At 42.1% G+C, this 60,948-nt stretch overlaps 3 protein-coding genes across 4 annotated transcripts; 1 reads left to right on the top strand and 2 right to left on the bottom strand.

Moving 5' to 3' along the window:
• Positions 1–246: 246 nt before the first annotated feature.
• Positions 247–40,122, top strand: ino80 (INO80 complex ATPase subunit). Of its 2 annotated transcripts, none has more exons than XM_084952346.1 (37): positions 247–531; positions 1,763–1,822; positions 2,204–2,396; positions 2,791–2,942; positions 3,066–3,133; positions 3,276–3,422; positions 3,934–4,054; positions 4,188–4,393; positions 4,486–4,539; positions 4,695–4,898; positions 5,023–5,227; positions 6,613–6,680; positions 6,764–6,985; positions 7,331–7,411; positions 7,846–7,941; positions 8,862–8,921; positions 9,017–9,159; positions 9,852–9,936; positions 10,025–10,142; positions 10,303–10,388; positions 12,780–12,947; positions 13,910–14,043; positions 14,427–14,494; positions 14,934–15,027; positions 15,400–15,616; positions 17,935–18,075; positions 18,663–18,888; positions 27,377–27,504; positions 32,434–32,528; positions 32,941–33,013; positions 33,502–33,660; positions 33,777–33,879; positions 33,965–34,053; positions 35,191–35,346; positions 35,967–36,138; positions 37,692–37,907; positions 38,557–40,122. In XM_084952346.1, exons 3-37 carry the CDS (start codon positions 2,245–2,247, stop codon positions 38,763–38,765), a joined length of 4,716 nt encoding a protein of 1,571 aa, XP_084808472.1. In that variant the 5' UTR covers positions 247–531; positions 1,763–1,822; positions 2,204–2,244; the 3' UTR covers positions 38,766–40,122. The 2 variants fall into 2 exon arrangements, with proteins under 2 accessions (XP_084808472.1, XP_084808471.1); XM_084952345.1 differs by having other exon boundaries at positions 249–531; positions 2,791–2,948.
• A 2,939-nt stretch (positions 40,123–43,061) lies between these two features.
• On the bottom strand, positions 43,062–44,766 carry chac1 (ChaC, cation transport regulator homolog 1 (E. coli)). Its single transcript, XM_084954047.1, has 3 exons — positions 44,100–44,766; positions 43,922–43,957; positions 43,062–43,809 (listed from the first exon to the last, which is right to left on the bottom strand). Exons 1-3 carry the CDS (start codon positions 44,268–44,270, stop codon positions 43,426–43,428), a joined length of 591 nt encoding a protein of 196 aa, XP_084810173.1. The 5' UTR covers positions 44,271–44,766; the 3' UTR covers positions 43,062–43,425.
• A 4,828-nt stretch (positions 44,767–49,594) lies between these two features.
• dll4 (delta-like 4 (Drosophila)) lies at positions 49,595–59,210 on the bottom strand. Its single transcript, XM_084953707.1, has 11 exons — positions 58,744–59,210; positions 58,321–58,581; positions 57,874–57,931; positions 56,933–57,196; positions 54,947–55,007; positions 53,760–53,890; positions 53,360–53,529; positions 53,041–53,260; positions 51,807–52,542; positions 51,351–51,459; positions 49,595–50,846 (listed from the first exon to the last, which is right to left on the bottom strand). The coding sequence occupies exons 1-11, from the start codon at positions 58,795–58,797 to the stop codon at positions 50,841–50,843; spliced, it is 2,070 nt and encodes a 689-aa protein (XP_084809833.1). The 5' UTR covers positions 58,798–59,210; the 3' UTR covers positions 49,595–50,840.
• Between the last annotated feature and the right edge of the window lie 1,738 nt (positions 59,211–60,948).

The following is a 60,948-nucleotide window of genomic DNA, read 5'->3' as shown; positions in this document are numbered from 1 at the left end:
TCGTTGTTTTTGTTGTCCTCCGAGAATCTTAAGCCAATTACTTACTCACATTTTTTCAAAATTTTGTGACGGTGTCCACTTTACCTAAAACGGAGTTCCCTTCTAGTGACGTAAGACGTAGCTCGGTAATCTTCGCAGCCAGCAGACACGATCAATCAACATCGGAAATTCATCGATACATTTACGTTAGTTGCAAAGACACGTTCCAAACCCGAAGGCATGATAGCGCTTGTCTCGTATTTTATTAGCGAAATATACAGGTGAAAATTTTGTCATGGTCATGTCCTAGGAGACGTGGATAGGTTGGCGTCCTTCTCTCTGGGATTGATTAAAATGCCTGCTCCTTGCTGTACCTTCGCCATGGCGTCGTGTCTCTGCTCTCTCAGTAACAGAAAGTGGCCGCCTCTCCGCTGTTGCTGCCGACTCAAAGCTCACAGACTCGCTCGGCGTCTCAAACCGCCATTTTGGAGTCAGAGAACCGAGAGTCGGCAGCAGCGACGAGAGAGACTGAAAGGCGGACACGGGGCCGAGGTGAGAGACTCCGCGGTGGTTGTTATGGCGAAGGAGCAATGGGGAAGATGGCCGGGAGGGAGAAAGAATTAAAAGATGGGGATCATGCGTGCGCCAAGCAACCGAGCCGCGGCTCGTATCCGAAACGAGGGTCCAAGAGGCGCGGGCGGAGGCCCTAGCTGTCGCTGCATGGTGACAGCAAGAAAGCTAAAGAGTTGTCATTAAACCGATTTCATATCTTAATACATTGTTTAGGCAGGGAGGTGGTGGCCTTAAAGAGACAGGGCCGATTTAAATACTTCATATTAATGGTGTGAGAGGACGAAGGTGTCAAAACGCCTTAGTATTTGATAAGCTAACTAGCTAACGTTAATGATACGCTAAGTTACAAAGATAGCAAGGAGAGGCTAGCTATAGTAAAACTACCTGTGCTACCTAATTGAACTGGCGTGGGCAAAGCCGTCAGTGAGCGTCTGTAGCAGCACATTGAGCCTCTTTACTGTCACTGATCCGAGGCAATGCTGCTTTTGCTGACAGCTAACGGTCGTTAGCTTTGAAGCTACAGTATTGCTGAAGGTTAGCTAGCAAGCCCTGGCTAACACTAGCTTGGTTTTGCTATCCACCAAAGCACAACGTAACGACGTGATAGCAATGCTATTTAAAAAAGTATTTATTTTTAAACTTTAGTCCCTTGCAGCCTGCTACATTTGAGGAAATGAACTCACAGAAAGTCAAGTGAATAAATACCATAGTGTTGTTTATGGGTATTGTTGTGGACAGCTGAGTTAACTTTAGCATGGAAACTCTCAAAACAACCACCTGACTCTTCATAAGGACCTAATGCATAATAACGCTTAATTAATTACACTATACCTAAAGTTTAATTTTATTTTTTAATAAACTGCAAGGACTGAAAATGATTACCAAGATTACTTAGACACACTATCAAACATAATATATGGCTGATTATAACGTATCATAACTTATTTTTTATTGAAAATAAACTAAAATAAATTCTCAAAATTGAATTCAAAGCACAATTTAGTGTACGACGTATTTATACTGAAACATGGGAGCAAATTATTTTTACTTTAAACCCATAGAGATGTTCAAATAAACTAACTTTTCCTTTGTCGTTTTGAAATCACGTTTATAAACACTGTTAGTACAGCACTGTAAAATGAGCTTCTAATAAAAGCTTTTGTTTTTGCCATTTAATTGTCAGTGTGTGACTGCATTTCTTATTTTGTAGGCTTTTCATCTTGATCATTAGTGTTGGAATCGAAAATCAATGCCATCCATTATTGAGAAGGTATGTCCATTAAAATAAAATAAAATAATAGAATAAACATTTTGTAGAATGGACAGTATCATACTTCATATCTGTGCATTTGGAGGCAAGTATTTTGTTTTTGGTGTAAGTGCCTTTTTTCTGACCTTGACAAAAAAAATGTAGGCAGTAATTATGAAATCTTTAAACATACTTGGAGATTATCTCCCATTATACCAGATTAGCTGAGAAAATGAAGCAATGTAAAGTTCCTTTTAGTCTGGACCATTTTTACTCTTTAGGTGAACACTTTAGGTGTATAACATTAAAATGTTTTTCTTCACATAGCTGTAACTTTCCTGTACTGCTCATTCTTACCTTGTGCCATTTGCACATCTATTTCTTCCATACTGCTCTCTTCAGTAAAAGGTCCTGCCCTGCTGGGCAGAGGTGGTCTGTGGTGTATGGCGTCAGGGCAGGGTGGCCAGCTGGAGGTTGGGGTATCAGGGGCCTCCAGCCTAGCCAAACCTCTCTACCTGCAGCGCTTAGAAAGATCCCTGAAGTTGGACAGTTTTTTGCGTCAAACCGCTGCTATCTTCAACAGAGACATAACCAGGTACAGAAAAAGAGGTGCTGATAGTGGGCATTCACTTGTTGCTTCCAGGCTAAGGTTTGTTTTGGCCAACTATAAAAAAAACAAAGTGTTTTGCAGCAATCTTCCCATCTTATCAAAATGAAACTGTATATATATATATATACACATACATACATACATACATACATACATACATACATACATATATATATATATATATATATATATATATATATATATATATATATATATATACACACACACACACATACATACATGTATACAAATTTAGATGTTTTGCATGGCTGATTGCACCTCTTGTCATCTGCTTTACATTACACTGTCTAAGAAGAGAACAGATAATATACAAATAGGATGTAAATGTTGAGCTTACGGCCATACATTTCTCTTGTAGTGATGATAGCGATGACAGCGAGGATGGACTGGAGCCAGGGATATCCCTGGATGCCACCACTCATGATACGGCTTTGACAATAAAGAATGAGTCGTGTGATCAAGGAGATGGATTGGCAGATGGCAAGCCGCTTAATGGAGTACTTCTGCAAGGTAAAGGTAAGATGTATTGAGAAATGTGTTAGTGACATGTTGCTACACATCCACACTCATTGGTTTAATGAATCTTTTCATGCATATTTATCCTGTGTTGTTTCTTTTTTGTTTGTTTCACAGACCAAAAGGCAAATAAAACAAGCCTTTACAATTTTTCTAAGCTGAAGAAGAACAGGAAATGGCTGAAGGTATTTACACTGGCTAATACTGACCTCCATATCTGAAGAATTTTAGTTTTATAGCTACCTCCTTTCTCATAGGATACGTTTGTGTGTCACATGCTCTCAGCTTCTTTTAACCATGCCTGTACCTACTTTTTTTCTCATGTAGAGTATCTTGTTGAGTGATGACACCACAGACTCAGATACAGACTCAGATGACGCTAACTTCAGCATGTCTCGGGAAGAACTACATGACATGCTGAGGCTCCATCGTTACACGAGGCAGCATCAGAGCAACTTCTACTCTGACCGGGAGGTACAAATACACACATAAATAAAGAACACTAATTGCTAATACTTCGTGTCAATTTAATGTCATTGTAATAATAAGCTTCTTAATTAAGTTCTTAATCAATAAGTGCTACAAAACAAAAAGAGCAAATAACACTGCTTGTGCTTGATTCATAGTGGTTTCTCATAATTTCTTCTGGTTTAGCGTCATTTAGCTGTCGAAATGTGTTGGAAATCCCCTCTCAGAGAGTCGGAACATAATGCAGGATGTAGCTCTGGTGCCAGAACAGGTGGTGAAATATATAATTGGGTGAAATCAATGGCATGGCCATGCACAATTTGCTCAGGGATAATATATAAGTGGGGACTCAAAATAGTACCTTGGGGAACCCCACTAAATAAAGAAGTACAGGACAAGACATTTACTTTAAAAAAATGAAAATCAGCCAATTCAGAGCCTCATCACCTACAACAAAGTTCTTCAGACATATTAATTAAGATGTATCATGCTCCTCTGTGTGTTTGTGTTTGCTCAGCTTCACCAATATCAGTACTACAGCACGGGACTCTTATCTACTCATGATCCCTTCTATGAGCAACAACGCCATCTGCTGGGTCCAAAGAAAAAGAAAATCAAAGATGAAAAGAAATTTAAGGGTAAGAAGAAAAAAGGCATGCCAGTGTCAGTGCCTTTAAGGGAAACAAAAACAAACAAGAAAAAAAAAAACATATTTTAAAACTGCAAACAAGATCTACCTTTTCATTTAAATGTCTTTCCTTTTTTTTGTAGCCAAACTAAAAAAAGTAAAGAAGAAGAAGAAACGGGGAGAGGGAGAATTTGTGGATGAGGAGCGTCCCTTCGTCACCAAAATATTTGCTAAGTTTTCCCATGATGCTCCGCTGCCCATGGTGAAGAAAAAACATCTCACCGTCGAGCAGCTGAATGCTCGCCGACGCAAAGTCTGGCTCACCATTGCCAAAAAAGAAATCCCCAAGGTTAGTTAAGCAAAGAGTCAGTTTTGTTTTGATGTTGGTCCCATTTTTCCAACATTTTCTAATGCCAACTGTCCCATTTCTACTTTTTTCAGTCCTTCAAGCAGAAGACTTCTGCTAAGAATCTGGTATTAACCAATGCAAAAAAGGTGAGTAAAGTGTACACAGCACTGTATGGTTAGGTACATTTAAAGCATTTTGTTAAATGTTTTTGGTTTTGCACACATGTGTTCAGCGTGTTGGTAACTCTCCATGTCTGTATATTGCAAAAGTAACTTTTAACGTGTGATTCATGTCCTCTTAGCTGGCTCACCAGTGCATGCGAGAGGTCCGGCGTGCAGCTATTCAGGCTCAGAAGAACTGTAAAGAAACATTACCCCGTGCCCGGCGTCTTACCAAGGAGATGATGCTCTACTGGAAAAAATATGACAAGGTGGAAAAGGAGCACAGAAAGAGAGCCGAGAAGGAAGCCCTGGAGCAACGTAAACTTGATGAAGAAATGAGAGAGGTCTGTGACAAGGAAGTTATTATGGAGACATTTTTAATTTGCCATTACACGTTTTTTGAAAATCCTAAATATAGATACATTTTTCTCCCTGGGTTTTTTTTTTTTTTTTTTTTGACTCTCTCAGGCCAAGCGTCAGCAGCGCAAACTGAATTTTCTCATTACCCAGACGGAGCTGTATGCTCATTTTATGAGTGGTAAAGCTAGCGTGGGGGCTCCAGGTGGAGATGCAGCACAGGAGGAAATTCTGAGAAAACTTGAAGACACTGCAGCCCAGAGACAGATAGACATTGGAGGAGGAGTAATGGTCAACATGGGACAAGAGGACTATGGTATGAACGACTCAATCGAGTTTAATGTATTACAGAAGAAATTAGTAGTCATCGTTGATGGCTGAAATTTATATATATATTGACTCCCTTCATCAACTATAACAGTGTGAAATTAAATGGGACGAAACTCATTTCTGTTTGTTTCCTGTCTAATCTTCTACTTGTAGATTAGATTTTTTTTTCTTCCTCTACAATGGTAAAACAAAAGTACACTCACCATCTATTCACAAGCATGATAAAAATGATCTAGTCCTCAGTAGGTCTTAAAATTAACCTCAAATGAACCGAAGCACATGATGTGTTACACTGTCATTATGTATTTAACAAAACCTAAGTCAAAATGCAAAAGCGTTGTGTGGAAAAGTAAGAACACCCTTGATTCAGGATCTTGTAGAACCGCCCTTAGTAGCAATAACTTAGTGAAGCAATGAGTGACTTCATCAGTCTCTCATGTCACTGTGGAATGATTTTGGTCCAGTCTTCTTTATGGATCATTTAGATTTGTAGGTATTCTATCACAGCATTTGGGTCATGGTTAGGCCTGGCCTTTGACTCGGCTATTGCAACACTGTGATTCTTTTCTTTTTCAGTCATTCTGTCATAAATTTGTGGCTGTGCTTGTGATCAGTGTCATGTTGCGTGACTCAGTTTGGGCCAGTTTTTAGCTGTTGGACAGATGGCCTAATATTTGACTCTAGAATACTTTGGCATACAGCTTGCAGTCATTGAGTCATGGTTGACTCAATGACTGCAAGGTGCCCAGGTCCTGTCACTGTAGAGCAAGCCCAAATCATCACCGTTGCACGAGTCTTTTTCTAATTGTACTGTCACAAATGTTAACATTTGGCATACTAACTGAGGCCTGCAGAGCCTGAGATATAGGTCTTGGGTCTGGCATTGGGTTGAATTAACACATTAAGTTAACACACACATGAATGCTCCAGGCCAGCAAACTCCCAAAATGTCTGCTGTTGAACACATGTGCTGATGATCAGGTAAACAAGTGCATTTCTCCTGCTAATTCATGGGGATTAAGTATGTACTTATTTTTTTCTACTCAATTCGTCTGCATTTTGCTTTTTCGGTAAATCGATAACGACAGTGTAACATGTCGTGTTTTGTACATTTGCAAGATTTTAAGGCAAAAACGTTAACATTTAAAGAGTGTGTACTTTCTGTTTTTATCATGATTGTTGTCATTATACCGTTTACTAATGATGATAATTTGCAGTTCATTTGATTAAGTATAAAGAATTGTGGTAATACATTAGTAAGAATTTCAGTTTAGACTAGCTGTGTTTTGACTATATACTCTGTCAGAAGAAATATTACATTTAAATGGTTTGCAATGCATTTATGCACAAGATGATGGTATGTGATTGCAGATAGCGAATACTACAAATCCCAGGCCTTGAGGAATGCCCAAGAGGCCTACCAGATTCATCAGGAGAGAGTGAGCAATTCACGCACATCCTTTATTAGATGCCCTAATTCACACAGCGCAACTGGCGGTAATGTCCAAATCTCCTCCTTTAGACGCGAATGTTCGATGAAGAGGCTAAAGACAGTCGCAGTGCGTCCCTGCATGCAGCTGGCAGCTTGTCCACAGGAGCCGGCTCTGGGTTTGGAGAAAGCTACAGCCTTTCAAACCCATCCATCCGTGCAGATGAAGACATTCCTCAGCCCACCATCTTCAACGGAAAACTCAAGGGCTACCAACTCAAAGGCATGAACTGGCTGGCTAACCTTTATGAACAGGTACACATGTCTGTTATTTTTTATTTATTTTTTATTTTTTTTATTGTTTTTTTCTGACTTATGCTGTGCTTTTCTGAAACTCTCAGTATTCCTTTAGTTTGTTTTCATTACTTTGAAATGGGCAGTTTTTAATGGCCAACAGTATAAAAGAAATCTTTATTAGTGTTTTGGTTAAGAAAATTTATGAATCTCTAGTGTAACAACACTAACATGATTCAGTGCTCGTTAGCATTGTTTTTGGTCAACATGTGTACAGTTTTAGGATGTTTTCTAATATTTTTTTTTCCTCCCCACTGAGTGATTTAATTCTTCTTCCCTTTTCTCTTTTGCTCTTCATTTCCACAGGGAATCAATGGAATCTTGGCAGATGAAATGGGACTGGGAAAGACAGTTCAGAGTATCGCTTTGTTGGCACACTTAGCAGAGGTGAGAGAGAGGACGGGGGGCCAAAAGGTTTCATTCACCACACTCTTCCAAAACACATTGCGGAATATTCAGTTGACTCCACCATTGTTTTCGACTTGTGATAAAACATCTAAAAGGCAGCCTATTTGCACCTGCATCCTTTAAAGGGTCCCCAGTTTCTGGCTTTTTGCAGGTGCTGGAACATTTCAATGAATTAGTCATATGACTTCACTCCTCTGAAGAGCTGATTTGCCAGCTCTTTACATTTTTTAGTCTCACAACCCCAAAGGTGGAAATGCGAGCTTTTCAGTCAACTGTCGTTGGCAGGAAGGTGCATGCTGTGGGCTTCTCAGGCCCTCCAGGACTTCCTGTTTTCTGGGTGCTGCTCACACAAGCACAGCAGACCACCTGTTGCGGTGGTTGACATTGTATTTGCTTTTCTGTTCCTGCAACAGAGAGATAACATCTGGGGTCCATTCCTGATCATCTCTCCAGCTTCTACACTCAACAACTGGCATCAGGAGTTCACCCGCTTTGTGCCAAAATTCAAGGTGAGAACCCACCGTGGCTAAGCGAGCACACACACACTGAAACATCTGCAGAAGCACGTCCAAAGGAACTGCTGATTCGTCATTTCTGTTGTTCTTCCGCCAATGCATTTCTCTCTCCGCTTCTTAATGCAGTGGTTTGTTAGTTTTGACATTCTGAGAGTAAGCGCAGGTTACCAGATGAAATGTTATCTAGAGCTGTCCATTAGGGGGCAGTATTGTAGCACTGTTCGCATTGACACATAACTACATAGCTGTTTTTATTTTTGTTGAGTGGTACTTCTCAAAAAAAATCATTTTGCATGCCATAACTGGCTCTTGAAAGACTGTGCGTAGCGAAAATATTATCAAATGCATCAATATGTCAGCTATGCTTGAACACACACACACACACACACACACACACACACACACACACACACACACACACACACACACACACACACACACACACAGTCAGTGATAAACATGACTCTTTGTTGTGTACGACATTCAGCTTTGCCCATTTTCTCAGCCAGTTTGGAAATAAATCAATTGCAGTTTGTTTTGCTAATGAGGTGTGAAAAGACCCCATTACACAATTTGAAGATAAGCTTCCTGAACATTCAAAGCAAGACTGACTGAAAACAATGGGAAAGCGGCTTGCGTTGAGCGATGTAATGGTAATGATGTGTAAATCTTTTCACATCGCATTCTATATCTCAACAAGTGGGGCAGTGATTCATGTGCGATGTTATGCCTAGACATTTTCTCTGAGAACATCACTGTGGCTCTGTTTTTCCAGCATTGCTCAGTCTTAACTGTAGGGTTTTGTTTTTTTGCTTCTTCTTCTTTTTTCTTTTTACATTAAACATGTTCACATGGGGATTATTTTGATCTATGAAGGTTTTCTGACAGAACAGTGTTACTGATATGTCCCATAGGTGTTACCATACTGGGGAAATCCTCACGATCGGAAAGTGATTCGGAAATTTTGGAGCCAGGTAAACATTGAAGGATACATCACCGTACATTTTGCAGCCAGTAAACTCAGCACTTTTTATCCTTTTAACTCTTAACGCTGTGTTTTGTCACACAGAAAACCCTTTACACGCAAAATGCACCTTTTCACGTGGTCATCACGAGCTACCAGCTGGTGGTCCAAGATGTCAAGTACTTTCAGAGGGTCAAGTGGCAGTACATGGTTCTAGATGAAGCCCAGGCACTGAAAAGCAGCACAAGGTAAAGCGTTATCTTGGTGGCATTGATATTTGTGATCACAGGGTCACAGGTTCATGTGTTGATGCGTGATATCTGATTTATCAGACTTTGTATTTAAAGATTTTATCTTACCCTTCTTTGGCAATTCAATAACTAGCCTGAGCATACAAACATTATTAAGATGTTTTAAATGCAGACCGGCCTTTTAACAACTTTACTAACCAATTATAATGTCATTCTGGCCAAAACACAAGTGTTGTAAAATAAATGACTCTTTTCTAGTCCCAGCAGTTCTAACTTGCACAGAATGCTGTGGCCATTTGTGAGTTTTCTTGTTTTTTGTCTGAACAAATAAAGCCCTGCGTGCTTTGGATAAGTGTCTTGAGAAATGCAAGTGAAAAAAGTTTGTAATAAATCAGCTAAAATATGCAGAGCAAGGGAAACTGTTCTTTAAATCATTTGGTAAATCAACAAAAATGTCTGGAAAAATACAGTAACCGGTCTCTACGGTTTCACTAGTATGTGTCATTTCTCGGCTCCTACTGGAGACCAGCCAAAATCAATAGACTGGCCAAACGTACAGCCACACACAAGCGATAATCCCAAAAAATGTAGTACATCCAGTGATTACATTAAATGAAGTGTTAAATGCAGATGATAAACATCTGTAGCTGTCACAGCAGGTGACGGTCCTGGTTTCTGTGCTTTTTCAGCGTTCGGTGGAAAATCCTCCTGCAGTTCCAGTGTCGGAACAGACTTCTGCTAACCGGGACGCCCATTCAGAACACAATGGCTGAGGTGAGCGACGTCTGTGTGTATGTGTGTGTGTTGGCAAGTGTGTGGTCATCCGGGCAGAACTGTAAGAGACTGCATGTTTTCCTCTCAGCTGTGGGCCCTGCTGCATTTCATCATGCCTACGTTGTTCGATTCCCATGAAGAGTTTAACGAGTGGTTCTCCAAGGACATAGAGAGCCATGCTGAAAACAAGTCTGCCATCGATGAGAGTGAGTACAGCAAAGGCTACTATTTTTCCCCCATATTTTATATGTATGCTTTTTAGCTTATTTGAAAATAGGTGTACCAACACTGTCCTTCTATCCTGGCTCTATTTGCATGTGATATGATTTGTAAGTAAACATAATTTTTTTTGTTGTTGTTTTTTAGACCAACTATCCAGATTGCATATGATCCTGAAGCCTTTTATGCTGCGCAGAATCAAGAAGGATGTGGAAAATGAACTCTCAGACAAGGTAGAAGAACCAAGGGTGTATTAACAATTAAGGGTGACACGACAATCTCATTTTTCACTTTTCCTAAGGGCAAAAAAAGATGGGTTTCTTCCCCCCAAGTGGCATCCTTCCTGTTATGCCACATTCCCTCTCCATATTTTAATCCCTATACTCTGCTAAGATAGTATAAGAAATATTTGATTTACAGTGGTCCCTCCTTTATCGCAGTAGTTACGTTCTAAAAATAACCCACGATAGGTGAAATCCGTGAAGTAGCCAACTTTATTTTTTACAATTATTATTAAGGCTGTAAAACCCCTCACTACACACTTTATACACTTTTCTCAGACAGGCATGAACATTTTCACACTTTTGTCTCTTGTTTAAACACAAAGTTCAAACCTTCATAGAAAAATAAGTCCAGTATAGTATAGAATCAAACCAAAGGCACCTTTGACAGTCCAAAATGTTTCGTCGACATTGTTGTTTGTTGGGGAGAAAAGTTACAAAGATACTGTACAGCACTCAGAGTCACATTGCTAGCGATCGAAGATTTATGTAAATTTGACAAACTGAACGCATTCTGTACCGGACAGGAGACACGGCACAGAGATGATTGATTGAAAATGGTCTACAGCCGATCAGGATGCAGAACACAATGCGCTGTTTAAAAAAAAAAAAAAAAAAAGTATGCAAAATTGCGGGGGAAAAAATCTGCGAAACAAGCGAGGGACCACTGTATCCCAAATGTTGGGAAATGACAGTGTGACAGCAGCCCGTAGATCTCAATAAATGAAATCTAATATGATGCAATAAAGGAGCTTAAAGCTAGAATAAATGCAGGTGTTGTGGTATTAGTTGGTGAAGATTTCTGTATCTGTCCATGTGTCAATGAATGAAACAAACGTTAGAGATGTGGTGCAGTGGACGGTCTCGATGCATTAATTATCCACATCATTTACCACTACAACAACAGAATCACCTCTGCTGCTGCAGCTGATGATGGAATAGTATATTGATACAACCTAGATTCAAACAGCAATGATGAATTTCCTCCATGAGTTACATCGATTCATCCCAATAGCCGGCAGTTCAGTATTCAGGCACAGTGATGTGCTTTAGTACAGTCCCTCCACATTTCTTCTCACCACCCAGATTAACATCTTTGCCTGCCTAAAAAGTTCAGAAGCCATGTATGGTCAATACAATAGCTTTGTTTGATTCAGACCTTAAATCAAAACTTAGTTACTTTATATTGGCTGTTGGAGCCTCTCCAGAGTTCATCCACTGTGTGAAACAAGCTATTTTTCTTCTGATTGGCTGCATCCCACAAACTGAAGGTTTGAACCGCAGGTGGGTGGAGCCAAGAATACAAAAACACTGTAACTGAAACGCAATAATTTTTTGAACCCTAACGTTCAGATAGCAGAGTTTATACTTTATTATCTGAAACTTTCATCATGTGTCTCATAAACAAGGGAAGCAAAACATAGTCTTTTAATAGAGGACTTTTTCATGAAAAACTTGGTTTATGAATTGAAAAGAGAGAGAGAGGATTAGAGCATGCAGGCCTGCTGGGGAAAAACAAATCTGTATGTAATTGCATTTTATACAGCAGTTCTCAGCTATAATGCAGGACCATATTGTGTCAGTAAGAAGCCATGCTTGTCACCTCTCCTGGTTAAACATGGAGCCTTCCTCCATCTGTCTCTCTGTACACCTCATTGACAGAGAAAGTATTGTAATGAAGGTATGAGTGATGCTTGTGCTGGCAGATCCTCCTGACAGATGTTGGACCCGAGGTCACACACGCACACACGCAGTCGCTCATGCTCTGTGGGAGTCTCGAGGAATGGCAGAGTTCACCACTCCCCCACATCTGTCTTTTTCACTTTCCTTTGCACCCACATGTAGTCCTGCCAGCCCACTTCCCTCATTTCTCCGCTCTCCGCTGGTTCCTCTTTGTTTTGTCAGAACACTGAAAGCCAATACTAACCAGGAAAGTTCACTGGTGGTTCACGGTATGGTTTTATGGATTGTTACCGTTGGGTTTCACGGCTTTCATCAAAGCGTGGCACAAGATAAAACCAGAGATTTGAATGTTTGTTTAAAGACTGTTGGGCAAATGGCATGAAGTCCATACTCACATAACAGTTTGGGCTAAGCTCACAGGAAAACACTGTGTGTGTTCTAATGGGATAGTAATGCTGACTCAGAAAAATCAAAACCATTTTGTTCGGCTGACCAAAGGGGAGGGGACAATGTAAAGTTAATTTGAACTACACATGATGAAGCATCCTTCCTTGAGAACAATGATTCTGCAGCACAGTTTTAATAAGGCATTATTCTGCATGTATGTTATGTGACTTATATTTCTTTTTTTAATGTTTGAACTCTCCTTACCTTCTTCAGATTGAGATCCTGACCTACTGTCAGCTGACCTCCCGGCAAAGGTTGCTCTACCAGGCTCTGAGAAACAAGATCTCTATCGAGGATCTGCTGCAGTCCTCGATGGGCACGGCCCAGCAGGCTCACAGCACCACCTCCTCCCTCATGAATCTGGTCATGCAGTTTAGAAAGGTATGAGCTCTGATCCATATTTTATTGTCTTTATGGTATTCAATGCTAAAAATGTATGAAAACTAGAAGGGCGCTTGAAGAGACCTATACGCTCAGCAAATAACTAGATATTCAAGAACGATAAATAAGACTATGGATACGCATATGTTTGGATGTTTGAACAATAAATTGGTTACATCACACAGCACATAACAATACAAACGAATTGCCAATCACAAAGTCATTGTGCAATGAGCAGACCCTAGGTAATCTTCTTTTCTGTCTGATATGACCAAAATATACAAAATAGACCAAATCTTTTATTTAGTATGACCTAAATTGCATAATTCATAGAGAAAGGGGGCCATTTTTACATAGATGCCATCACAAATTGTTCTTTAGGGGCCCTTTAAAAGCCTTGGACCTTAAGCAGTTCCCTGGTGTATGTGCTCGTGACAGGATTGTTAAAGTAATTGTGAAATCAGCACCGTAATGCTGCTCCAGCCGCTGAAAATTGGCCTGTTACTTTTTGGCACTAAAACAGACAAGCACTGATGTAAACATAACCTATTTAGTTATTATTAAGGTATAGTGGGTTTAAAAAACAAATTATATTAATTCTCATATTTTGGTTGCCTGTGGCTCAGGAGGTAGAGCAGGTCATCTGCTAATCAGAAGGTGGCTGGCTGCTCCAACCTGCATGCCAAAGTGTCCTTGGGCAAAATACTGAACTGCTGATGCGTTCTGCAGAGTGTGAATGTGTGACTATTGGGTAGGAAGCTCTTAAACGTGTGTTTGTGTGAAATTGGTGAAAGAGATATGTTGTATAAAGCAGTTTAATTGCTTAAGTAGAGTAGAAGTGCTAGTAGAACCAGTCCATTTACCATTTGTTGAGAATGTTAGTCTGATCCGAACAATGACTTGGCTGCACAAAACAAACATGCTGATTCCTGAACTCCAACTGTGCGTATGTTTGTGCGTAGCTCTGCAACCACCCTGACTTGTTTGAGCGTCAGGAGACCCGCTCACCTTTCCACATGTCCCTCAAGCCCTACGTCATGTGCAAGTTCCTCTACCGTCATGGCCTCATTCACACGCACAATCAGACCAGGAAAAAGTGAGTTCTTACACACAGAGACATTCACAGGATCACGTAATCTTCACTAATATTCACTTAATCCAATAATAGACAGTCTGTCAGAGTTTCTGTTAACAGTGTTTTAGGGTTACGTTTACATTTGAAATTACTGTGTAAACACTTTGAAAACTGTCTGTTTTTTTTTTTTCTTCAACAAATATTCAGCCTTGTGGACATAAGCTGACTTTGGGGCTCACAAGTGGTTATTATCCCAATTATAGATAGGAAAATAAGAATTTGTGTGGGTTGGACTGAGATCAGATGATCATGTCAAATTTAGGTTCAGGTCTGCTATCCCTCCTTTTTTTTTCTTTTTTTAAAACTTTGGTGTAACCTGGTCTTTCTCTCCACGTCGTCCTCAGATTACTTCAAGTGCTGCTGTCTCCCTTCTCCCCGAATCACATACAGCAGTCTCTCTTTCACAGGAAAGGTGAGCACACGTCAAGCTCTCAGCTAGAATACAGATAGTTCTTGCTCAAACCAGGAGTTGGTTTTCTCCTGTGACGTGACCTGACATCCAAACCTCAGTTTCTGTCTTCTTAATTTGATGTTTCCATTAGGGATGCACTGATAATAAAATGATACTTATGATGGCAGTGGCTGATGGTAACCTGTTGTCACACCAGTTTGGTGTTGGCTACATGTTCAGTCAGTGTGGTGAAGACCTGAAACACAGTTCAGCTATTTTTAATCAGCAATATTGTCAGAAAAACAGGCACAGGGGGCATTTTAAATACCTGTGTTTGCCTCCATCAATCAAAAGTGGTTAATCCCTGACTTCCATTAATCCATGCTTAACATTTTCTCCTTTTTTGATTTCTTTAGTGTCATGTTTCAAATATTTTAATATTTTTTTTTGCCATTTTCAGGTGATGACAAAGGAAGCTGTTTCTCCTTCTTGCGTTTCATTGACGTGTCACCAGCTGAATTGTCCAGTCTTATCCTCCAAGGCACCTTAGTAAGGTAGGCATCAAATAGGCTTTAGACTGCTCTAAATGCTCTGTTTCAGACGGATATTTTTACTCTTAGCTAAGTAAGATATCAGTGAGAGTGGATATATATGACCTTATGTGACCTTATATGGTCATCTTAAGCATAGCCCCATCCACCTGCTGTTAAATCCTTCTGTTTGTGAAGATTTGGGAATTAAGTTGGCTTAAACAGTGGGTTGCCTTAAAGCCAAAGGGGGTAAGCAAAATTACTGTAGTCCAATTTTAAACGTTGAAAAGTTGTAAATCCACCTTAATTGAGGCTGAGCTTATGTATCACTTAAACCCATTTCTACATTTTTTTTTTCCCATTTGTAACTTGAGTCTTCATTTCCTGCCTTTACAGGTGGTTAGCCCTTTTTCTGTCTCTGAAAGCTGCATACCGGCTCCATCATCAGCGCCTGTTCGACCTTGAAGAACAGGGCCAGGAGGAAGCCGGAGACGGGGAGGCTTGCAGAGGAAAGTTACAGCAAGGGATTAAGTGTCTGTCTCGCAAGGACCTGATTCTGTGGCTGAACAGACCCATTTCCTTCCCCAACATGCACAACAGTCCTGTTTTGCAGGTAAGAAACATCAAGGTGCATGCATGCTGATGGCAAGCTATACGCAAGAAATTCCTGAGTAGCCATCTGCAGTACACATTAATGTGTGGCAGAAATGAGAAACGCCAGTAAAGGATCCATGTCCTGCTGACAGTGCTGAAATTCTCTCCAGAGCATCAGCCGGTGTTTGGCCACACATCATGCTCTCTGCCCCAAGCTTCCTCTCCGTCCACAGGGATGCAATGTGGAACCTAATCCCTTTGTAGCCCTGTGACCCATTAATGTCGATTTCCCTCCTGGTATATGTTTCTACGACCCCGCAGCACACCATCTAGCTTCACTCTTACATCAGATGTGTACAGGAAATCTCCTCAAATCATTAAACACCATTTCAAAAATATATATACAAAGTCTTGTATTAATAATTAAAACATATTGATCTGCTTTTAGTACAGACTTTTAGCTGGTTGTGAGGTCTGTCTGTGTGGATTAGTATACATGACCAGTGTGTTGCTGGTGTTTTATGGCAAAATATGATTAGTGATGTGTAATGTTCGTCGGTAAAGATGATAAATGTAACACATACAGCAAAGCCTTTTCTCTACACGCAAATAGTTTCATGGGTACTGCTGAGACAGCACATTATTGCTTCGACATTTTTTTCCTTTGTATTATTTGGCAATATGTAAATCTTATTGTTAGTACAGAAGTGGTGCAATGCCAGTTCAAATACAAAGAACAGTAAAAAATAATAATAATAAAAGCTCTACACTGTCTCTGCTTAACATTCCTGCTCCTTCACTTATCTGCTTAACTGAAAAGCCTAAAAAAAATCATCAAGATTTCACTCTGCAAACTTCTAGCCATTGGCAGATACTTTCTGTATCACATTTCCACTCTTCCACCAATTCTAGCTTAACTTGTTGGGTGGAAAATACTCAGGAGTAAATGCTGCCGGGGGTAATTCCATCCTCCTCTTCCTTTCCCGGCCTCATCATGCTGGGTTAGGCAGCTGTCTAGCATCTTAGGTTCCCCCCTGGAGCTTCTCAACATATGAGAATAAGAATATTAGATGCAACTTCAAATATGAGCAAGGAATAGAAACTCGCAGACACCTGGAGAGTTTTTACTGTATGTGTGCTTATGACCACGCTGACCCCAAACTCCTACTTGTAGAAATGACTCACTCCCGCAGTTCTTGCCAACTTCTTTTAACTCCTCATTTTTCTTTTAAAACTGCATGGAGCTGGCACACAGTGGCACTTCTTTCTGCTTGGCTCATCTCTCTCTGGCTGTGTACTTGACAGCGTGGCCAGTATTGCTTTCAGCTTTCCTTTTGCTTCTATCAAGGAATTGAGAAAACCGAGAGAACCAAGACGCGCACTATTATACCCAGAAAGCTGTGGGGGAGCATTGGATTGGCTGTCTGTCCCTCTGTTTCACTCTCACTCCATCTCTGTTCCATCTCAGTGCTGAAACAGTCGTAATATACAAACAGCATGTTGTCTTTCTCTTAATGTCATCCATATCTACCTTATGAAACTCTGCTTTTGTTTGTATCTGACATCATAATTATGTTCCACAACGATAAAGATGTGCTGATATGATTTTTGCATATTGTCAGCACATTTTTAAACTGTATTTTTTTTTTTTTGTCTAAACTGCAATCTGCTAACAATCGTAACATCCTCCTGTATGTTCAAAGAGGATGAAGCTTTCAGTGCTCAATGTGAAAATAATCTGTTCTTGCTGGGTTTGAAAAACTAACATCTTCCTTGGTGCATTGCTTTTGTGAAACACACACAAAGCATTATGGCCTTCAACAAAGAAATTGAAGAAAAAATTGTAGTTGCTAAGCACTGCCTGAGTTGGTCTGACACTGATAGTTGATTTATTTATTTTTTTGTCTGCCATTAGATGGCACTGTGTAGCCATAATCTCACACACGTCACACAAAAGCAGACATTACCATATTACTTTAAAAACCTACCATTCTGTAATACTCTACTATACTTTGTTCCAAATGAATGTTTGTGTTTACCACAGTGTTTTATCCTGATGTCCACATGCTGTGACATGTGGAGTTTAAACCATATAGGCTGCAGTAATCTTACATTTCACATAGCAATTTCAGCCTTAAGTTGAAATGTTATGTAATGTCTTTGGATAAAAGCCAGATAAACTTAAATATAATGTGAGAACAGCTTATAAAACGATGAGCACTGAACTCAGTGAGCTTTGTATGATCCTACTTTGTTTACTTCTGTTTGCAGTTCCTCTCTTTTCTGCTTAAACAAAATCATTGATTCATCGTGGTGATTTCTGTATATGCTTTTCAGGATTTGGTGTTCACGGCCTCCAGGCCCGGCGTGGTGGGGCACACAGATGTAAAGGTCCACTGCAGAAAATTGGGCACCTTTACAATCCGATCCTGCCAGCCCACGCTGCCACCTAAGTTCCTGCTAGCCGCCACACCCAGGGTATGTGTTTAAGAACAACAAACAGACTGAGGAGGACACACTTGCAAGTCCTGCCTGTCTGTGTGTGATGACAGTCAGGGTTGTGTGCTGGCGCGCTTAAAACAGCTAAGCATTTGGGTGGTCATGGAAATGGAAGAGGGAAGCGCTGTGAACAATGCTTTTGTGGCTTTTTAACAATGAGAAGCTCTTATCTGTGAAATGTTTGTATGACTGTGTGTGGTTGGGGTACAGGAGGTCAACACTGTGACTCCCAGCTGCACTTAAAACAAACGGAGTCTCCAAAAAAAGGGCTTCTTGCTCAGGTTATTCAGTAGTTGTTCAGCTTCCTCTTGCCCCTCTCACCTTCTCCTCCCCCTACACACACAAACATACGCAGATGCAGAAGTTGCTGATTCAGTGAAACCAGGACTGCATGCATCGACATCTCTCCATCTACAGCTTGAATCTCTCTGGAGCAAAGTTATCAGTTTGTTAAAAAAAAAAAAGAAGTCTTAAAAACCGAGCCTATGTCAGCGTACAGTATTTGTGCTTTGCCATCGTAAAATGTTGTTTCTATCCATCATGCAATGCTATCTTTTGTTTCCAAGGTGACAGCAGTACCCATGGAGCACTATTGTAACGACCGCAGTGCTGAATACAAGTGGCAGGTGACACGCAGCGGAGGAGGCACGATCTTTAAACAGTGTTTCCTGTACGGCTCTCCTGAACTGGCATCAGAATGGCGTGTGAGGGCTAATGCCTTTCACCCACAATGCCCTGGGGGTGTGATGGCCCTCTATCCCCGCCATGGATGGTCCTTTATACGGATACCTGGTAAGTCCTGTCAGTGTGTGTGTGTGTGTGTGTGTGTGTGTGTGTGTGTGTGTGTGTGTGTGTGTGTGTGTGAGGGGCCATTTCTCCTTTACTTTGGAGTGTTACTACTGAACATTCAAATGAGTTCCCCTGGTCTCATGCGCAGCTTTTCACACTAGGCTTTCAAATCCCATAAGTAAATGTCCCACAATTTGCAGTCTAACAAATAGATGTATTAGATGTAGCATGTAACAGCAATGGCTGTTCAAGGGGCAGCTAATCTGAAGAAAGTTTGCTTATGTGGAGAGAGATACAGAGCTTGTTTAGGGCAGTAAATGAGGTAAGTTTAGCTCCACACAGAGGTGACCAATAACAGTAAATAGTGGATATCCTCTTTTATAGAATAGTGAGTAATAGAGGCCCGTGGGAGAATCCATAGATCTTAGTCCTGGGTCAGGAGGGCAGGGCAAGCAACATCACCCTCCACTATCTCTACCTGTAGGTCACACAGTGACTTCTCAGGGAACTGCTGAGATAAAGGGCTTCTGCAGAGGTTCACAACACATACCAGCAATTTCCATTGAATTATGAGATTCAATGGAAAGATTGTGTTTTGTTTTGTTTTTTTTGGGGGGGGTTGTCCAAGTGAATTTATGGCTTAGCAGGCCTTTATCAGAAAAGATTGGCTTGTTGAGCAAAGGGTTAGCTGCAGCACACTGAAAGGTGATTCACCACCAGGCTTCAGATGACTGATGGATGTCTAAGGTGAGAGAGGCCGCTACCTTCTTACAGAAAGCACATCCGTTCTCAGTGACCTAATGAAGGGGTCTCTGATAAACTCTGTTATGGATTATGATGACTGTTTTGTCAAATTGTCCCAGCGCAGCGGACACTGGATACCTTGTTTGATAAGCCTGCAGTGCGCTCATTTAACGACCTTTAGTACTTTCTGAGGTGCACTGTAAAACAACAGCTTCTCTAAAAATCATAATAGGTCCTTTAGATCCTGTCAGATAAATAATAATAAAGCTTAGTCCTTTTTTTAAGCTCCTGTGTATACATGTGCTTGTGAGAGCGTTTCTGTGTAAAAGTGAGAAACAAAACAAGTATTTGTGTGTCTGTGTGAGAACAGCCTGAAAGCTCTTGTGAAGTTATATGGAGGCAGACAAAGCGAGGAAGTTTAGCTACTGGTCATTGTTCAAGTGCTCAGTTAGGTAACACTAATAGATGGTCTGCCTGTGTGCGAGTGAGTGTGTGTATATGTGTGTTGTTTCTGTACAGTCGAGCCCATTCAGGGACGTGTGCGGTGCTCACACGGGGACCGAGGTGTCTCTCAGCCCTCCGCACACACTCTCCCACGCTCAGGGGGACAAGCTTTTACCTCTGTCTCTCCTTCACTAACAGACAGGACGGTGCGCTGGGCTGAAATCAGTATCTGGCCACGGGCTCTCAGTCCGTCTGGTCTCCCACTTCTTTCTCAGCCTCAGTAGGAAGGAAGTGACCCAACACTCAGGCACCCGTCCTCCGCTGAACACATTGTTGCCACATCAAGGCTCAGATATGTACAGTAGCTCAGCTGAAGTTTCCCACCCTCCGTCTCCTCCGCACTCCCAGCCCCACACCTTTAGAACAAATGGCAGAGCTGAATAACTGTTTGTTTTGAGCGCCATGGCGTGAGTACAGCTGCCCACTGATATCGATGGAGGAATCTAATCAGAGGACTTATTAGGAATCAGGCCATAGAGGAGGAAAAAACAATGGGCTGTAACATTTTGGACCGTAGATTATTTTTTGTTTGTTTGTTTATTTGTTTTGATGTCATTGTAATTGTATTATTTCTTTGAAGGAAAAAAGAGAGAGAATTAATTACATGTTAAAAGTGTTAACACCGATGATGACACGATACTTCTGTATGTCTCTGAAAGAAAGCAACATGTATTATCAGCTCAAAAATGAAGCCCAAGCAGCCACACTGTCTTCTCCACAGAGACATGGCAGAAAAAGAAGATTGGACTCTAGTTACAGAGAAATTCTGGGCTTGTTTTCTTGCCAAATTAGTTTAGTTTGCTTTGTGAAAATTCTACTCCTCGCAACCACTCAATTTAAAAAAAAAAAAAAAAATTCAAATGGAGACAGATTTGAAGTTTAAAAGAAACTTTCAGTTCCACAGAAATAGCTTTCCTTGCTGTCTGTGTGGCCTCTGTCTCCCTCGCATTAATTAGAAGCAGCCACTCCACAAAATAACGGGCTTCTCACTATAGCACCGACTCTTTAACTCTTTTTCTAGCTTTATTGTGTACTGTTAAACGACTGTTGCTGCCGTGAAGGAATCTCTGAAGGAGATGGTTGGCAGCTTGTGGAGCTGTTTTTTTTGGTTGTTGTTGTTTTTTTGTGTTTGTTTGTTTTTTTAGCTGCATTAGAAAGCACACAGGAGTCTGTCTGCGTGTGCTTCCATATCCATCAGTAAAGTTCTGGCCCTGCCGTTCACATTAGGCTGTGGGAAATGCAGTTCTGCCTTCCTGTCCCTTCAAAGAAACTCTGCTCTCCACCAAAATGGCAGGAAGCTTCCCCGGCCCTCTGATAGACAGGCACAAAACAACACAGACTGCCAGCCTCACCACATCACCGTCTGACTCTGCCCCTTTTAATCTGCATTAAGCTGGCACCGGTGTCCGTCTGTGGAATTCAGCTTTTTTTTTTTTTTTTTTTTGCTAGCAATGAAAAACAAAACATACAGCCAAGTGTGTAAAGGGATTGTGATTTCCTAGTCCAATTTATGGCTATAAATGTGTCCACAAGAAAGAGCAAATTTAAAAAAAAAAAAATCCAGTATAGACTGAAGGGGGAGACATTAGCCACATTATTTTTCTATGCTGGGATCTTTAAACATGGAAGCCAAGTAATCTTTGTGCTTTGATCTGTGGTAAGTTCTGAGTCAATGCCAGCCAAGGGTAACTAGCAGTAATCTGTCTTAATGACAGAGTTCAGAGTGGGCTGCTGTGGTGTGGTGCGGTGAGGTTCCCCAGCGAAACTTGGGAGTCTTCATCAGACTGTCTGTCTCTTCCGCTGCTTTAACGACTCCTAGAGAACCAAAAGAAGCGTTCCTCTTGCATGTTTGAGGGGAGGCGGTGGTGTATGTGTGAACATGTTCCATATATGCTCCTCCATCGCTCAGACTCAGCCACACTTAGTTGTGCAAGCATATTTTTTTCTTTTAAGGGAATTCATGTTCTTTTTTTCTTTTTTTTAATGACTCTCTTTCAGGCTCCAGAGCAGAGATGCTGCTTTCTGGATGCAGACAGACTTTGTTTGGGGGGGTTGTAAATCTTCACTAAATTCTCCTGTTTTCTGTCGGGCTTCTCACTTCCTAGCTTTCAAATCCTCCCACTGGCATCTGGCTCTTAGCTGTACTGATGCTGTCGCTGTAAGAAAATTAAGTTTCACTCTGATTTTTGTCAATATATGCAGAAGCAGCAAAGTAGTGTCAGGCTAATATTTCCATCATCAGCGGTGCTGAACAAGTGTTGCTCATTGACTTATTGATTGCCCAGTGTAATGTATCATTGTACAGTGAGGGGCTGGTGCTTGGTTCGATCGTTGATTCGACCTGTTCTGTGGCCTCCCATCTGTCTCTCTTTCTCACATAACCATCCATCCATCTTCCTTTACTAACTCCTTCTCTGCAAAATCGCTGTTCTTCATCACATCTGGCTCACTTCCCTCCGTGTTCAGGGAAGCTCCCCACTTGGCTTTGGCAGACAACAGCAGCAGAGGGGAAGGAAACAGAGGACAGCATAGAAGATTGTAGCGGCGTATTAATGAAATTAGCGCCATAGTTGGTTTGGGAGTATCAGGCGCCAGGCACCAGGGCTGGGCCGGGGTTAATTAGCTGGCAGCAGGCCTCTAATTGGGTCAGGACCATGTCAGACCCCTGGCTCTGGCCCTGCAGGGATTGGATTACAACGTCGGGGGACAGACAGCAGGGGGAGGGAAGGGGCGAGCGAGAGAGGGTGTGTATCGTGGGGTGGGAGGGTGAGTGTAGAAGTGGAGGAGGGAAGGATGGAGAGGCTGCTGGAGGGTGCTACAGTGGATGTAGTAGAATGGGGGTGTGAGGAGGGACAAGGGAGTGCAGCTTAATCTGCCAGCAGGCGGTAAGCATGAAGGAGATGGGGAGGGCCTGGCTGGGTGAATACCTCTGTTAGACTGGATTGGATTGAAGCGGGTGGTGGTGGCGAGGAGGGGGGTGCTGTGAAAGGGGGGCAGGGCAGGTGGTGAAGCTTGATATGTGTATCCATAGCAACGGCAGAGTGGTGTGACACCACATGGGATTTGCTCGTGTTTTGGGGTGTGGTCTTATCGCAGTCCTCATCCCTGTCAGGCCATGATTTTAAAGTTGTTTTGTGCCCCCCCCCCTTTTTTTTTTTTTTCCTTTCAGTTTTACTCCACAATTTGATCTACACACCACAACATATTTGGACACGATCTCTTTGTTTGCAATCAGCTACATAATATTGCTGTTGCTATGTCAATGAATTTTAGTGACTCTTTCGAGCCAACACACTGTTTTTTTTTAGCTGTATCGACCTTTTCATTTAAATTCCTCCAAACCGTCCATAATTCATGGTACATGCGTAGTTACTATATCCAGTTTGCTCACGCTTAAGGGCAGTGGTCCTGCATTTCATTGCCACCACATGTAGCTTATAATGTAAGCATAAGTGTTACATTGGAATGAGACAGACCACCAATTCCTCCCAAATTGTAATTATTCATTTTCTTGGCTTCCCTTTTATAGAGTATAGCAGCAATATGAAACTGGGGTTTTCTCAATACAGTACTAAATGCTTTGAACTCGGCAACCTCTCTATAAGCCACATTGCTGTGGGACAATTTTTTTCTGCCTGTTTTCTTGCTTGCCTTTCTTTCTTTCCTTTTTTATTGTCTTTGTGTTAATAATTTCTCTGTGCATGAGTGCAACTCAGAATTCAATATGGTGATGATCAAGTTATGCTGATAAGCAACTACCAAATGCTGTATCATGGTCACCGGTGTCATCAAACACCAGAAGGTTGCTTTCTTAAGGAGCAGAGCAGCTTCGCTATTAATGGTCTACCTCATAATCCAGTCATAAACAAAAGGATTATTGTGACTGACACGTCTCTGTATACAAGAATAATAGTATCCAACTGTTTAATATGGGATTTTCTCATTGCCTGTTAATGCCATTCAAGACTTAGTTTAAGTACATGCAACATTTAGTCCTCTTTGGCCAGAAAAATCCTCAGATAGGGGCTTTTAACCTGTCTTAAAACATGACACTGGAGTCTGGAGGCTTAAATATAATCTGCTAAACAGAAACAGATCAGTAGCAGGGGTTTAGCAGTGTTGTCTTATATGAGTATTTGTGTCTCTGCCAAGTGGTGGTTTTGCGCCTGGGTGGTTGGCAGCGTGGCCCGCAAGTGTTAGTCAGTGCCCTTGACTGAGCAGCGGCTCTGGTTAGACTGGCACCTGCGGCCGGGAGGCCCTGTCTGATCTCAGCCACAACATCACCGCCGCCACCACCAGGCTAATCCAGCTGCGCTGTAGCCGGAGCCACCACAGACCCCCTTTCCTCTCCGTCTGTCCCTCTCTGTCTGGACCTCTTTTTTTCTGTTCTGCATGTCTAATCTGCTGCATGCCTGCCTCTCTTGTCTTTTACTTTCTCAGTCCATTCACTTTCTTGACGCCAAGGCCAATTACAGGCCTTTCACGGAAGGGTACATTGTGTATCTCATGGTTTGCGGTGCACTGGGCTCTTTGTACAAACCGAATGGAACCACAGCAATGCAAAACTGCCTATTTTAGAGTAAATAAAGTGCCACATCGAATCTGCTTCAGTTGTTCTTTAATGCCTTTAGCTATAGGTGTATTATTTAAGCCATTCATTATCCTCCTTAAAGCATTTCCTATGTCATTTCACAATTTTTCAATATTTTGTGAGTTAGCTCAATTCATTGTAGGTGTTTTCTCTTTTGTATTTACAATATAACGAGAAAAGATACTAATGTGGAAGAACGCATGTCATTTACTAAATGTAGATCCCTGTTACATCTTTAATTTTACATAATGACAGGAGATAAAACGCTCATCCTGCTAACCAAATCTTTCTAGCAAGTCTTGCCCTTTGGCAGCCATCTTGGTAATGCCCCCAAGCAGCTATTTGGGTATTTCGAAGCCTCTGTCTGAATAAGGAGAGAGCGTACCTAATATCAGGGCATAACAGCTGTATATTTAAAATGTTCAGCTAAACCCATTACACACACCATGCATGTGCAAAGCTTCATAACATTACAGCTTTTTAACAGCTCAGCCAGCAGTGCAGTAACTATCAGCTTCTTTCTACCAGAGCACTGAACAAGTACCATTCTAATTCAGCCTGTATGATAAACTGTGAAAACATGCAGTACACATACATCTTTTCTTCTATAATGACTAGATGCGCCCTCTACAAAGCTGAAACTGTGGGTGTAGCAAAAGCACGGTTGGCTCACATGCTTTCCAGTGTGACTTGGTTTTTTTGTCTCCTATAGATTTTTTTTTTCCATGTCTCCTTCTTTAAAATGTCTCTTTATAAGACCTTCCTTTCAGTTGAGCTGGTTCCAGGTGTTGTTGGTGAACTTCTTTGTTTATTGTAATGGCGTGATACTGCGTTAGTAGTGCGTAGGTGCTACGTAGAGCTTTGCAGACCCACATTTACATGTTGCTATATACGCCATACATGGAAAAACCAGTAATGTGGGCTACTCTTATTTATGCAAGTGCTGTTGATCGTCTTTAAGCTTGCTCTAGCTGCAAAGGAGACGGTAGTCATGTTATACAATGAAATTCTTAGCAGTGGAGTGAAACTGTTTAAAACAAAACTATTCACTGCAGCCATTGTCTGCGTTTCTCCTACGTGATTCTTTGATATTTGATATTTTGCACTTCTTCCTCTACGTGGCAAACTCCACTGTGGTCTCACTCTTTCATGTTCAAGCCAACTTTTTGACCGGTCAACACACAAACCTTTGCATAATCCTCTTTTCTGCAAATGGAAAAAAATACAGGATACTTGACAAAAAAGCTACACGCCTCAGAAAACATGAACCTTTTTCAGCTTTTCAGCTGTCCAGAAGAAAAATACAACAAGCGAAATTAAAGACATGTATGAATTTAATCCAAAACAAATTTTGCCAGCGTATTCCCAGGAGCTGTAGGTTGTGAGTGCGAGTGAGGCCAGGACTGGATGTATTTGACAGGCTGACACCACTCGACAGTGACCTGTAGGTGAGCTCTCCAATACTTCCCCAGAGCATTTCACCTATTCATCTGTTCTATTAGTTCCTCTTTAACACCTCTGCCAGGCCTGACATTTTTTCAGAAGGTTATACTAAAAGGTCACAGGTCAGGGTTCAGTCCAAGTACAAATTAGCATAGAAAGGTCTCCTTAAAAAAAAGATCTATTTGAGATTGTGGGTCTGTGGTACATTTTAACACAGGTGTATGTTTCAATTTTTTTTTTTTTGCATGTTTCAAATATGTTCCAGGAGGCTATTCTTTTTGAAGGTATCCCAGTCTGTTTTTTGCTTTTTGGAGAATGTGTTTTGAATTAATGGCCGAAGCAAAGTGAAGAAATAACACTGGGAAATATTTATAAGCCCAGGTTTGCAGTGCACAAAAGGGCTTGGGGGACAGGAGTCCACCTCTTATGTAAGATGGTCAAGCCTCACTCTCCCATAGGGACTCTCTTGTAATCCTGACCTGACCCTGTCCCCTGACCCTGGACCTGGCCTTAGGTTCTTCCCACTCAGGGCCACGACCTCTCGGTCAAACACCATCGTGTGCCTGTTACAGGGTCGAATGCAGGCACAGCTTTTTCCTTATTCTACCATTGTGTCAGATGACGTTAATTCCTCATCAGCTGGACATCGAGGAAACCACTTCAGCAGCAGACCCAGGGTCAGAACACCCCCCTCTTTTCCATTGCTCTTGTCAGTAAATCATTTGAAGGCCAGCGAATACCTGATGTGGTATCAACAGAAACGTGGCCAACTGCCAGGCCTGTTTGTTCACCTTTTGTGCTTTTGTTTAAAATGGAGTGTAAATCACTTTTTCCTCAGAGTTTCACTTTGTCTCTTATTCATTGTATCCTTAATTCTCTCTGCTCTCAGCAACAGCACAGTCAATCAGGGCACAGGCTTTATTTAAACGGCCACTAAATTAGGGCCAGATCTAGGAGGATCGATCCCCCCCCAGATCTATCTGTTCTGGTTAAAAAGGTTATTCAAGAGTCTTATCTAACTTTTGAATTGATTGGAGTTTGTTTTTTTAACTTTGTAAGTAAGCAGATATTTTATTGTGTCAACTCACTAAATATTTTCAGTGATTAATGTGATTTCATCACACAGCTACTTACTGAGAGTAACATGGAAAAGTTGCTGTGTTGCCACCCGGGTGGTTTGTGTGGTAAAACTTTCTTTCCCTCTTTCAGATAAGGAAAGCCTGATTACAGAAAGTGGAAAGCTCCACACCTTGGATATCCTGTTGAGTCGACTAAAGGCTCAGGGACACAGAGTCCTCATCTACTCTCAGATGACTCGCATGATAGACCTGCTTGAGGTATAAAAGCACACATACACGGCATACATCTATAAACAGAACAGTTTGTTCCTCATTTTCATTACCTTTGCCCCTTTACAGCTCTGCTCGCTTTATTCATATGTATTCTATTTATAAGTTACCCTCACACTATTGCTAAGTGTAGAAAAAGTAACGTCCTGAATTCCATTCAGTAATATGTAACCTGAAGGTGAGTTAAATCTTTTAGATATCCGCTTAAATAAATTCCAAGTTTCCAAGTAAGTTGTTTAAGCTCCTCACCCGAGCAGTGTAACCGTTGGGGTGTGGCGCTACAGCACCTCTAAACCACCCGCCTGTCCCTCGTTGGTGCACTCATTAGACTGCTAATTAACAGGTCAGGACTAATTAGAGGGGTCTCATCTGCAGGGGAGGCAGCCAGATGGGAGGGATAACTGGGTGCAATAAGGAAAGCGGGGAAGTGGAGGGGAAATGGGTGATGGGAGTGGCAGGGTCTTTGGGGTTAGAGGAGAAGGAAATAACATGAAAACCGAGACAAAGGTAGATGGATGAGGAAAAGGTGGGAACAAATAAACGATCACAAAATCAGTTTTTCCCGGTTTGAGCTTGATAAATGAACCCGTATTACTTTTACCCACATGCATGTTTTTCTTTTCAACTTCTTAGTTAGTTATAATCTTATTTCTAAGGTCAGAGGCTGTCAGTTTGGAATCCAAGATGAAGATCGAAGTGCATTACTGCTCTCCCTACAGGAATATAATGCTGAAACACAGCCCTGACAGTGATTATGTGTTGACAGCCTCGGTGCACTACTCTGTTGTTGCCTCCATATTTGTTGCAAACATCACTATGGAGCCAAAAGCCTCTCGCATGATGTCATTGTGTCCCTATTCACACAGTGCAGAGCCGGTTCCACAGCCAAATGCTTTGATGGTAGATGGACCTGGCCCAGGTGGCTAAGGACCGTCTTCCTGTGTGTCTGGAAAACAGCAAGAATGCCTCGTGTTAAAGGCCACTGGAAAACGGCAGTGATGAGAAAGCTCAAGATGGCTTCGATAATGCTGGCTAGTTATTCTACTTTAGTGTTCTTCTCACTGATTGCCCCACCTATAGTCGTTCCCTCTAGCTATGATTTAATGAGACAACATTACAGCACCCTGTGTATCACAGAAGTCATTGTGTATAAGTGACCTCATAATGCAATGGGAGGTGGGCGTTGGTTGAGGGGGAGGTTGTATATGACAGCATCTCCTCTGCTAATGGGCTCAAGGCAATCACGGATGAAATCATACATTCACCCAATTTGGCTTCAGTGTTTTTTTTCCTCCTCCATGTTTGTCATTGGTCATAGCTAAAAAAATAAATACATCTGCAGATGGAGTTCATTATCTGAAAGTGAGTCTCTGACTAAGAGAGAGAGTGCGGGAGAAGCTGATGCTGATCTGTGTCATTATCATCATTGTTACCATCACCAGTCGGCTGCCGGTTCTTCTGGTGACATCACGCGGTCAGTTGATGGATCATTAAGATTCGGGTGGCCCAAAGAAAAATAACACTGTTTGCTTTCTTTGGCAGCAGCTGATAGTGTAGCGGGACCACGGAGTCACTGCCTTCCTATTTAAGCTGAGTTTTTTTAGACATCATTTTACTGCAAAGTCTGCAAAGCTTAAAATGCAGGAATGAGGGGAAATGCCCACAGTCTCTTGGAACTGCTGCCAAACCAGAATAGAATTTTGTCTGTAAATGAAGTAATGCAATTTGCCTTTCAGGTGTGCCTTGTTCATTATTCAATTCAATTCAGGTTAGTTTTATTTATATAGTGCCAAATCACAACAGCAATCACATCAAGGCACTTGATATTGTAAAGCAGACACCCTATAATAATACAGAGAACCTTTCAACAATCAAACGACCCCCTAGGAGCAAGCACTTGGCGACAGTGGGAAGGAAAAACTTCCTTTTAATAGAAACCAGGCTCAGGGTGGGGCGGCCAGCTGCCATCACTAGTTTGGTGTGAGGGGAAATTGTCTTGGAGTGTTGGAGTGACACACAGTGACCTATTATTCAATGAAAAGCACGGCTTCTGCATAGATTATTTTGTGGAATAATGACAGCCTATGACAGTTTGTTTGTACGTTTCTGCACACTATGATTGCAAATATAGAAACTCTACAGCCTGTGACACAGAAGGAAAAGCCAGAGAGTGGAGTTTTAGTTACCGTGTTTGTTAACACTGTGGTTTTGATGAATGGATAGTTTTGCAGGTTTCATCACCTTGTCCTTGTCTGAACTGGTTTTCTGCTTATACATGCGACTTTTTAGCAGTAGCTAATCAAAGTCCATGTTCTTGCTTGCTGACACTTTGAAGGTTACTGCAGTCATTTGGCTCCTGTAATATTGTGGAACTATTTTTGAAGCCAAAATGATCTGAACTGTTGTAGTGAACCAGAGATTGCATTTTTCCTGCATTTCATTCTCCTCAATGCAATTTGGTCGCTCACTTCTTACTCTGAGAGTTGAGTATGCTGTACTAGAGGGGGATAGAAGGGTCCAATGAGCTTTCTGCTAAGGTGTGATTTATACTGCTGTGTTGATACATGTCAAAGATATGATGTAGTTTTCATATACCCTGCAGAAGCCTGCCACACACACCCTCCCCAGACATTTAATGACACGCGCACACACTGATTTGTCCGCTCTGGCGATATGCTTTGCGTCTGTGAAACAAAATGTGGTCATTTATATATTTATTCTCATTTTCTTTGCTATGTCAATCTGTGTATAGATTCTCTCTTCAGCATTGCATTAATTTAATGCTAAATAACTGTGGCTAAACATTTACTAGGTGGAAAAAAAGCCAACACGATCTGCTTTTGCAGTCACCATGAGAAACAGAACACGGAGAACCTCGACAGACTGGCATAGGAGCCAATGCCAGATAGCATTTTTGTAATTGCAGAATGATTCAGCCACACATGCAAAAAGAAATGTGCATAGACTACACCATAGGATGTTTTACAAAGTGTTTTTTCACACATCTGTATTAATGCCTAAAATGGGAAACACTGTTTAATAGTTAAGGTCAGTGAAGTTCTGCTGCTCCTGTGGTCTTGGGCAGGTGTTGTATGTACCATGTCACTGACAGCAGACATAACAGTCTTAAGCTCAGCTCAGTTCTGAAGTGGACTCTGTTTTATTATCGTGCCACAGCATGTTCTTTTCAGTTATTACAGCTGTTGGATTAGGAACAGTCTGTGACCACGCACACTAATCTAACAGCATTTGCTTGACTGTGGGGACTCATTTTTAACAGGAAGTTGGGAACAGCCTGTGTTCCCAGAGCCACTTTGAAAGAAAAAGCAAAATTGCAATTGGAGTGGATACAAAAGTATCGGGCATTCGTGTTCCCATGCGTCGTGAACTTCGGGAAACATAGGGGTTTTTGGGGGGGGGGGTTTGTTTTGGTTTTTTTGGTTTTGGTTTTTTTGGCGATATGTGGTTCATAATGGGCCGATGACAGTTGCATGAAAAAAGTAAACATTTTGTCCAGTCAGGCCAACCCGGACATAGTGCTTGATTTATAACATTTGTAAAGGAATACATTAGAAAATGAGTGAAAAACTGCAGAAATATCACACTTTCACCTACGGTTAGCACAAACTGGATCAGAATATTGTAGAAAATTGCCAGCTGTTGGGATTTATATTTCAGTGTGGCATCTTGGAAGAAATCCAAAGCATGCTGCAACTAACCAGGACTCCAAGTGTAAACCACAAAAAGGCTGCAGAGGAATTTGATCTCTCAGGTGTAACTTTTCTAAAACTTTGATTCTGCTGATTTAGATGGAGATTAGAAAGACAGCAGCGTTGTGCTGGCAAGATACCAAAGCCCAATTCAACAAGGTTAGCAGCATTTTGGCGAGCGCTGCCCTAATGGTCCCTAATGTAGTGTTCGGTTAGAGCAGATGGGGCTGTTGGGAACAGAGCCAGACACTCAGAGCGATGAGGGGGCAGGCCCTGCCGGGACTGAGGGCCCCGGGTGTCGTGAAAGGGGATTTGGAGGGGGTCATAGAAAACATAGCTTCAAATCATCGTCATCATTGATAATGGCTGTGTGAGGGGAGTTGTTATGTGTGGCCATTTATTGTGACTGGTTCAGGGGGGACTGACATGTTTCATCGAGGAGGTCGCGAGTTCAGGGCAGCGCTCAAAGGAAGCTCAGCGAGTCACCTCATCACTGCTGTTGCTCTGACTTCAGAGCTCCTCCCATCAAACTCACACACACAGGCGCACACAGCGCAGCTTAGCAGACTTTGGGGGGGATAGAATATCAAGCTCTTGATTTCTCAATGCCTCCCTGGGCTCGGATTGAGGTTTCAACTCTAGCGAATGCACATAAGAAATGTGGGATTTTGGGATTTTGGACACAAAATTGCTGTCAGAAAGAAATTCTTACAGCACAGATGAATATTTCCTGACCCTTGAAATTTAACAAGTAGGGCTGAAGGCTTTATCCACTCCTCAGAGAAAGAATAGAATTTTATATTTGAGAGCTTATTAAATTCAGTGTGTAGTTGCTGCTTGCGATCCCCAGAGCAGAGGCTGAAGAACAGTTTGAGATTTGAGTTTTGGATTTGAAGTTTGGATAACTTTGGTTTGCTGGTTTCGAAATCAGTGGTGAGGGCGATTTATGAATGCCAAATATTGGCTAATCCTAGAGTTAAGATTTTTTTTTATTAACTTGATGCAGATCTAGTTATTCTAGTTATAGGTTTTATGAAAATAAAGCAAAATATGTTGTGAAAATGAGAATCAGTTATTCTATATCTACATATTCCTCCATACTGGAAGTAAGCCAACCTTCTGCTCTGTGAAAGACCAGAATAAATGAGGAGTCATTATTTATTTATTAGTAATTATTTTCTTTACTGTCTTTGTCCCATCTTTCCAGGAGTACATGGTTTATCGCAAGCACACCTACATGCGCCTCGATGGATCCTCCAAGATTTCTGAGCGCAGGGATATGGTGGCTGACTTCCAGAGTCGGTGGGTAAAGATAAAATACGACCTAGAGTGCAAGTGGTTGTGCATGCATGAAATAAGACGTCACCCATACATCGAAATATATATGGGTGTGTTTAGTCCACATTCTCTGGTTTGCATTAGTACATAGCTCTCAGGCGCCAGCATTACTCTTTTTGGAGGACAAAAGAGTTTGAAGTTTATTGGAGTTTATTGAAGTTGCTTTACGGTGCAGGACTTTCACTACTGGTGCACATTTCACATCCTATACAGGACTTAAGCTTGACATTTTTATTCTTAACTTACATTGCAACTTCATTTAATGGCATGATATGTGGATATTTGTGCTGTAGCTGCAGTTGGAAATGATATCTTCTGATTTTGTCCCCCTCCTCTATTCCCTCCACCCCCACTCCTCTTTCACTGCCCTCCACAGAACGGATATCTTTGTCTTTCTGCTGAGCACACGGGCCGGAGGGCTTGGCATTAACCTGACTGCTGCTGACACTGTGAGCCCCTTATTGATACCATATCATAGTTTAAATAGCACTAACATTTACTAAAGGTCTATATCCAGGGCAGCACACATTCTCTGTCTTGAAACACCGTTTCAGCATAAATAAATACGTTTGGATAATGACTAAGGAGCATGATTGTGTATGTAATCAGTAGGGGTAAACACGCCTCTGAAAATGATAATGTCAGTGTTTATTAACATGTCTCGCTATAAACTCCCTGTAGCCCTGTTCGAGTGAAATTAGCTTTCATGACAATGAGCGTGAAGCGATTGTTAACACAGGACATCTGTCACGTTAAAAGGCAGTTCACTTGGGAAAACACGTCATTGTTATTAGTCTCCAAAATTGCAGAGAAGGGAGTGTCTGTTTCACGCTCAGGCTTTCTTCACAAAAAAAAATTAGACAATGTGGTAAACATGGATATCCTAATTTTAGAGAAAAATATTATGACATTTATTTATTTATTTAATCCTGTGCAGGTTATCTTCTATGACAGTGACTGGAACCCCACAGTGGACCAACAGGCCATGGACAGGGCTCACAGGCTGGGTCAGACCAAACAGGTCACTGTCTATCGCCTCATCTGTCAGGGCACCATCGAGGAGAGGATACTGCAGCGGGCCAAGGAAAAGAGCGAGGTGTGTCAAAAATATCCTCTATTCTTTTGAAACCAACAACAACAAAATAACACAAGTGCATAATGGTCATATTAATAACAGAGGTGATTAATGCTTTAATGGTCTTCTGTAATAAGATCCAAAGGGTAGTGATCTCTGGAGGCAACTTCAAGCCAGACACGCTCAAACCCAAAGAGGTGGTCAGCCTGCTTTTGGACGATGACGAGCTGGAGAAGAAATGTGAGTGTTTTGATTGGGCAGATGTTAGAGTTTCACTGTGAGGGGAAGGAAAATATGAAAACAAACATTGTGTCTCTTTCTGTAGTGCGCCAAAGGCAAGAGGAGAAGAGGCAGCAAGAGGAGAGCAGCAAGGTGAAGGAGCGCAAGAGGAAGAGGGAGAAGTATGCTGAGAAGGTATGGAACTGATTAACTGAGTTGGTGGCTGCCTGGATGTGGAGTGGAATATGTAGAATACTTCGAGTAGAAACACATGTGAAATGTTTGAGAGAAAGTTGGAATGGAAGAAATTGTAAGGTAGGAAGATAAGGAGACAAGAGTCCTGGAAGAAACTTCTACAGAAAGTTTTGTGTTCAGCTCAAGAGTGTAAACTGTAGTCTGTCTGTTAGACGATAGACTCTCTTCTGTCTAACATAATTATAACATTGACCTGATAGTGAAGCTGCAGGAAGGGTCGAGGGGACATTGAAATCATTATGACTTATTCCTTTGAGACGTTATACAGTACATAGCTGGTGAATCTGACAGAAATCAGGTCACTAGTTTGAGATAGTCAGTGACTAAAGTAGGGTCAGATGGAAGGTCAAAGGTTCATCTAAAATCATTAAATATCTTCCTCTGGGGATCATATCCATACTGGATTTCATGGCAATCTGGTCAGTGGCTGTTGAGTTTTGTCTTGCTCTGAACTCAAGAGCTGAACAGAAAATGTATATGCCATGCAACTGACTGTCAGCGCATTCAGTTCAACTCAATTCAGGTTTATTTATATAGCACCAAATCACAACAACAGTCATCTCACGGTACTTTACAATGTACGATAAAGACCTTTGTGTAAATAAGAGAAAACCTAACCCCTGTATGTAAGTGGCGACAGTGGGAAGGTAAACCGCCTTTTAACAGGAAGAAACCAGGAAGGAAAACCAAGCTCAGGAAGGGGCAGCCATCTGCTGTGACAGGTCCGGGATAAGGGGAGGGATAGGACAAGACCAAAGACCCACTGTGGAAGAGAGTCAGAGATTAATAATTAATAATAAGAAATAATAATAAGAGTACAATAGCCTATGTTTTATCTGAATTTAGAGATCATCAGTTTAAGTAGTTATTTTGTATCATCTGGCTTCATTGATCGATATAGCTGGGTATCATCTGCATAGCAATGCCTTCTAACAATAAGTGGCTTAAACCACTGGTTTAATATATACTTGTTAGATTAATTCTGTTTTAGAGGGGAAAAAAATTCACACCCCTACTTCAGCAGAATTGATTTCATCAATACCCTCTCCTGTTCCCGTTTCTGTTTTTAACTTTCAGAAGAAGAACGAGGAGCTGGAGAACAAGAGGAAAAAGGAAGTGAACCTGGTCATTTCCCATGCCCCCTCAGCAGACAACTCTAACTTGTCGGCAGATGGAGACGACTCGTTCATCAGCGTCGAGATGGACTCGGCCATGCCCAGTCCTTTCAGCGAGGTGAGGGATCCAGAGGAAAAACAGAAGAGATGGATGGTGTGTGCATGTGTGCGATAAAGAGAGAGAAATGCTTTTGTGAAAGTGTAGGTCATAGATGAGGTGGGAAATGGATGAGATTTATGTTAAATGTGATGACTTGTGGCTGCTCCATTAGGCTTCTTTGGCCTGCATCCACAAACTCACCATCTTACTTTGCATGCTGTGCTATTAATCCTCCTCCCCTTTTCTTTTCTTATCTTTTGTTTCTTTTGGGTTATTAATTCTTCCCCTATATTCTCTTCTCCGGCTTTCCTCTTCTTTTGATTCACTCTTCTGTCCTTCTTACCTTTTCCCAACCATTTGTCACTTTTATACCCTGCACATTGAATCTTTCCTTTCCTTTCCTTTCCTTTCCTTTCCTTTCCTTTCCTTTCCTTTCCTTTCCTTTCCTTTCCTTGCCTTTTCTTTCCTTGCCTTTCCTTTCCTTTCCTTGCCTTGCCTTTTCTTTCCTTGCCTTTCTTCTCTGTTCCTCTGACTGTTCCTCTTGTTGCCCTTTACTGTACTTACCCGGTTCCTCGTTCCCTTGTGGTGCTGACCCGCAGCCTGTATGTATGTCTGTTTGTACTCCTATGCATGGACAGATCTCCTTAAGTAGCGAGCTCCAGCCCGGCTCATTACCTCCTGATGCCGACGCGGATGAGAGCAGCAGCGACATGCTCGTCATCGTGGATGATCCGCTTTCTTCTGCGCCTCAGTCTCGTGCCACCAACTCACCCGCCTCTGTGTCTGGATCAGTCTCTGACAATATGAATGGTGAGAAAACAATTTCAGTCTAGCCATCGTTCATGGAGCGAGTAGAGCAGTATACTTTATGTTTTTCTGCACTTTGCATAGACTTGCTCTGCAGTTGGTGTCCCTGGAAAATTTGCTGTAGATCAAGACCAGATTTGACTTGTTACTGATACTCCCCACCTCTGAATTTAGGACATATCCGTTTGTATAGTGAGTGATATCAGCAGCTAAAGTTCAAAGTTTCCAAATAAATATGTTGCATCTATGTAGCATTAAAGACAGTCACTTAACCCCAAAGTATGTAAATGGTGCTAAAAGTTGTGTTCTTCCTATATAAAGGCTTTAGAGGTCTCTCTTGCTCTCTGGTTGTTTAGCCAATGCATTTTTGGCAGTGTTAAACAGCCAGCCCACCCAGCCACGTATCTCATACACTATCAGAAACCTAATGGTTTGTCCTAACTAAAAATAATCTAAGTACATATAATCTCTTCCAAGTGTGGAGTTGCCAAATAAAACCTAATCTGTCCTTTCCATGAGACTATTATCTTGTTCTACTGTTGCTAGAATAGCAAATTAGTGTGACTTACATGAAAGTCATCGCTGCACGTAGAAGGCTGGCTTGTTATGTTCTCTCTGCTATCTCGCCTTGTGTTTTAATAGGCTGGGGTCCATTGAGACAAGTGGCTTTTTACCTCATAAGCTGTATGCAGCTCGTTTCTTGCTTGTTTTACATTTATAACAGTTTTATTTTGGCTCGGCCGCACTCAGAAATCAAGATACATGGTGAATGTTTTTTCCTTTTATCTTCACTTTGGAATTTTTGCGGCAAGATAATCTCTCCTAAATCCATACTTCTTCGTTAAAACCTGTTGGGAATTTTTGCTGCCATGCTAAGAGGTGCTTGCCAGCAAGATTATTGATGTGCAGTGATAACCAGAGTCAGCAAGCTGGGAGAAAGTTGATTCCTTCAGAGATGTAGATGATGTTTAAATGAAAGGTTTGGAAGATGAGATGGAAAGCAAAGAATCAAGAATCAACTGGTGAACTTGAAAATGGGAAAGGAAAAAAGAGTGAAATTTAGACCTGAAGGTCGGGGGAAGCGTGGGGAAAAGGTTTTCATGTGTGCTTTGGTGTTAGTGATAGAGTAGGGCCTTTTTCCCCACATAGGGAGGTTGTAATCCAGAGTATTTGGAGTGAAACGTGTAGAGAAATGCAGACCAGTGGTGGGATGTGGGGAGTCAGAGAGGGAGAAGACAAGGTACTGGAGGATTAGGTACATCACCACTCTGGCTCTGATTGTGCAAACAGTATGGAAAATGAGAAGAGTGTTCCTGTTTTTGCTTGAGCCAGCACTTACAGTAATGATGAGCCGTGATTAATGTGCAATTGCGCTTAAATGTTGCAGAGAAATTACCACAGTAGACTCTGAAAGACTGGGTCAAGGCCAAACCAAACTGAGTGTCTCTGACAGTGATGTTGATTCCCGCCTGACTTTATTCCTCTGTTTCCTGACTGTAAAATACTGAAGAGTTTTTTTTTTACTATTTTTTCCTTTTATTGCCTGTGGTGTTCAGGTGTTTCAGCCTCGGACACAATCAGTCCAGGCAGAGGCAGGTCCGGGCGGAGTCGTGGGCGGCCTAAAGGCTCTGGAGGCGGTGCCAAGACTGGAGGGAAAGGACGCGGGCGTAAGTCAACTGCAGGTAGTGCAGCAGCAATGGCAGGAGCGATGGCAGGCGCGGCAGCTGCTTCGGCAGCAGCTTATGCTGCTTATGGCTACAGTGTTTCGAAAGGTATGTAAATATTGTACGGATCTTTATGCACAGGCACTGACTGTCCAGAAATCAAAAAGAATATGTGTGTTATGTGTGCTTTGTTTACCTGTCAACGCATTTCTTGGACAAATGTTCCTAAGGACTGTTGATGTCACAACAAACATGCTTGTCCTGTTTCTCATGTTCATACATCCATATTTTCAAATGAACACTCTTAGAGTAACTCAGTTTTTTAAAAAATATTGTTTTAAAATCTGTCCTTTTCCCTGCAAGCTAAACGTCTACTACCCATGCACAAGGTTACAGCTTCACCAATGTTTCAAGCCAGAGTGCTGACCTGTCATCTCTTTTCAAGCCACAATGAATGCACCGAATGAATACCTTACTGGTTCCTGTTATGGATACAGTAAGCCAAGAGAAAGTAACAAAGGAGAAGATTGTTAGAGTCCATAATCATTCCACATTCCAATCAGTGCCACACAGTTGACACTGTTATGAACTTCTCCCAGAGATGTCTAATCGAGATTTTTTTGTTTTGGTTTTTTTGAGGCCGATGTATTTTGTTGTGGTATGACTGCAAAAAAACAAACACAAGCCAGTTATGTCCTACTGAACTGTCTGTTTGAACATGATAAATAACCTTATCCTTTCCTGTCCCTAATTTCAGCGGGCCTCTCTGCATCCAGCCCTCTGCAGACCTCCCTGGGCCGGTCTGGTACCAGTCCTGCCTTTAGCCTCAGCAGAAGCTCCTCCCCCCAGACCAAAGGAGGCACCTCCACCCCGAGCCCCCACAAACAGCTGGCCCACAGCCACCACCACAGCAGCCACGGAGCAGTCAGGAAAGGAAAGGGTCCTGGCGGTCCTGGGGCTCGATGATACATGCGTACGCGTATTCGTATTAATATGCCCTGACAGATAACTGACCTGCTCTTCACTGTGATTCCCAGAGATACCCCCCGCCCCCTCCCCGCCCACCTAAACTAATAAACAAGAGTATTTATAGTAACTGAGGCTCACTACCTGGAGGACCACGCTCTCCCTTCTGGCTCAGCAACTAAATAGAAGCTAGAGTAACCACAACAATTTAAAGGTACAGCCTCAACCAGCCTCTGCATTTGTTCATTTATATTCATTTAGTTTTATTTATTTTTTTTGTTTGTCCAGAGCAGTGGACAAAAACACTGCCTTGAGCATTTTAATTTTAATTTTGACAGAAGTATTTCTAAGTGCTTTTTTGAGAAGACAAGCTGTATTCTACTATTGACGACAGGAAACCCAAAGGCGTGTAGCTCAAAGGGCTTTTTAGATCCTTGGGTTTGCCCGGGTAGCGAGAAAAAGGAGTTCCTGTCAAATGCACTGAGCCACGTCTTCCCTTGTTTTTTATTTTTAATTGTTATTTTATTTAGATTTTTGTTCCGTGTTACTGATTCTCCTACATGCACATTTGGTTATTTAATTGTTCTGTAGATATGTTCAGCGCAAAGCTGGTGGACAAGTCTGCATTTTACAGAGCTTAATGTGAACCCACCATACCAAACAGCTTTTGTACTAAAGCTCCTATTTTTGTAATGAAAGATGTACTGAAACCAACAGGCAGGCAGTTAAAACTGTATCCATAAAATGTGTTCATGTATAGGTGGAAATGGAAAATTTCTGATTATTTTTTGTGTCCAATGGGGAAAATAATGTAAAAACAAAAAAAGAAAGAAAAGGTCTACTAAAATAAGGGGTACTGATTGATAGAGCAATGCTGCTAATGTTAAACGTATGAATCGATTCACATTTATTTTGGTTGTTTTAAGTTATTTAAGTTAAAAACAGGCGATTCACGAAAATTGCGGAAAAATCTTCACCTGTAAACTGTAAATTGCGAATTCTAGAGCCATTTTTTTTCTTACTTTTTCCAAAATTGTTTTCTGTGATGAGAAATCTGTGGTTCTCTTTGATGTCATTCATGTTTCAGAAACAAAAAACAGGAAAAAAAAAAAGGTGTGCACCAGTGTCCTGAGTTGAGCACTACATCTGTTCTAATGGGTTTATTTTTGTGTTTATAGCGTGAATAAAATGCAATGTTCTATATCGATTGTACATAATGATGAATGAAAGCGACATTTCCTCTGGCTTTTTCTCTCATTTGCCTGACTATTTTTATAAGTCACATGTACATATGAAGAAATGCATCTGTCATTTTACTAACAGGAGTCAACTGAAAATAAAAGATGGCGAAATCTGAGCAGTTTGATTCTGCTGCTTCTTTGTTTGTTGGTTTTTACATTAGCACTGTCCTGGATTTGATTGGTTCACGAGGGTTAACTCACTGTATGGTATCCTGGAAAAATATAAATAAGATAAGATAAGATAAGATAAGATAAGATGACCTCTATTAGTCCCACAGGTGGGAAATTTGTCTTGTTACAGCAAAAGTGCAAAGTTATGTAGCAGAAATTAGAAAACACTGGAATGCAATAAAATACTATATACAATAGATTAAAATAGAATAGAATAATATATACAATAGAATAAAATAGAAAGACAAATGCTATATACAACTGAGTAAGAAAATACAAAAGTACAACTTCGTCAGAAGAAGAATTGCACATATAGCATATAGAATTGCACATATAGCAGTGTTATTGCACGTGTGAGGGTTTGATCAGCTGCAAAAGTCTTTGTTGTGGAGTCTGACAGCAGTGGGGAGGAAAGACCTGCGAAATCTCTCCGTCCCACACCGTGGGTGCCGCAGTCTCCCAGTGGCTGTAATAGGCTGTAAGTTAAAAAATGATAACTATCAATATTAATTGATATTAATTAATTATCACAATTACATTAAAGTGGTTACCAAGTGAAACTTTATAAAAAGTACACACTCTTATGTAAAAAGTATTTATTAAGCCCTTTTTTTCCTCCATTTTTTTATTTTTATTTTTGCTTGCTTACTTTCTTCAAACCCACCAGCCAGCCGTGGCTTTTCTGTTTGGAGTTTGCATGTTCTCTCCAGGTACCCTGGCTTCCTCCAACAATCCAAAGACATCCATGTTACATTAACTGGCGATTCTAAATAGATTTTAACTATGAATGTGACTGTGAAAGGATGCCTTTCTCTATGTTAGCCATGTGACCCATCCAGAGTGTACCCTGCCTCTCAATCTGTGAGGCTGTTGTGGACTTCAGGTCTGCAACAGTGGAAGGAATCTGCACTGGCAAAGAAAAGAAATGGAATAAAGGACCAAGAATGTAATAATTCTGCTTGTTTGGTTTAAAAAGTACAGCTGAAACGGGGGCTAAATGAGATTTGGAAGGCCACAAATTTCATAAAAGTATCATATTACTCAGTTAATATCTTCCACAAATGGGTGGTCACATATCAGTAGACTACTGCCAGGTGGAAACATCACTTTGCCAGCTGAGAAACATGTCTTGCCATCTCTCAGAAAACTAAAACATCTGTGTGCAGCACAACAGTGATAGAACACTGACATCTTCATGTCAGTTTCTCAGTAGTTGCACGCTTTATTCCCCCCCTGGCTATAGATACAAACAATATTCATTTCAGCCCTTTATTTAAATATAACATCTGAAGCTCAGAAACAGCAGTTTCTGTTATCACACAAATGTTTTCTCACCTGTGGCTTTTTCTTAAAACCATTTTGTTTGGCACCCCTCTTGTTATGTCTCTGCTTGTTTACCCTTGTAAGGTTCTCCGTATTCTTCCTTCAGCCAGAAAGTGATTTTACAGCATCTCCTGACAATCCCACCATCATGGATTCATAAACTCACCAAAACACCCGGAAACTGGGACTTCAGAGACCGTTTATTTAAGAAACCAAAATTCACATGTTTTTGATTTAAAAAAAAAAGATAAAGGTACGATTAACAACTCTACAGAGAAAAACTAAACCTTATACCTGTAATCTCATTAGTAAGACATCCTTATAAAGCCAAGGGTCACATTCAACCCTAATTTAATGGGTGGTCCTTACAGCAATCTTAAAATTACATTTAATCTATTCTACTGTAGTCGTTCCAAGAAATTTGATCTCTGTTGCTCAGAATAATATGCAGACCTCGCCATGGGCAGTTTTTGTTGGAGTAACTATTAAAGAAGTAGACTGTAAAAAGATTGCCAAATGTAGGGTTTTTTCGTGCTACAGGGAGCTTTGAGCTTCGTTGCACTGGGAGGGAAACGTATATCTCAGAGATAAGATATTCAAAACCTCTGGCACTTAAAATAGAAACTATCTGTAAGGTCTGTTTATGAAAAATCATTTGGAAGAACTTAGCCTTGATGTAAGGAAATGACAGAAAAACAACCCATTTGAGAGGCGATCAAACTGACAAAGATGCACCTGAGACCCATGGCACCGTTTTCATGTCACCCTGCTGAGATTTCATCTCAGTGAGCGCATCTGCAGTGTGTTCTTCCTGGTGCGCTCTTGACACGACCACGGGGCAGACTTGTAAACACAGGACTTCCAGGTCTGGGCTTGTTCCCGGTCAGCAGTTATATAAGCCTTTTCACCTAGATACTCTTTGACTTGAATCACATCCAGGGTACAAGCTGCTCCGGCCAATGTTTGGGTGTGTCCGACGTATGTTTGTATATGTGCACTCAGGAGACCTGTTCAAAAAGCTTTACTGACTTCTTAGAACATTGCTGTTGAGTTACAGTCTGCAACCCAGATGAGAACCAGCACGTCTGTTTTTTATTCCAAGAGCATGTCAGAAAAGCTGCTTCTTGGCAAGAGAAGACCCTCATGGTCTGTGTTCTTATGACATGCACACAAACACACCTTGAAAGCCTCCCTCACCACAGGTTATTAGCTGGTGTGAAAAAGTTCTGTCAGCTGGTTCAATTGCAATCTTCACACTGAGTGCTTAGTGTTTTTGTTTTTAAACCTGAGGGATAAAAAAAAAACAAACAAAAAGAAACCAAACCCATACTCCTTGGGAAAATGCAGTACAGAAACATTTTCTCCTTTAGTGTACTTTATTCTAGGATTTCTGGTTAAATCAGTTCTCTAGAATACATCTCTTTGCTGTGCACTCATTAAACTGCCACTTTTGATAACTCCAGATTTTCCTGACCAAGAACAGAGCCTTTTTCTTTTAAATGAGCCACAGCTCATTTAAACAAACAGTTTCCGTTGCAGCAATAACACACAAAAACAGTCATTTTCCACTTTTTTAAATTGGTATTTATTTAACTTGACACTCAGTTGTCACAAGCAACTTTTCAGAGTCAGATTTATTCTTTGACACATCAACGCACTCAACCACGAGCGACAGCAGTACCTTCTGAATTGGACGGAAGTTGCACCGTACAAATCAAAACAGTTAGTGAAGAAAAACAGTGTTTACAGTGAACATTGTAGGGATTGTATTAAGCTACCCTTCTTTTTTCCACTTTTTCAAGTACAATGGATGGTGATGAGGATGTGAAGCTACAGAATGTAAAACACAGGTAGAGCATGGCAGATCAAAGCCTCATGTGTAGTGTATTCTTTCCATTACATGCTAGTGAAACAAAGGGTACGAGCTACTGTGCTGCTAACAGGTAAGACACCATGGTCAATGCTGTGGCCTCGATGGAGAACAGGTGATGGTCCTCCACATGTGGGCAACTGCTCCTCATGAACTCCGCAAGCCGGAGCAGGTACTCCAAGTTGTGGCCCGTCTTCCCTCTGGACATTGCGATCTGGGCACCGATCTCCTCCGAGGTGGCCGGGCCCAGGTAGAGAGGGTTGTCGGAGGTGGCAATGTAAACCAGCGCCTGAACCGGAGGCTGGTCGTTCCCCTCAGGGAAGAAATCCACCATTTTGGTCATGTAGCCTCCGCAGACCGTCTCTCGCACATTGAGGTACTTCAGGGACTCCTCCAGCTGTGAGCCTGCCACCTCAAACGCCACACCCCAAGTAGTCTCCTGTGGAGGAAGATGAAAACATATTAAGTCATCATTCAATTAACTGATGTAGACTGGAAACTCCACTGCAGTTTCTACTGTAAACCAATAGGAAGCAGAAAATTCCACTTACGTCATCATCTTCGATCAGCGTCACCACTCTTCCGGGCTGCAGAGAAGAAGAAAAAAATAAATAAATCACGTCACGGACAACGCCTGATGCAGTGTGAGCCCAGCTGTTCAACATATCATGCCACCCTAAGCAATCTAATGATGTTCCCGTTAACAAGTAAACATATGCCCCATCTTACCAACTCATCGTTCCCACGATGGAAGTTGTCTCCGTGCCAGAAGCGTCTCTTGTAGCCTTGAATGTAACCGACCTTGCTCCTCTGATATTTGAAGTCAGGCTTCCACACCAGCGACCCGTACCCGAAAATCCACAGGCTGGTCTTCCCGGCGATGATATCTTGAGGCTTCATTGTTTTTGGATCGTTAGTTTTGACGACGTTCAAATGAATGAATGGATCTTTTTTCCTGAATGATTTGTTTTAAACCAGCTAAGATGACTAGCTAGCTAGCGTTAGCTTCCGTCGGTCCAGGAGCAGAGGTACCGGTTGGCTCGCAGGTATACCGCGGACGGTATTTGAGCCCAACTGCTTGGCAGTTGCGAAGATGGAATTTCGCTGTTTGTTTTGCCTTGCACTGTGCATTGCCATTGCATTAGAGATGCCGCATTATGCCTTAAAAATCCATGGCAGCCGCTTTGGCCCTTAGCTCGATGTCGAAAAAAGACAAAACCCGCTTTTGCAAGATGCTTGGCGGCTGGTGATGGTTGGCTTTAAAAAAAACCGAATTAAAAGATCGAGGATTTACAGATGTTACCGCGTTTAACGCCCAGATGGTATTAATATACCCGCCAAGATGTATCGGTCTGTCTGACGCGTTTCTTCGATAACATGGCGAAGCAGGGATCTTACTTTTATAAAGTCCGCAGGACGTAGGCGGGTCCTCTCCTACCGTTTAACACCAATCATATTTAAAGGGGCGTTACCAAATAACCCCGTTTGCCCAAACAGATTTCGGTGCGCCAAATAGGGCGGGACTAGAAAACAAATTCGTTACACTATTGGTTAAAAATGACTTGCCCGGCATTGCCATCTTTTAACGCGATTGCTCGATGAGCTGTCACTCAAAACAAATAACTCTATGATTGCTCCAATGCGTTGTCACTCTCTTCGCGAGCTTTAGCGATTCATACGGCTGATGCAACTTCCCAAAGCGTTTCGGGGCCTCAGCAGGAACCAAGCAACATACCAAGGCATTGCATCAGATGTTCCTATAGGAGATTCCCTATAGGAATCGTTTTATTTAACCACGTAAAAAGAACACATAAACAACTGCTTCACTCTGATACAAAGCACAAATAAATTATTCTAACTGAAAGATATGACTTTACACAGGAGAGATGGAAACCACATCTGGTATAGCAGGGAGTTACACAGGACCTTATATGGATGTACATGTGTAAGAGAGAAAGCATATGATTTATTCCCACTACTCAAAAAGTCAGAATTCCTGACTTCACTTTGTGGCATCCTGGAAAAATACAGTCACTTAAGCTGCAAATGAACCAATTATTAGTATCACTATTATATTGATTAAATGATCACAGTTACTTTCAAGTGGTCATTAATTCAAAGTTTACAAAAAGCACACAGGTTATGTTATGTTACTAGGTATGTATTAGTCTTTTCTTTTTCTTTTTCTCTTTTCAATTTTTGATAATACATAAGCAGTGTGTCACTGTGGGGTGAACTGATGGTGGCTAAAATTAAAATAACGAAAAATCATATATATATATATAAATTAATAGGATTTACTTATTTACTTACTTACATACTTATTCTTCTGTGTTCCTGGGTTCAAATCCACCAACTAGCTTTGGCTTTTCTGTGTGGAGTTTGCATGTTCTCTTTCTGCTTGTGTGGGCTCTACTCCGACTTCCTATTACAGTCCAAAAATAATCATGTTAGATTCCAAATTTTGCTGTAGGTGTGTATGTATGCCTAAAAGGTTGTCTGTCTCCCTGTGTTAGCGCTGCAGTGGACTGGCAACCTGTCCAGGGTGTAGCTAGGGTGTATTTCACCCTAGATAGGCTTTAGCCCAAGTCGAGCCTTCAAAAAGGAAGTGGGCCATTCACTGGATAACTTCACTGTGGCTACGTTCATCTTTTCAAGTCAGTCTTTGCATGCATTATGTATCTAATTGGGACCCATTACGACACCATAACATGTTAATTTGAGCTTTGATTCTTTTTCTGTCTGTGTAGGTACAGCAGGTGATTGTAGGTTACAATCACCAAAAAGCCTACTAGCTTAAACTCCAAAATGTAACCAGATTCAATGCTTTTCTTGCAGTTATACTCTGGAAGCATAATCTTTCTGAATTATTTAAACACAGGTTCCCTCATATATATTGTAATAATCAAGTGTGTTTTCTTTGGATTTCCTGCAAAATAATAGCATGTATGGGTTTCTACTTCATGTAAGATTTAAAATGCATTTGAAACCCTGTTAAAAAAGATAAGAAAGAAAATGGCAAAGTGCCAACACAGCTAAAACATGGAACTCAGTCAAGACAAAATAAAAGACATGGGATGCACAGAAAGATCCAGCCTCAGATCTGATCAAACGCACAAAAATGCCCACCACTCCTGTTAGATCTGATATACAGTTATAGCAGAGGCTCATCTGTGCTCAATACATAGATTATCTATAAATAGCTGGCATTACCTGTCTTGATAAGAGGCCAGGCCACTGTATCAGCTCTTCATAAATCTAAAGCTACTGCATGCACAAGCTTCTAGCCCATTGTGCCTTCATGTCCATCCGCTTCTCAAGCTCTCTGCTACATTATCTCGTGTTGCTCTCACCACAGCCTGCTAAGGACTTCAGTGGCACCCACTTCTCCGATGTTTGCACACGTCCGTTTATCATACATTCATTTGTCTTTGCCTTCAAACCAATCTAAGATCATCATTCAAGCCTCATGCTGACACAGTCTCATACATGTTTAATTAGTCCTGATATCCTAGTAAAACCTCCCGACCCCTATTTTTTCCCCGCACATATATGCAGTGACGCAGGGTATGCATTCTTCTACTAATGTTAGATAAAAGGTTAGGGGTTAATTAGGACAGATGATTTGGATCTAAAAGTAAACTATGAAGGAATTATGGTCAGTGCATGTTTATCTTAGATGAGGGTGTGTGTTAATAAACTGTACAGTGTATTTGACTGGTTCACGTTTTGATTAAAGGTTGGTTGTAGTGCAAGTAAAAGCAGATCTGCTTATTGCTCTAGAAGTGTGGCATTTAAGTTAAACATAAGGGTTCCTGCAGGTTTTATGTTGGCATGTACTGATCCCCTGTTTCCTGTGTGTGGGGGTGGGGGTTCTTACTGACACCTAGTGTTAATTAACGAGACAGCTATAAGAGCAGGGCAAGGGCAGTAGTGCTGCTCCGTACTGCAAATTTTAGTATAGATCTGATGTTAAGTAAATACAGGGCCAGCATTGCAGATACCAGTACCAGTACAGATACAGATGCTGATAAGTATAACTGAGAAAGGCAGCTTAAGTGGGGGAGAGTGTGTGTCAGTGTGTCACTATTTATGAGCTGAGTCATCATCAATTTGTTAACTTCTTAACACATTTTAATAACTACTAAATCACTGTGGTGATTTTTACTTTGCATAGTACTCAGTTAACACAGTAAAACACATCTTTCAGCTTTTCATGTATTTTGAAACTGTTTTTGGAGACCCTGAATTTACATATGTCTGTCTCTAAAGCACTTTGTGTCAGCTTCTGTTGTTTAAATGTGCTGTAGGCTATAACTAGAATAAACGTGATGTTTGAACAGAAAAAGTTTTAGACATTTTTCATAGTGCAACAAAGTATCAATCCTATTGTGCTAGTATTGATCCCATACAAATACCGATACCAGGGTTGGTATCGATACTATCAATATTTGGATCAGGCTCACCTCAACAGGGCAGGGCAAGGACAAATAGGGCACATCAATTTATACATTTTATTTTCTTCTCTTTTCCTAGATTGGGAATAAATAGCACTGATTAGTGTGTTTGTCTGGGCCCTGGCTTGTTTTGAGGATGTTTCCTGAGAGCCCGAGTCATGTGTGTGAGCTGAGTACAGAATGAAATGAAAACGATGCGTGAGAAAAGCAGTCAGCATGCAGTGGCATGTTCTGCTTTTTTTTTTTTTTTAATCAGGGAGGAAACAGGAACTGATGTCACCGGGTCACAAACAGGATGCTGTGATTATAACACAATGAAAATGCCTGGCTGTGTTATGGACACCGAGAGGCCAAAGAGCAGAGCCTTAGCATGTGCGATGGAGTGTGGATGAGAGAGCGCTCCTGCTCGTAGGTGTGAGTGTGGGGACGGTGGGAAGCGCTATCAGGCTGGGTCAGGTAACAGATGACCACAGCGCGAGAGGCCTTTAACTGGGTGATTCATCACTGTGATAGCACGTATGTTTTTTCCGAGCATGTGCGGAAGCTCCCCTTTCCAAACTCCTTTCTTTTTTTCTTTTTTTTAATGAACACACACTAGCTGAGGATGAGGATGCCTAGGTCAACGGGCTGACAGGATGAGTGTGTGTGTGTGTGTGAGGGAAAAACCATCCAGATTCTCTGCTGAGTGTTGATTGCTGCTGATTAGGGGGGTGTTGACTGTTGCAGCATTTGTGTTAATTGGAGTCAGGAGAGATTCTGATAATGTGCATGACACACACACACACACACACACACACACACACAGAGAGAGAGAGAGAGAGAGAGAAAGAAAGGAAAAAAGACAAAATAAAAATAATAATAATAAAAAACACTGATCCTTAAGCGCTCTTCCAAACTGTATGGAACAGTGGCTATTTTCCAGATAGATCAGGACGGTAAATGGTAGTAAGACGAAGAAGAGTACTCTGATAAAGATCTCTATTTTAGAAAAGTTGACTTATTTATTTATGTGGAATCCTCGCAGATCCGCTGGCTTCCATCTGGTTTCACCCTCCTCTCTGCTGGTGCCAGGTCCTCTCTCCAGCTTTGTTTGCAGAGGAGTGGGTGGTACGGAACCGGGCATTGAAATATTGCTCTTAACCCTGAAGGGGAGGAAGAGCAGTTGGGGAGCCTGCAAGTGCCTGAGTGTATTTTTTATGGGAGGAGGTCTCTGTGGGTCGTGCGCACAGGCTGAGAGGCTTGGCATATGCTGCTGTTTTTATGGCACTGCAGACTCACACCGCGCTCCCCCACGGCATCTGCTTGGATGGCTGCGCGTGTGCGCATGTTTGCGTTCACGAGCTTTATGAGGAGGGAGGGGAGAGAGAGAGAGACGAGTAGTGGTGGTGGGGAGGCATTCCCCCTTTTGCCCCGCACCGGGCTTTGTTTCACCATTTCCAGCTTGAGGGGGTGGTATCCGTGGAAACGGATTTGAATTTCAAGCCAATTTAGGGCTGGAGAGAGAGAAACAAGGGGGTGGGTGGGTTGCTGAGTGAGTGGGGCCAGAGCCAACAGCATTTCCAGGAATTACTCGAGGTAGACATACTACATTCAAGGACCTTCATTTACCAAATGTCCAAAACATTATATGTGATGTTGTGTTACTGCAGGAGAGCAGTTAGCACTGATTAAACCAATGTTGTTGGCTGAAATGAAGCTAAACAGATATAAATAAATACTAGACACACACGGTCAATAATGTAAAAGAAAAAAAAAAGGCCTCATAAATAATTTCTTTCCAGAAATTTTCACAGAATTTTTTATTCTACAGAAGTTTGGTCCTTATAAATATGCATTATATACAAAATAACATTATAAAACATATAAAGAGCAGTGTGTCATATTTAAATTAAAACTCTGGAAATACTCATTAAAAAAAAATTACATTATTGGTTCTGTACTTTTGAAATTCATTATAGGCAGGCAGTGGTGTGACAGTCTTTTTCTTCTCGTTTTGAGTCTCTTGTTTTCAGTTGCATTAAAAAGAACAACAACAAAAAAAAAACCCCAACACCTTTTTTCTATGCGCAAACTTTTCCCTTTCTCTTGGATCGTGCTGGCACTGCACTGACTGTTGCGCTCCTGTGGTTTTCTCTTCAAATCTCTGTTGATTTTCAAAGTATTTTTCCCCCCATTGTTTTTGTTTATTTATTTTGGTAGTGCAAATCGATCCAAGGACAGACAGGGGCACACAACTGAGCATTCAAACCCCGTTTTTTTAAGGCTTCTAGTGAATTTGGGCTGCATACGATCTTCACCCTTGCACATGACGTGTCCACCCCCCCCAAATTTCTTTTTTCCACGTGATTGACGGCTGAAGATTAGTTTCAGACATTCAGAACTCAGCGGTGGTGAGGTTGGATTGTGACACGGGGTGAGTTCACTCGTCTAGACCCTGAGTCTTGCATAGCAGGCGAAGCTGGCTGGAAAGAAGGAGAAAGGTGGGGGGGCGGATTTGGAGTGGTCAAATCTTTAGGCACCTTTTCTTTTTTACTGATTGGTTGGCTGTCAAAGTCATCATGATTATCACACAAGGCCAGGTTAGATACACAGGGCGACAATCCACCCTTTAGCTCTCTCTCTTTTTTTTTTACTGTCCAGGATGGCCAAGGTTAGAAGTTTAATAATTTCACTGATGCTGTCGTCACACCTCGTGCAGTCAGTCTATTTTTTTGCCAGTCCATTTAACCATTGTCGCGACTGAGAGAGGTCCTTCACTGTACATGTGTTGCATACAAACACTCGGTCAAAGTTTTTCAATTCTGTCCTTTTTTTTGTTGTTTTTGTTTTTCTTTCCTTTTTGCAGAGCAGACTTTTCTGCCCTCTCCAGTTCTCAAGTGTTCCAGAGCAGCAGTGAACATCTAAAATGATCTCCAGTCTCTTCTCAGCATTTGTAAACAATCCAGAATATTACATTCTGCCTTGATTGTGTCTTCCCCCCCCCCTCGTTCCCTTGCCTTCTGACACTCACAGTTTATACCTGTGGGATAAAAGAGAGAAAAAAATGGAGTTACACCAAATAATTTGAACAACATAAAAACAGCAAATTAAAAACAGTTTCCAAGCACTCCTTTAGCTCAAACGCACCGGCATCACTGTTATGTTTTGCTTGGAAGTAAACATCCTAAAAATTCCACTAAAAGCCACAGCACTAAAACATAGCACCTTTGAGACCGAGCAGAGCCAAACATGTGCGAGAAATCATTATAGGTTCTCACTTTAGGTCATCATATGGCCAAGATAAAGTGTAGCTAGCATAATTTATAGAAACCAATAATGCACGTGATTGCGTTTCCCCCCCAGCTTAGGTCAGAATACCAAAAAAAACCAGGGAAAAACAGCAAGTTTCATCTTCTCCTATGAATGTTGGTGTACTAGTGAGGAATCGTGCACTTGAGACAACCTAATGGATGTCAAATAGAGGATCTAAGGCAATGCTGATGAAGATGTGATTTTATTTCATTTATTTATTTATTTGCCTTACCTCAGTCGCTATGACGCATTCCCTCCTCTCTTCCGCTATAACAAATACCGACTGGTACATGGAGTCTCTCGAGGAGCATATTGTAGATATTCTACACTCTGGCTTTTCGCTGCAAAACACAAATCACACTTTGTGTTAACGCAAACTAGAAGCACATGGCAGAACTATGCGTTAGGTGTATACACATGCGGCGAAGCAGCAAAGAAGAGTGTGCGGTACATAGCTAAGCACTTGTTCAATATAAACTCTGTGGATGAAGAGCAATGTATGGTTGGGGGGCCCACTGTTGGGTGCAAATGAGGATTACATGACAGAGGCTTCTCATACATAACAGTCATTTCTACTCAGCAGAGTAGAAATGCACACTATCTATGTGAGTGGAATAAATAGTTCTTTAACAGACATTATCACAGCCAAGACGAGAGTATAAAGACATGCAAAGATGTTTCCTCTTACCTGTACACTCTACTCAAAGGCATTTTATCATCTAAACCCTTGTCATAAATAAGACTTTTATCCTCTTGTGACTTTTCGTCCTTGAACTCCTTTGATTTCGAGTTGTAAGGGTCCAAGTGATAGTTTTTATGAATAAAGTTTGATTTCTCTGAGTCACAGTCTACTTCCAGGCTGATTTTCTGGTTGGTGTTTTTGAGCTGGGACACTGGGATCAGGTTATCCCTCTGACTGATGGACAAGTTGTTCATAGTCTCTGATTCTCTTCGCTGCCTCTGGGCTTGCCTGTGGATGTGCCTCAAGGCCAAGACCACCATGCACAGCACCACCAGTAGTGCCACCAGCCCAACAGCCAGAGAAACCGCCGCCCACTGGAAACCATCTTTGTTCTCTCCGGTGGTCACAGGAGAGGTGACGGCGAAATATTCGCATTGGGGTCCAGTGAAGCCAGCTGGGCAGCTGCAAGTTGCTGGAGACTTGCCCGGCCCACCTCCCCCACTGCAAGTACCCCCATTGAGGCAGGCCCGAAGGGAACACTCGTTCAGGATCCGGTCGCAGTTTCGCCCTCCGTAGCCGGCAGGACAGATGCAGGTGTAGTCGTTGATTCGGTCCTGGCAGGTGCCTCCATTAAGGCAGGGGTTTCCAGCACACTCGTTGATGTTGATTTCGCAGCGCTGGCCGGTAAACCCTGCGCGGCAGCTGCACACACGGATGCCACCATGGAGCTGACACAGACCTCCTATGAAAAAAAGAGAAAGCGGATGTAGATCATAAGCATCAACGAATACAGGTTCAGAGGAAACTCAGAAGCTACCATTAGCAAACAGAGTGAGAGATGTTTCGACACTGAGGCATTTCAAAATCAAAGACAGAGAACACAATCTCCGTAATCCCTCCCGCGAGGCTGCTTGAGTTCACACATTTCCACTGAATCCACAGTGTGACCGCAGTGCTGCATATTGTTCTCCCAGCGCAGAACAATCCCAGAGCCCTCTGTGTTTACATGAGGACAGAAATTGAACTGCGCTGGATATTTGTCCCCTTTCATCAACAACCACAGCAAGCTGTGGTGACATTTACAAGCTGCTGCTCGAAGCTGCTGAGTGTTTACATGGAGGACAATAGACACCAAGTTCCCACCAATTCCTGTTGTTCCAGTGGCAGGAATTGGAGTGGGGGGGAAAGGGAAGTTCAGAAAAAAAAAAGTGGGGGGGCAAAGAGGAAAGGAAGACTGTACCATTAGCGCAGGGAAGCGACGTGCACTTGTCCACTTTCTTCTCGCAGTTGAGCCCGGTGTAGCCTCTGGGACACTCGCACATGTAGCTGCGCCCGTTGTCCTTTTCCTTACATTTGCCCTTGTGGAAGCAGGGGGAGTCGGCACAGGTCAGCAGGCTGTGCTCACAGTGGGAACCCTCGAAGCCCTGGGGACAGGTGCACATGTAGCCGCTCTCCAGATTCTTGAGAAATGGAAATAAAAACAAGTCAGTGAGTAAGTATGATCAGCAGCGAATGTTGAAACCTAAAGGTGGGCATGCACCGCTCAGTTTCCTACTTACTGTGCATGTCCCCCCATTCCTGCAGGGGTTGCTGTCACACTCCTTCATCTCCAGCTCACATTTGACCCCCGTGAAGCCTGGCAAGCATGTACATGTATAGCTTCCCTGGCCAGTGTTCATGCAAGTGGCGCCATTCAAGCAGGGATGGTGATGGGTGCAGAAGTTCAGGTCTGGATTGGGGGAGAGAGGAGAAGAGTGTTTGTTTACAGGGTGTCTGCAGGACACACACACACACAACCTATCTACCCCCGGATGTGTAGAAAGCTATGAATAGAACACTTCAGAGGAAACCTAATTTACTAATGCTTTCAAGTTAATTCAAATGAAAACAGGGTGCAAGTAATATGAGAGCATCTTTTTAAAAAGGAATAGCAGCAGTGAGCCAAGTTGTCTGGCGTACCTTGGTCACATAATAGGCCTCCCCAGCCCTCCTGACAGTTACACTGCCACGGCAGCTGGCAGGTACCGTGCTTGCAGGCCGGGTACTTCCTGCACTCGTCACAGAACGTGCCCTGCCAGCCATCTCTGCATCTGAAAAATTAAAACAAAAACGAAAGACATTTAAAACATTAGTATTTGTTTTTTTCTCATGCTAAAAGTGATGTGACTGCAGTCTTAAGCCATCAAATAACTCAGATTAAATATCCCTGTAACAGATTAATTGGATGTTAATATTAAGAAATCGGTTAACATCAGTAACTGCGTCATACCACAGTTTGACACAATCATTAGATGATTGATTAATGCATCACAGAAATCTGAAAAAAACAAAAAAAACCAAACAAACTTTCACTTGGCTAAAAGTGAGATCTTGCAGTAGTAAAACCTTGTTAGTTCATCGCTCATCACTCAGTGAAAGTGCACTTTATTTGTACAGGTAGGTTGTACAATGTATGTACAGCATGTGTAGAAGTTAATGCTAAGAGTGGGGCTGGAAGCGGGGATCTTTATTGTGTTTAAAGATTACTAATTATAATATAATAATACCCAAGCAAAAATATTTTTTAAAGATTAAGATGCTTCCTAAAGGTTCCTAAGATCGTGGGACTTAAGATGCTCTTTTAAAGGTTAAAACATTTTTCTGTTACTTAGTGCGCAGAGACATGGGAGCAGCTTTACTGGTATCTAAAGGATTTAACCTCAATCTGGAATGGTTTTAGTGGTGGGAATGGTGGATTTGTGCCTAAAAAGAGGGCAAAAATAAAAAATCAGGAGGAATTTCTCACAGCGAGTGGGTGAGTGTGTGTGTGTGTGTGTGAATTATCCACGCTGGTGAGTGAGATAGGGCAGTGACAAGGAGGGAACATGGGAAGCGGAGAAGTCAGTGAGTGATGCTGTGAAGAGAGGGCGTGGACCGAAACGCTGACGTGAACTTCAGCCTCACTTAATGAATCATATGGAAATATTTCAGCTCATGTGGATCCTCGGATGATAAAAGTTGCACATAGACTGGAAGGCAGCTGAGTGAAGAAGTTGAGTGAAAAACAACCCAGGCCTTCCACATGAAAGGAGCTGACGCTGTGCCCATATGTGCTCCTTTCCAAACAGCCAACACATATTTCAACACTTGCAATTATTAATACTTACACACACTCGCCAGGTTTGGTGCAGTTTCCATTCCTCTCGCTACAACCCTCCAGACAGATAGCTACAAGCAGAAAGAAGAGAGAGAAAAAAAATGAAACTTACAGTAAGGGTGCTGCTCTTTTACTGTTCTTTGCCTGTTGTCCACCTGTTCCTCCTGACACAATACATCAGGCGTGACAATTTCACATTTTCCATACTGTTAAAAATAAACCATAAGCTAAAATGTCACACAAGCCCTTTGCACTGCCATTAGGCACACAACAACCAAGGCTTTCCTTGAAATAGCCAACTGTAAGCTCTGTTTATTAAAGTGCACGGGGCCTTGGTGAGGCTCAACTTTCCTCAGAAGCCTCCATTTGATCTAAACCTGTCTGCCACACCCACAGCTGCCACTGGGTGGGTCGTTTGTGTGTGTGTGTGGGTGAGAGTTTGTTTGTCCTGTTTTAAGTGTACCGGTCATGACACTGATTCGCCGGGGCAACATATCAGGCGACTGACAGTAAGCGGCCGGTTTAGTCCAGAACAGATGCTCGCTCTCAATAGCAGACAGCTGTCACTATTGTTGTTTGTGGTCTGCCAGAACCATATTTGCAGCTGCCACTACCGCGCGCCCAACAATGGAAGGGGACTAAACATCGGTGGCGCGTGGCGGATAATAATGCTGCGATTAACCTTGGCGCGTGCAGTCGCCTGGGCTCCTTCTATCAATGCCCGCGCGCGCACCCCCTCGCGCCCTCCCCTCTCTCCTGCAGATTAAGTTACCGGGCACGCGCTTTCTGAAGGTACAGTAGTAAACAGAAATTAACAGCTCTTCCTTTAACTTACCTGGACAGGAACGGCAGGTAAATGTTCGCTAATACGCGTAGACTTAGCTTAAGTTAGCCAGCCATTTGTGTCACGTGACTACTACTACTACCACTGCGCGCAAGTGTCCACAGTGTGTGTTTCTGCATTAATGTGTTTGCTACTAAGCTCCTTCAAACTCTACACTATGGCCCCGAACGGCCGGGCTTGTTAAAATTTATGTATGGGAGCGTGTGAGCGAGAAGGCAAATTATGGCCTCTGAAAGATGCCCAATCTGTCTTTCTCATGTATATTTTCTGTAGTCAGTGGCGATTGATGTGTGTGTAATTGCAACACGTGAGCCCATCTGGTTAGAATTTGGCGCCACAGTCAAAATAGCACATGCCAATTTCTCTTTCACCGCCAAGTGACATGGATGACAGATCCGCTGTCACCCGTGTGGCCACATATCCAGCACATGGTAACTATTACTCTCACGGTGCCTCCTTCCAATCTACTCTTTGATTAATTTGTTTTGGTGAAAGGGGGCCCTTGGTATTGTGGAGCCAAATGGCATTGAGCCTCCTCATAGGCTCATTCAGAACTTTCCAAATCTTGGGAGTGCTGGTGCACGATCTGGCCAAGTGGGTTTGCACAAGTATAATGTGCCTGTTGTCGTGCTAAGCCTGCCCCCGCCAAGAAAACCCATATTCAATGAGTACCCACAAACCCACCAATTGCACGTCAGAATTACATGATTACAAATTATATGAAGCAAACAGCTATGAAAAATGCATTCCACACCAAAATTGCCTATCAGACTTGCCAGATATCATGAGGTCATGTCTAGTTATAGCACTCAAACATCCTGTGGTCTTGAGGGTGATGACCTATGGGTTACACAACTCACATACTAGCAACAGCTGATATCAAACTTATGCATTTCTCTCTATAGGCAGAAACCATTATAATGATTATGAAGAGCAAAGGACGATGTACAGAAACAGATTCATCAGAGTATTGGACAGTTAACCACTTTAAGGTAAGGCCTCTCCACCAAATCCTGCAGAACACTATTCAAAAACTCATTACAATCAGATTGAGTTGAAGCAACTACAGACTGTGATCACCAAGAACAGACTACTGATAGAAAGTGAGCCAGACAGTTGTAAAACATAAAGATTATGTAGCTGGTTGCTTACGTTCTTCGCAGTATTTCCCCTTCCAGCCGGGCAGACAGGATAGCTGTCCATCACGGGTGCAGGTGTAGTGGCCGAATCGGTCATCCCTGGGCGTGCACTTTTTGGAACAACTTTCTCCGTAGTAACTTTCATTGCAGATGAATCGGTACGAATACTTCAGCTCTGTCTGCACATCGGCCAGTGTATCCTGAGACCAGTCAGTTCCTACACCAAGTTGTCTTTGGATGGTAAAGAGGCTAATCAAAGCGTCTTGGTTGTTGGTTTCTGAAAGAAGATGAAGAAAAAGAAAAAAGAGGAGAAGGAAGAGGAAGTCAGAACTAATGGAGGAAGTTTAGAGTTTAAACCTGCCCATGTCCTGGATTGATTATGGTTTTATGTCACTTATGCATCATAAATGGCTTGCGAGGTCAAAAGTCATCCACTTTTGCTTTAATAATCTGCCCAGTGCCAAGCTGCATCCCTTATCAAATCCCATACAGCTTAGATGAAAGATAAACTCAGGTTGAAATTTCCTCTTTCTTTCCGTCAGCAAAAACATTCCCAGGCCCAGTCCCCTCTTCCAAAGGGCAGAACAGAGTAAGGTGTAAAATACAGGAAGATGTAGTCAGGGGCTTTTGGCAAGCACTGAGTATTCTCACCAAAGCCCACAGCTCTTTCCCACGCCAAAAATAAACTAGAGGAAGTTCAATTGTATTGGGTATAAGAATGAAAAAGGTGTTCTGAAGTTCATAACAAAGGCATGAATAGGCGTGAAAATTGTCTGAAATGATGAACAATTAACAGGAGGTGGAGGGGGAACACTTCAGTGAATAAACTGCATTTAATAGCCCAATTTATTTTCTGCTTTCGTGCATGTTAAGTGTGCAAAAATTGTAAACCGACTGGAGTGTGTTAAACCTACAGACAGAGCTCCCTCCTGTGGTAAAAAAGGCTGCACTTACCTACAGGTAGGTTTCCATAAGGTGAATGCCAGGCTTCAATTATTAATGAAAAGGACCCCTAAAGAGAAAACATATGCCGTTAATACATGCTACAAAGACTATAGCCATTAAAAAAAGAGTGCTCGCAATTTAGACGAGAGCCTAAATCTTGCTTATTTTTGTATTTCATAGGCTCCTGCTAATTGAGAAGAGAAATTCAAATCAGACTTAAGACTGCACGAGGAAATATGTGTCACAGTGATCACGAGAGCCTTTCTGGATTTTGAAATGAACGACATGGCAGCAGTCCAATCTGTTAGTCGAAAGAGTATTACCTAATGATATGGATTAGACTAGCTGACCAATAATCGGTGCGCTCCCAAAATGCATAGCAGTTCCCCGAAAACAACATAATAGCAATCGCTGTAGTGAAACAAATAAAGTGGATGTGCTGCTCCACGCCCTTACCGGCCAGCCAAAGTTGAAGGGTATTTGAATCGGTGTAGGTAAAGTGCCACTGTCCTTGGCGCTGAAAGAGTTTGTCCCCAGCACTGGTGTCATTGTACTTCCAAAGATGCAGTCACCTGGAGAGACCACAGCCTGATAGTTCTTCAAGCAAATTCTAAAATAAGTCCTGCAGTTGGGTTTGCATGCATCTCCGTTTGCAAGCAGACCTTTGTGGTTTTTAAATTCGTGGAGATCCAGCTCAAAAACTCCGGATCCAAATACCTAAAAGAGAAGGAAATATTATTTAAGAAAACGTCGTGCAGCTACATGAAGCTTATTCTGTTATTTAAAAAAAAGAGGGGGGGAAAAATTAAACAGTCGGCTCTCCATCTGGTTTCGCCGAGGTCTCAGGACCACCAAGGAGATGTACATCCTCTTTCATACCTGTGATATTAACGTGGTGCTAAATGCGATGGTAAAGGTGAACCAGGCTGCCATCCTTCTTGTTTCTCCAGGGCAGCCGCGTCACCAGCCACTCACGCAGCAAAACCTTCTTATTCCGAAGTATTGAAGCCGAGGTAAACAAATAGGGTATTAAAAAAAACCCTTCCACGAAACACTATAAATCCTCCACTCCCGATTAGTCCTCAATAGCTCCTTGTTGCCGTGCGTCAAAAGCGTCCAGAGGAAGCGTTTCCAATCTCCAAGTTATCCAAAGGTGAGGGAAGACCAATATCCACAGCTGTGTCTCACTCCGTCAGCAGGCGTCCTCTCCTTGCATGATATTGTACTCCACAATGGTCAACTCCTCTGTGTGCGCGCGGCTCAGACCTTGTTTTGGTGCTCAAGTCGGTGCGTCAGTGCGCCACGGACGTTCATCACTCGTCTTATTACTACTGAATGAACCCTAGTGTGTCTCCTCCCAGATATATAGACTACCACTGCGCTGCTCATTACATAAACTGCCACTCACCCAACTGGCACCGCCCACTTTACATATTCAACCCCCTTCTCTTTCCACCCCAACAATTATCCAGATTTAATACCCACTGGCAGAGAGATGACTGACCACCATGGATACCGGGCGATTATTAACAAGCCCCCAACATCTGCTGACTTATTTTTAGCACACAATATGCGGGGCGCACATTTAGACATTTTTTATTTTTGCACAATGAGAGGGGACAGCGCAGGAGAGCCGAAACTTCGAGAATGGAGAGCAGAAATTCAATTACTGTCCTACTCTCCTTGTACCTTCCTTAACCCCCGGTTCCACTCAATTGCACGCCTAATTAGCCCTTACTGCAGCACTGGAGCCTCGCACACTTGGGCTATCCTTCCAGGACCCTCCACTCTCTGTGGGGTCACATGTGCGCCTCCCTCGGGATGTAAGACAAACAATGAAAGCAGAAATGCGATTACAGGGGGGGGACAATCTTTTGAGTTGTTTTTGAGTTTTCAGAATGTTACTTTTTTTCAGACTAAACCCAGAAGCACAAGAGCCAATATCTTACAACTCCCAAACCCAAATGATCCCACTAAAAACGCACGCTTGCTTTAATTTAGAAAAAGGGCCTTTGCTCAGCTCCAATAAAAAATGTATTTTACACACACCCACCTACATTACGTATTATGTTTCCATTCTGTTTTTTCTCCCTTCTGAACATCTTATTCTAGTTGTGTTTAATGTTGCAGCGCGTGCGCCCCTTCATGCCCACCCAAGTATTTTTACGGTTAATGGCAGCGTGCCTCCTATTGTTGCGGCGCGTGTCCCTCTCTCGCCCTCATGCGGGTGTACAGGACTGGGGGACATAACTATTCAGCTGTATGCAAATGAGCTCTCTCTCTCTCTCTCTGTGATACCCTACAAACACACACGGAGAGACTGCGCGCGGTTTCACCCGCGTGCGTAAAACTGATTTATTCTTTTACATTTAATAGGAATCTGAGCCCCGCATTTTCGAGATAAAATATTTGATTTGATGGCCTGAAATTGGCAGCGGTGATGCGTCCAACTATTAAACTGACAATTTGTCTTATCTTAAATCCGTTTGACGCAAATAATAAATAAATAACCTCCAGGTTTACCCACTAAGGATGACGTAGACGCCAGTGTAATGCACAAAGAATGTCAATCACATACAATTTATACATTTTATTTGCTGAATTTGCATTGAAAAAACTTCCGGGGGATATTTAAAAGAAAAAGAATCCCTATTTGAATTTTTGGAACCCACTCTTTACCTCAGTTTCCCCCCTCATATCCATTGGCTGTTTTTTGATTAATCTCATCGGTTGTATTTGTTGTTCGATCGCCCGTGTCTCTCTCATTTACCATCTGGTGGGAGACTGGCAGTCCGACGCACCGTTTTTCTATCGTCTGTTCGCGGAGGGCACGAGCCAGTTTTCTCCAACCTGTTCATCTAAATTCTGTTTGGCATCATGTGAGCGTTTGTTAAGAGGAAACTACAGTAATAGTGTAATAAAATGACTTCCTACGTGAACGCTGGGGATATGACAAAACTTGTTGCTGTGCAGCAACACCATTTGCCCACGTGAGGAGGAGGCTTCTGGAAAATATGATAATCAGGTTGTTGAAGACAAAACACTGAATACTGTAGTCAGTGCTGAGCATATGAACTGTGCACT

The sequence above is a fragment of the Perissodus microlepis genome, chromosome 15 (genome assembly GCF_051167445.1).
Source record: "Perissodus microlepis isolate ML-2025 ecotype Zambia chromosome 15, ASM5116744v1, whole genome shotgun sequence".
NCBI classification, from domain to species: Eukaryota; Metazoa; Chordata; class Actinopteri; order Cichliformes; family Cichlidae; genus Perissodus; species Perissodus microlepis.
Note: the sequence above shows the minus strand (reverse complement) of the source record. Positions and strands in the feature narration are given on the sequence as shown.

Excerpts from the sequence above, each read along its gene's own strand:
- ino80 (XM_084952345.1), top strand. The coding sequence starts at position 2,245 with ATGGCGTCAGGGCAGGGTGGCCAGCTGGAGGTTGGGGTATCAGGGGCC. Across the intron at positions 9,160-9,851 it reads GCACTGAAAAGCAGCACAAG|CGTTCGGTGGAAAATCCTCC; the intron begins GTAAAGCGTTAT and ends GTGCTTTTTCAG. Across the intron at positions 27,505-32,433 it reads GCATGATAGACCTGCTTGAG|GAGTACATGGTTTATCGCAA; the intron begins GTATAAAAGCAC and ends CCATCTTTCCAG.
- chac1 (XM_084954047.1), bottom strand. The coding sequence starts at position 44,270 with ATGAAGCCTCAAGATATCATCGCCGGGAAGACCAGCCTGTGGATTTTC. Across the intron at positions 43,958-44,099 it reads ATCGTGGGAACGATGAGTTG|CCCGGAAGAGTGGTGACGCT; the intron begins GTAAGATGGGGC and ends TCTTCTCTGCAG. Across the intron at positions 43,810-43,921 it reads CGCTGATCGAAGATGATGAC|GAGACTACTTGGGGTGTGGC; the intron begins GTAAGTGGAATT and ends CTTCCTCCACAG.
- dll4 (XM_084953707.1), bottom strand. The coding sequence starts at position 58,797 with ATGGCAGCCTGGTTCACCTTTACCATCGCATTTAGCACCACGTTAATA. Across the intron at positions 57,197-57,873 it reads TTATGGAAACCTACCTGTAG|AAACCAACAACCAAGACGCT; the intron begins GTAAGTGCAGCC and ends ATCTTCTTTCAG. Across the intron at positions 53,261-53,359 it reads GGAATGGGGGGACATGCACA|AATCTGGAGAGCGGCTACAT; the intron begins GTAAGTAGGAAA and ends CCATTTCTCAAG.